A 72089-nucleotide genomic window follows, 5' to 3' on the forward strand; every position below is an offset into this window, starting at 1 on the left:
TTTCAATTCTAACCATCTCCTCACTCGCCTCAACCTTAGATTTTCAATTACTCTTTTTATGACAAATCTGCTTCTCTGTATCTAGCAAGTTTTAGATTTCTTGCAATAAATCAAATTCTGCACTCTTCCAGCTTCTCTGCATTTATCGCAAATTCAATTTTACCATGTTCTTCCATTTAAGCAAACCTGGCTCTCTGTTTCTATCAATCTCTCACTTTGCAGCAATTGATCAACTTGCAGAATGTTGTCTATCTACAGGTATTTCAACCTTCCCCATGTTTACAATATATCGGATTTTCAGCAGATTCGCTATTTGTAGCTTCTGCACCATCTCTGAGTGTACAGATTTTGCTATTTCCATCAGTTTCTCTATCTGAATTAATTTGTATTGTCCATCAAAATTAGAATCTCTAATACTACCATTCTGCACATTTCCCCATTCATCTGAAACTTCAGTTACAGAATATCTCTATTTTTCCAGCAATTGCAGTTGTTTGTATCTATGGAAGCCTCGATTTTCTGCAGTATGTCAGGTTCAGCACATTTCTAGCTTCTCAGCATTCACCATACCTTGAATTTCTCAATATCCATCAAAGCCTGCAAAGCTGGCTGTCCGCAACTAGCAAGATATCAATTGCAAGCAACTGATCAACTTCATGCACTTCGTCCATCTGCAGATATTTCTCGTTCCTCATGTTTAAAGAATGCCCCAAATACAGGAGGTTCTCTGTTTATAGCTTCTGCTCTTCTCTGAATGAAGAAGTTTATCCATTTCTATCAACCTGTCCATCTCTACTAATTCCTTTTGTCTATTTTCAATTCTAACCATCTCCTCACTCGCCTCTACCTTAGATTTTCAATTACTCTTTTTATGACAAATCGGGTTCTCTGTATCTAGCAAGTTTCAGATTTCTTGCAATAAATCAAATTCTGCACTCTTCCAGCTTCTCTGCATTTATCGCAACTTCAATTTTACCATGTTCTTCCATTTAATCAAACCTGGCTCTCTGTTTCTATCAATCTCTCACTTTGCAGCCGTAGATCTACTTGCAGAATGTTGTCTATCTACAGGAATAAAACCTTCCGCATGTTTGCAATATATCGCATTTGCAGTTGATTCGCTACTTGTAGCTTCTGCTCCATCTCTGAGTGTACAGATTTTGCTACTTCCCTCAGTTTCTCTAACTGTATTAATGCCTATTGTCCATCTACATTAGAATCTCTAATTCTAACATTCTCCACATTTCCCCATTCATCTCAAACTTCAATTGCACAATATCTCTATTTTTCCAGCAATTGCAGTTGTTTGTATCTATGGAATTCTCGATTTTCCGCAGTATGTAAGATTCAGCACATTTCTAGCTTCTCAGCATTCACCATACCTTGAATTTCTCAATATCCATCAAAGCCTGCAAAGCTGTCTGTCCGCAACTAGCAAGATATCAATTGCAAGCAACTGATCAACTTCATGCATTTCCTCCATCTGCAGATATTTCTCGTTCCTCATATTTTAAGAATGCCCGAAATACAGGAGGTTCTCTGTTTATAGCTTCTGCTCTTCTCTGAATGAAGAAGTTTATCCATTTCTATCAACCTGTCCATCTCTACTAATTCCTTTTGTCTATTTTCAATTCTAACCATCTCCTCACTCGCCTCAACCTTAGATTTTCAATTACTCTTTTTATGACAAATCTGCTTCTCTGTATCTAGCAAGTTTTAGATTTTTGCAATAAATCAAATTCTGCACTCTTCCAGCTTCTCTGCATTTATCGCAAATTCAATTTTACCATGTTCTTCCATTTAAGCAAACCTGGCTCTCTGTTTCTATCAATCTCTCACTTTGCAGCAATTGATCAACTTGCAGAATGTTGTCTATCTACAGGTATTTCAACCTTCCCCATGTTTACAATATATCGGATTTTCAGCAGATTCGCTATTTGTAGCTTCTGCACCATCTCTGAGTGTACAGATTTTGCTATTTCCATCAGTTTCTCTATCTGAATTAATTTGTATTGTCCATCAAATTAGAATCTCTAATACTACCATTCTGCACATTTCCCCATTCATCTGAAACTTCAGTTACAGAATATCTCTATTTTTCCAGCAATTGCAGTTGTTTGTATCTATGGAAGCCTCGATTTTCTGCAGTATGTCAGGTTCAGCACATTTCTAGCTTCTCAGCATTCACCATACCTTGAATTTCTCAATATCCATCAAAGCCTGCAAAGCTGGCTGTCCGCAACTAGCAAGATATCAATTGCAAGCAACTGATCAACTTCATGCACTTCGTCCATCTGCAGATATTTCTCGTTCCTCATGTTTAAAGAATGCCCCAAATACAGGAGGTTCTCTGTTTATAGCTTCTGCTCTTCTCTGAATGAAGAAGTTTATCCATTTCTATCAACCTGTCCATCTCTACTAATTCCTTTTGTCTATTTTCAATTCTAACCATCTCCTCACTCGCCTCTACCTTAGATTTTCAATTACTCTTTTTATGACAAATCGGGTTCTCTGTATCTAGCAAGTTTTAGATTTCTTGCAATAAATCAAATTCTGCACTCTTCCAGCTTCTCTGCATTTATCGCAACTTCAATTTTACCATGTTCTTCCATTTAAGCAAACCTGTCTCTCTGTTCCTATCATACTCTCACTTTGCAGCAATTGATCAACTTGCAGAATGTTCTCTATCGGCAGGTATTAAAACCTTCCCCATGTCTGCATTATATCGCATTTTCAGCAGATTCGCTATTTGTAGCTTCTGCACCATCTCTGAGTGTACAGATTTTGCTATTTCCATCAGTTTCTCTATCTGTATTAATTCCTATTGTCCATCTACATTAAAATCTCTAATTCTACCATTCTCCACATTTCCCCATTTATCTGAAACTTCAATTTCACAATTTCTCTATTTTGCCACGAAATGTAGATGTTTGTATCTATGGAATTCACGATTTTCCGCAGTATGTCAGATTCAGCACATTTCTAGCTTCTCAGCATTCACCATACCTTGAATTTCACCATATCCATCAAAGCCTGTAAAGCTGCTCTCCGCAACTAGCAAGATATCAATTGCAAGCAACTGATCAACTTCATGCATTTCCTCCATCTGCAGATATTTCTCGTTCCTCATGTTTAAAGAATGCCCCAAATACAGGAGGTTCTCTGTTTATAGCTTCTGCTCTTCTCTGAATGAAGAAGTTTATCCATTTCTATCAACCTGTCCATCTCTACTCATTCCTTTTGTCTATTTTCAATTCTAACCATCTCCTCACTCGCCTCTACCTTAGATTTTCAATTACTCTTTTTATGACAAATCGGGTTCTCTGTATCTAGCAAGTTTCAGATTTCTTGCAATAAATCAAATTCTGCACTCTTCCAGCTTCTCTGCATTTATCGCAACTTCAATTTTACCATGTTCTTCCATTTAATCAAACCTGGCTCTCTGTTTCTATCAATCTCTCACTTTGCAGCAATTGATCAACTTGCAGAATGTTGTCTATCTGCAGGTATTTCAACCTTCCCCATGTTTGCAATATATCGCATTAGCGGCAGGTTCACTACTTGTAGCTTCTGCTCCATCTCTGAGTGTGCAGATTTTGCTATTTCCATCAGTTTCTCTATCTGTATTAATTTGTATTGTCCATCAAAATTAGAATCTCTAATTCTACCAATCTCCACATTTCCCCATTCATCTGAAACTTCAATTGCACAATATCTCGATTTTTCCAGCAATTGCAGTTGTTTGTATCTATGGAATTCTCGATTTTCCGCAGTATGTCAGATTCAGCACATTTCTAGCTTCTCAGCATTCACCATACCTTGAATTTCTCAATATCCATCAAAGCCTGCAAAGCTGGCTCTCCGCAACTAGCAAGATATCAATTGCATGCAACTGATCAACTTCATGCACTTCGCCCATCTGCAGATATTTCTCGTTTTCATTTTGAAAGAATGTCCCAAATCCAACAAATTCTCTGCTTCTAACTTCTGCTCTTCTCTGAATGTACAAGTTTATCCATTCCTATCAACCTGTCCATCTCTACTAATTTCTTCTGTCTATCTTCATTAATATCTCTATTTCTAACAATCTCCTCATTCCCCTCAACCTTCAATTTTTCAATTTCTCTTTTTATGACAAATCTGTTTCTCTATATCTAGCAAGTTTTAGATTTCTTGCAATAAATCAAATTCTGCAGTCTTCCAGCTTCTCTGCAGTTATCACAACTTCAATTTTACCATATTCTTCCATTTAAGCAAACCTGTCTCTCTGTTTCTATCAAACTCCCACTTTGCAGCCGTAGATCTACTTGCAGAATCTTGTCTATCTGCAGGAATAAAACCTTCCGCATGTTTGCAATATATCGCATTTGCAGCAGATTCGCTACTTGTAGCTTCTGCTCCATCTCTGAGTGTACAGATTTTGCTACTTCCCTCAGTTTCTCTAACTGTATTAATGCCTATTGTCCATCTACATTAGAATCTCTAATTCTAACATTCTCCACATTTCCCCATTCATCTCAAACTTCAATTGCACAATATCTCTATTTTTCCAGCAATTGCAGTTGTTTGTATCTATGGAATTCTCGATTTTCCGCAGTATGTAAGATTCAGCACATTTCTAGCTTCTCAGCATTCACCATACCTTGAATTTCTCAATATCCATCAAAGCCTGCAAAGCTGTCTGTCCGCAACTAGCAAGATATCAATTGCAAGCAACTGATCAACTTCATGCATTTCCTCCATCTGCAGATATTTCTCGTTCCTCATATTTTAAGAATGCCCGAAATACAGGAAGTTCTCTGTTTATAGCTTCTGCTCTTCTCTGAATGAAGAAGTTTATCCATTTCTATCAACCTGTCCATCTCTACTAATTCCTTTTGTCTATTTTCAATTCTAACCATCTCCTCACTCGCCTCAACCTTAGATTTTCAATTACTCTTTTTATGGCAAATCGGGTTCTCTGTATCTAGAAAGTTTTAGATTTCTTGCAATAAATCAAATTCTGCACTCTTCCAGCTTCTCTGCATTTATCGCAAATTCAATTTTACCATGTTCTTCCATTTAAGCAAACCTGGCTCTCTGTTTCTATCAATCTCTCACTTTGCAGCAATTGATCAACTTGCAGAATGTTGTCTATCTACAGGTATTTCAACCTTCCCCATGTTTACAATATATCGGATTTTCAGCAGATTCGCTATTTGTAGCTTCTGCACCATCTCTGAGTGTACAGATTTTGCTATTTCCATCAGTTTCTCTATCTGAATTAATTTGTATTGTCCATCAAAATTAGAATCTCTAATACTACCATTCTGCACATTTCCCCATTCATCTGAAACTTCAGTTACAGAATATCTCTATTTTTCCAGCAATTGCAGTTGTTTGTATCTATGGAATCCTCGATTTTCCGCAGTATGTCAGGTTCAGCACATTTCTAGCTTCTCAGCATTCACCATACCTTGAATTTCTCAATATCCACAAAGCCTGCAAAGCTGGCTGTCCGCAACTAGCAAGATATCAATTGCATGCAACTGATCAACTTCATGCACTTCGCCCATCTGCAGATATTTCTCGTTTTCATTTTGAAAGAATGTCCCAAATCCAACAAATTCTCTGCTTCTAACTTCTGCTCTTCTCTGAATGTACAAGTTTATCCATTTCTATCAACCTGTCCATCTCTACTAATTTCCTCTGTCTATCTTCATTAATATCTCTATTTCTAACAATCTCCTCATTCCCCTCAACCTTCAATTTTTCAATTTCTCTTTTTATGACAAATCTGTTTCTCTGTATCTAGCAAGTTTTAGATTTCTTGCAATAAATCAAATTCTGCAGTCTTCCAGCTTCTCTGCAGTTATCACAACTTCAATTTTACCATATTCTTCCATTTAAGCAAACCTGTCTCTCTGTTTCTATCAAACTCTCACTTTGCAGCCGTAGATCTACTTGCAGAATCTTGTCTATCTGCAGGAATAAAACCTTCCGCATGTTTGCAATATATCGCATTTGCAGCAGATTCGCTACTTGTAGCTTCTGCTCCATCTCTGAGTGTACAGATTTTGCTACTTCCCTCAGTTTCTCTAACTGTATTAATGCCTATTGTCCATCTACATTAGAATCTCTAATTCTAACATTCTCCACATTTCCCCATTCATCTCAAACTTCAATTGCACAATATCTCTATTTTTCCAGCAATTGCAGTTGTTTGTATCTATGGAATTCTCGATTTTCCGCAGTATGTCAGATTCAGCACATTTCTAGCTTCTCAGCATTCACCATACCTTGAATTTCTCAATATCCATCAAAGCCTGCAAAGCTGGCTCTCCGCCAGTTGCAAGATAACATTTGCAGGCAACTGATCAACTTCATGCATTTCCTCCATCTGCAGATATTTCTCGTTCCTCATGTTTAAAGAATGCTCATATCCAAGAAATTCTCTGTTTTTAGCTTCTGCTCTTCTCTGAATGTACAAGTTTATCCATTTCTATCACCTTCTCCATCTCTACTAATTTATTCTGTATATCTTCATTAATATCTGTATTTCTGACAATCTCCTCATTCCCCTCAACCTTCAATTTTTCAATTTCTCTTTTTATGACAAATCTGTTTCTCTATATCTAGCAAGTTTTAGATTTCATGCAATAAATCAAATTCTGCAGTCTTCCAGCTTCTCTGCACTTATCACCACTTCAATTTTACCATATTCTTCCATTTAAGCCAACCTGGCTCTCTGTTTCTATCATACTCTCACTTTGCAGCAATTGATCAACTTGCAGAATGTTCTCTATCGGCAGGTATTAAAACCTTCCCCATGTCTGCATTATATCGCATTTTCAGCAGATTCGCTATTTGTAGCTTCTGCACCATCTCTGAGTGTACAGATTTTGCTATTTCCATCAGTTTCTCTATCTGTATTAATTCCTATTGTCCATCTACATTAAAATCTCTAATTCTACCATTCTCCACATTTCCCCATTTATCTGAAACTTCAATTTCACAATTTCTCTATTTTGCCACGAAATGTAGATGTTTGTATCTATGGAATTCTCGATTTTCCGCAGTATGTCAGATTCAGCACATTTCTAGCTTCTCAGCATTCACCATACCATGAATTTCACCATATCCATCAAAGCCTGTAAAGCTGCTCTCCGCAACTAGCAAGATATCAATTGCAAGCAACTGATCAACTTCATGCATTTCCTCCATCTGCAGATATTTCTCGTTCCTCATGTTTAAAGAATGCCCCAAATCCAAGAATTTCTCTGTATTTTGCTTCTGCTCTTCTCTGAATGTACAAGTGTATTGATTTCTATCAACCTGTCCATCTCTACTATTTTCTTTTGTCTATTTTCAATTCTAACCTTCTCCTCCCTCGTCTCAACCTTAAATTTTTCAATTACTCTTTTTATGACAAATCTGGTTCTCTGTATCTAGCAAGTTTCAGATTTCTTGCAATAAATCACATTCTGCACTCTTCCAGGTTCTCTGCATTTATCGCAACTTCAATTTTACAATGTTCTTCCATTTAAGCAAACCTGGCTCTCTGTTTCTATCAATCTCTCACTTTGCAGCAATTGATCAACTTGCAGAATGTTGTCTATCTGCAGGTATTTCAACCTTCCCCATGTTTGCAATATATCGCATTAGTGGCAGGTTCACTACTTGTAGCTTCTGCTCCATCTCTGAGTGTGCAGATTTTGCTATTTCCATCAGTTTCTCTATCTGTATTAATTTGTATTGTCCATCAAAATTAGAATCTCTAATTCTACCAATCTCCACATTTCCCCATTCATCTGAAACTTCAATTGCACAATATCTCGATTTTTCCAGCAATTGCAGTTGTTTGTATCTATGGAATTCTCGATTTTCCGCAGTATGTCAGATTCAGCACATTTCTAGCTTCTCAGCATTCACCATACCTTGAATTACTCAATATCCATCAAAGCCTGCAAAGCTGGCTGTCCGCAACTAGCAAGATATCAATTGCAAGCAACTGATCAACTTCATGCACTTCGTCCATCTGCAGATATTTCTCGTTCCTCATGTTTAAAGAATGCCCCAGATACAGGAGGTTCTCTGTTTATAGCTTCTGCTCTTCTCTGAATGAAGAAGTTTATCCATTTCTATCAACCTGTCCATCTCTACTAATTCCTTTTGTCTATTTTCAATTCTAACCATCTCCTCACTCGCCTCTACCTTAGATTTTCAATTACTCTTTTTATGACAAATCGGGTTCTCTGTATCTAGCAAGTTTCAGATTTCTTGCAATAAATCAAATTCTGCACTCTTCCAGCTTCTCTGCATTTATCGCAACTTCAATTTTACCATGTTCTTCCATTTAATCAAACCTGGCTCTCTGTTTCTATCAATCTCTCACTTTGCAGCAATTGAACAACTTGCAGAATGTTGTCTATCTACAGGTATTTCAACCTTCCCCATGTTTACAATATATCGGATTTTCAGCAGATTCGCTATTTGTAGCTTCTGCTCCATCTCTGAGTGTACAGATTTTGCTATTTCCATCAGTTTCTCTATCTGAATTAATTTGTATTGTCCATCAAAATTAGAATCTCTAATACTACCATTCTGCACATTTCCCCATTCATCTGAAACTTCAGTTACAGAATATCTCTATTTTTCCAGCAATTGCAGTTGTTTGTATCTATGGAATCCTCGATTTTCCGCAGTATGTCAGGTTCAGCACATTTCTAGCTTCTCAGCATTCACCATACCTTGAATTTCTCAATATCCACAAAGCCTGCAAAGCTGGCTGTCCGCAACTAGCAAGATATCAATTGCATGCAACTGATCAACTTCATGCACTTCGCCCATCTGCAGATATTTCTCGTTTTCATTTTGAAAGAATGTCCCAAATCCAACAAATTCTCTGCTTCTAACTTCTGCTCTTCTCTGAATGTACAAGTTTATCCATTTCTATCAACCTGTCCATCTCTACTAATTTCCTCTGTCTATCTTCATTAATATCTCTATTTCTAACAATCTCCTCATTCCCCTCAACCTTCAATTTTTCAATTTCTCTTTTTATGACAAATCTGTTTCTCTGTATCTAGCAAGTTTTAGATTTCTTGCAATAAATCAAATTCTGCAGTCTTCCAGCTTCTCTGCAGTTATCACAACTTCAATTTTACCATATTCTTCCATTTAAGCAAACCTGTCTCTCTGTTTCTATCAAACTCTCACTTTGCAGCCGTAGATCTACTTGCAGAATCTTGTCTATCTGCAGGAATAAAACCTTCCGCATGTTTGCAATATATCGCATTTGCAGCAGATTCGCTACTTGTAGCTTCTGCTCCATCTCTGAGTGTACAGATTTTGCTACTTCCCTCAGTTTCTCTAACTGTATTAATGCCTATTGTCCATCTACATTAGAATCTCTAATTCTAACATTCTCCACATTTCCCCATTCATCTCAAACTTCAATTGCACAATATCTCTATTTTTCCAGCAATTGCAGTTGTTTGTATCTATGGAATTCTCGATTTTCCGCAGTATGTCAGATTCAGCACATTTCTAGCTTCTCAGCATTCACCATACCTTGAATTTCTCAATATCCATCAAAGCCTGCAAAGCTGGCTCTCCGCCAGTTGCAAGATAACATTTGCAGGCAACTGATCAACTTCATGCATTTCCTCCATCTGCAGATATTTCTCGTTCCTCATGTTTAAAGAATGCTCATATCCAAGAAATTCTCTGTTTTTAGCTTCTGCTCTTCTCTGAATGTACAAGTTTATCCATTTCTATCACCTTCTCCATCTCTACTAATTTATTCTGTATATCTTCATTAATATCTGTATTTCTGACAATCTCCTCATTCCCCTCAACCTTCAATTTTTCAATTTCTCTTTTTATGACAAATCTGTTTCTCTATATCTAGCAAGTTTTAGATTTCATGCAATAAATCAAATTCTGCAGTCTTCCAGCTTCTCTGCACTTATCACCACTTCAATTTTACCATATTCTTCCATTTAAGCCAACCTGGCTCTCTGTTTCTATCATACTCTCACTTTGCAGCAATTGATCAACTTGCAGAATGTTCTCTATCGGCAGGTATTAAAACCTTCCCCATGTCTGCATTATATCGCATTTTCAGCAGATTCGCTATTTGTAGCTTCTGCACCATCTCTGAGTGTACAGATTTTGCTATTTCCATCAGTTTCTCTATCTGTATTAATTCCTATTGTCCATCTACATTAAAATCTCTAATTCTACCATTCTCCACATTTCCCCATTTATCTGAAACTACAATTTCACAATTTCTCTATTTTGCCACGAAATGTAGATGTTTGTATCTATGGAATTCTCGATTTTCCGCAGTATGTCAGATTCAGCACATTTCTAGCTTCTCAGCATTCACCATACCATGAATTTCACCATATCCATCAAAGCCTGTAAAGCTGCTCTCCGCAACTAGCAAGATATCAATTGCAAGCAACTGATCAACTTCATGCATTTCCTCCATCTGCAGATATTTCTCGTTCCTCATGTTTAAAGAATGCCCCAAATCCAAGAATTTCTCTGTATTTTGCTTCTGCTCTTCTCTGAATGTACAAGTGTATTGATTTCTATCAACCTGTCCATCTCTACTATTTTCTTTTGTCTATTTTCAATTCTAACCTTCTCCTCCCTCGTCTCAACCTTAAATTTTTCAATGACTCTTTTTATGACAAATCTGGTTCTCTGTATCTAGCAAGTTTCAGATTTCTTGCAATAAATCACATTCTGCACTCTTCCAGGTTCTCTGCATTTATCGCAACTTCAATTTTACAATGTTCTTCCATTTAAGCAAACCTGGCTCTCTGTTTCTATCAATCTCTCACTTTGCAGCAATTGATCAACTTGCAGAATGTTGTCTATCTGCAGGTATTTCAACCTTCCCCATGTTTGCAATATATCGCATTAGTGGCAGGTTCACTACTTGTAGCTTCTGCTCCATCTCTGAGTGTGCAGATTTTGCTATTTCCATCAGTTTCTCTATCTGTATTAATTTGTATTGTCCATCAAAATTAGAATCTCTAATTCTACCAATCTCCACATTTCCCCATTCATCTGAAACTTCAATTGCACAATATCTCGATTTTTCCAGCAATTGCAGTTGTTTGTATCTATGGAATTCTCGATTTTCCGCAGTATGTCAGATTCAGCACATTTCTAGCTTCTCAGCATTCACCATACCTTGAATTACTCAATATCCATCAAAGCCTGCAAAGCTGGCTGTCCGCAACTAGCAAGATATCAATTGCAAGCAACTGATCAACTTCATGCACTTCGTCCATCTGCAGATATTTCTCGTTCCTCATGTTTAAAGAATGCCCCAGATACAGGAGGTTCTCTGTTTATAGCTTCTGCTCTTCTCTGAATGAAGAAGTTTATCCATTTCTATCAACCTGTCCATCTCTACTAATTCCTTTTGTCTATTTTCAATTCTAACCATCTCCTCACTCGCCTCTACCTTCGATTTTCAATTACTCTTTTTATGACAAATCGGGTTCTCTGTATCTAGCAAGTTTCAGATTTCTTGCAATAAATCAAATTCTGCACTCTTCCAGCTTCTCTGCATTTATCGCAACTTCAATTTTACCATGTTCTTCCATTTAATCAAACCTGGCTCTCTGTTTCTATCAATCTCTCACTTTGCAGCAATTGAACAACTTGCAGAATGTTGTCTATCTACAGGTATTTCAACCTTCCCCATGTTTACAATATATCGGATTTTCAGCAGATTCGCTATTTGTAGCTTCTGCTCCATCTCTGAGTGTACAGATTTTGCTATTTCCATCAGTTTCTCTATCTGAATTAATTTGTATTGTCCATCAAAATTAGAATCTCTAATACTACCATTCTGCACATTTCCCCATTCATCTGAAACTTCAGTTACAGAATATCTCTATTTTTCCAGCAATTGCAGTTGTTTGTATCTATGGAATCCTCGATTTTCCGCAGTATGTCAGGTTCAGCACATTTCTAGCTTCTCAGCATTCACCATACCTTGAATTTCTCAATATCCACAAAGCCTGCAAAGCTGGCAGTCCGCAACTAGCAAGATATCAATTGCATGCAACTGATCAACTTCATGCACTTCGCCCATCTGCAGATATTTCTCGTTTTCATTTTGAAAGAATGTCCCAAATCCAACAAATTCTCTGCTTCTAACTTCTGCTCTTCTCTGAATGTACAAGTTTATCCATTTCTATCAACCTGTCCATCTCTACTAATTTCCTCTGTCTATCTTCATTAATATCTCTATTTCTAACAATCTCCTCATTCCCCTCAACCTTCAATTTTTCAATTTCTCTTTTTATGACAAATCTGTTTCTCTGTATCTAGCAAGTTTTAGATTTCTTGCAATAAATCAAATTCTGCAGTCTTCCAGCTTCTCTGCAGTTATCACAACTTCAATTTTACCATATTCTTCCATTTAAGCAAACCTGTCTCTCTGTTTCTATCAAACTCTCACTTTGCAGCCGTAGATCTACTTGCAGAATCTTGTCTATCTGCAGGAATAAAACCTTCCGCATGTTTGCAATATATCGCATTTGCAGCAGATTCGCTACTTGTAGCTTCTGCTCCATCTCTGAGTGTACAGATTTTGCTACTTCCCTCAGTTTCTCTAACTGTATTAATGCCTATTGTCCATCTACATTAGAATCTCTAATTCTAACATTCTCCACATTTCCCCATTCATCTCAAACTTCAATTGCACAATATCTCTATTTTTCCAGCAATTGCAGTTGTTTGTATCTATGGAATTCTCGATTTTCCGCAGTATGTCAGATTCAGCACATTTCTAGCTTCTCAGCATTCACCATACCTTGAATTTCTCAATATCCATCAAAGCCTGCAAAGCTGGCTCTCCGCCAGTTGCAAGATAACATTTGCAGGCAACTGATCAACTTCATGCATTTCCTCCATCTGCAGATATTTCTCGTTCCTCATGTTTAAAGAATGCTCATATCCAAGAAATTCTCTGTTTTTAGCTTCTGCTCTTCTCTGAATGTACAAGTTTATCCATTTCTATCACCTTCTCCATCTCTACTAATTTATTCTGTATATCTTCATTAATATCTGTATTTCTGACAATCTCCTCATTCCCCTCAACCTTCAATTTTTCAATTTCTCTTTTTATGACAAATCTGTTTCTCTATATCTAGCAAGTTTTAGATTTCATGCAATAAATCAAATTCTGCAGTCTTCCAGCTTCTCTGCACTTATCACCACTTCAATTTTACCATATTCTTCCATTTAAGCCAACCTGGCTCTCTGTTTCTATCATACTCTCACTTTGCAGCAATTGATCAACTTGCAGAATGTTCTCTATCGGCAGGTATTAAAACCTTCCCCATGTCTGCATTATATCGCATTTTCAGCAGATTCGCTATTTGTAGCTTCTGCACCATCTCTGAGTGTACAGATTTTGCTATTTCCATCAGTTTCTCTATCTGTATTAATTCCTATTGTCCATCTACATTAAAATCTCTAATTCTACCATTCTCCACATTTCCCCATTTATCTGAAACTTCAATTTCACAATTTCTCTATTTTGCCACGAAATGTAGATGTTTGTATCTATGGAATTCTCGATTTTCCGCAGTATGTCAGATTCAGCACATTTCTAGCTTCTCAGCATTCACCATACCTTGAATTTCACCATATCCATCAAAGCCTGTAAAGCTGCTCTCCGCAACTAGCAAGATATCAATTGCAAGCAACTGATCAACTTCATGCATTTCCTCCATCTGCAGATATTTCTCGTTCCTCATGTTTAAAGAATGCCCCAAATCCAAGAATTTCTCTGTATTTTGCTTCTGCTCTTCTCTGAATGTACAAGTGTATTGATTTCTATCAACCTGTCCATCTCTACTATTTTCTTTTGTCTATTTTCAATTCTAACCTTCTCCTCACTCGTCTCAACCTTAAATTTTTCAATTACTCTTTTTATGACAAATCTGGTTCTCTGTATCTAGCAAGTTTCAGATTTCTTGCAATAAATCACATTCTGCACTCTTCCAGGTTCTCTGCATTTATCGCAACTTCAATTTTACAATGTTCTTCCATTTAAGCAAACCTGGCTCTCTGTTTCTATCAATCTCTCACTTTGCAGCAATTGATCAACTTGCAGAATGTTGTCTATCTGCAGGTATTTCAACCTTCCCCATGTTTGCAATATATCGCATTAGCGGCAGGTTCACTACTTGTAGCTTCTGCTCCATCTCTGAGTGTGCAGATTTTGCTATTTCCATCAGTTTCTCTATCTGTATTAATTTGTATTGTCCATCAAAATTAGAATCTCTAATTCTACCAATCTCCACATTTCCCCATTCATCTGAAACTTCAATTGCACAATATCTCGATTTTTCCAGCAATTGCAGTTGTTTGTATCTATGGAATTCTCGATTTTCCGCTGTATGTCAGATTCAGCACATTTCTAGCTTCTCAGCATTCACCATACCTTGAATTTCTCAATATCCATCAAAGCCTGCAAAGCTGGCTGTCCGCAACTAGCAAGATATCAATTGCAAGCAACTGATCAACTTCATGCACTTCGTCCATCTGCAGATATTTCTCGTTCCTCATGTTTAAAGAATGCCCCAAATACAGGAGGTTCTCTGTTTATAGCTTCTGCTCTTCTCTGAATGAAGAAGTTTATCCATTTCTATCAACCTGTCCATCTCTACTAATTCCTTTTGTCTATTTTCAATTCTAACCATCTCCTCACTCGCCTCTACCTTAGATTTTCAATTACTCTTTTTATGACAAATCGGGTTCTCTGTATCTAGAAAGTTTCAGATTTCTTGCAATAAATCAAATTCTGCACTCTTCCAGCTTCTCTGCATTTATCGCAACTTCAATTTTACCATGTTCTTCCATTTAATCAAACCTGGCTCTCTGTTTCTATCAATCTCTCACTTTGCAGCAATTGATCAACTTGCAGAATGTTGTCTATCTACAGGTATTTCAACCTTCCCCATGTTTACAATATATCGGATTTTCAGCAGATTCGCTATTTGTAGCTTCTGCTCCATCTCTGAGTGTACAGATTTTGCTATTTCCATCAGTTTCTCTATCTGAATTAATTTGTATTGTCCATCAAAATTAGAATCTCTAATACTACCATTCTGCACATTTCCCCATTCATCTGAAACTTCAGTTACAGAATATCTCTATTTTTCCAGCAATTGCAGTTGTTTGTATCTATGGAATTCTCGATTTTCCGCAGTATGTCAGGTTCAGCACATTTCTAGCTTCTCAGCATTCACCATACCTTGAATTTCTCAATATCCACAAAGCCTGCAAAGCTGGCTGTCCGCAACTAGCAAGATATCAATTGCAAGCTAATCATCAACTTCTTGAATTATCTCCATCTGCAGATATTTCTCATTCCGCATATTTATAAAATGCCCCAAATCCAAGAAAATCGGTTTTCCGCTGCTGCTCTTCTCTGAATGTACAGGTTTATCCATTTCTATCATCTCTACTAATTTCTACTGTCTATCTTCATTAATGTCTTTATTTCGAACAATCTCCACTTTGCTAGCTAAGCGTCATTCCCTCAACCTTTACTTTTTCAATTTCTCTTTTTATCAGCAAATCTGGTTTTCCGCATCTAGCAAGTTTTTAATTTCTTGCAACTAATCAAATCCTACACACTTCCAACGTCTCTGCAATCACCGCAACTACAATTTTATCATTTTCTTCAATTTAAGCAAACCTGGTTCTCTTTTCTATCAAACACTCACTTTGCAGTAATTGATCAAATTACAAAATGTTGTCTATCTGCAGCTATTTCTAGCTTCCTCATGTTTGCAATATATCCCATTCACAGCAGGTTCGCAGTATGTACCTACTGCTCCAATTCTGAAAGTACAGCTTTAACTATTTCCATTAGTTTCTCTATTTGTATTAATTTCTATTGTACATCTACATTAGGATCTCTAATTCTACCATTCTCCACATTTCCCCATTCATCTGAAACTTCAATTTCAAAATATCTCTATTTTTCCAGCAATTGCAGTTGTTTGTATCTATGGAATTCTCGATTTACCGCTGTATGTCAGATTCAGCACATTTCCAGCTTCTCAGCATTCACCATACCTTGAATTTCTCAATATCCATCAAAGCCTGCAAAGCTAGCTCTCCGCAACCAGCAAGATATCAATTGCAAGCAACTGGTCAACTTCCTGCACTTCGTCCATCTGCAGATATTTCTCGTTCCTCATGTTTAAAGAATGCCCCAAATCCAAGAAATTCTCTGTTTTTAACTTCAGCTCTTCTCTGAATGTACAAGTTTATCCATTTCTATCAAGCTCTCCATCTCTACTAATTCCTTTTGTCTATTTTCAATTCTAACCATCTCCTCACTCGCCTCAACCTTAGATTTTCAATTACTCTTTTTATGACAAATCTGGTTCTCTGTATCTAACAAGTTTTAGATTTCATGCAATAAATCAAATTCTGCACTCTTCCAGCTTCTCTGCATTTATCGCAACTTCAATTTTACCATGTTCTTCCATTTAAGCAAACCTGGCTCTCTGTTTCTACCAATCTCTCACTTTGCAGCAATTGATCAACTTGCAGAATGTTTTCTATCTACAGGTATTTCAACCTTCCCCATGTTTACAATATATCGGATTTTCAGCAGATTCGCTATTTGTAGCTTCTGCACCATCTCTGAGTGTACAGATTTTGCTATTTCCATCAGTTTCTCTATCTGAATTAATTTGTGTTGTCCATCAAAATTAGAATCTCTAATACTACCATTCTGCACATTTCCCCATTCATCTGAAACTTCAGTTACAGAATATCTCGATTTTTCCAGCAATTGCAGTTGTTTGTATCTATGGAATTCTCGATTTTCCGCAGTATGTCAGGTTCAGCACATTTCTAGCTTCTCAGCATTCACCATACCTTGAATTTCTCAATATCCATCAAAGCCTGCAAAGCTGGCTGTCCGCAACTAGCAAGATATCAATTGCAAGCAACTGATCAACTTCATGCACTTCGTCCATCTGCAGATATTTCTCGTTCCTCATGTTTAAAGAATGCCCCAAATACAGGAGGTTCTCTGTTTATAGCTTCTGCTCTTCTCTGAATGAAGAAGTTTATCCATTTCTATCAACCTGTCCATCTCTACTAATTCCTTTTGTCTATTTTCAATTCTAACCATCTCCTCACTCGCCTCTACCTTAGATTTTCAATTACTCTTTTTATGACAAATCGGGTTCTCTGTATCTAGCAAATTTCAGATTTCTTGCAATAAATCAAATTCTGCACTCTTCCAGCTTCTCTGCATTTATCGCAACTTCAATTTTACCATGTTCTTCCATTTAATCAAACCTGGCTCTCTGTTTCTATCAATCTCTCACTTTGCAGCAATTGATCAACTTGCAGAATGTTGTCTATCTACAGGTATTTCAACCTTCCCCATGTTTACAATATATCGGATTTTCAGCAGATTCGCTATTTGTAGCTTCTGCTCCATCTCTGAGTGTACAGATTTTGCTATTTCCATCAGTTTCTCTATCTGAATTAATTTGTATTGTCCATCAAAATTAGAATCTCTAATACTACCATTCTGCACATTTCCCCATTCATCTGAAACTTCAGTTACAGAATATCTCTATTTTTCCAGCAATTGCAGTTGTTTGTATCTATGGAATTCTCGATTTTCCGCAGTATGTCAGGTTCAGCACATTTCTAGCTTCTCAGCATTCACCATACCTTGAATTTCTCAATATCCACAAAGCCTGCAAAGCTGGCTGTCCGCAACTAGCAAGATATCAATTGCAAGCTAATCATCAACTTCTTGAATTATCTCCATCTGCAGATATTTCTCATTCCGCATATTTATAAAATGCCCCAAATCCAAGAAAATCGGTTTTCCGCTGCTGCTCTTCTCTGAATGTACAGGTTTATCCATTTCTATCATCTCTACTAATTTCTACTGTCTATCTTCATTAATGTCTTTATTTCGAACAATCTCCACTTTGCTAGCTAAGCGTCATTCCCTCAACCTTTACTTTTTCAATTTCTCTTTTTATCAGCAAATCTGGTTTTCCGCATCTAGCAAGTTTTTAATTTCTTGCAACTAATCAAATCCTACACACTTCCAACGTCTCTGCAATCACCGCAACTACAATTTTATCATTTTCTTCAATTTAAGCAAACCTGGTTCTCTTTTCTATCAAACACTCACTTTGCAGTAATTGATCAAATTACAAAATGTTGTCTATCTGCAGCTATTTCTAGCTTCCTCATGTTTGCAATATATCCCATTCACAGCAGGTTCGCAGTATGTACCTACTGCTCCAATTCTGAAAGTACAGCTTTAACTATTTCCATTAGTTTCTCTATCTGTATTAATTTCTATTGTACATCTACATTAGGATCTCTAATTCTACCATTCTCCACATTTCCCCATTCATCTGAAACTTCAATTTCAAAATATCTCTATTTTTCCAGCAATTGCAGTTGTTTGTATCTATGGAATTCTCGATTTACCGCTGTATGTCAGATTCAGCACATTTCCAGCTTCTCAGCATTCACCATACCTTGAATTTCTCAATATCCATCAAAGCCTGCAAAGCTAGCTCTCCGCAACCAGCAAGATATCAATTGCAAGCAACTGGTCAACTTCCTGCACTTCGTCCATCTGCAGATATTTCTCGTTCCTCATGTTTAAAGAATGCCCCAAATCCAAGAAATTCTCTGTTTTTAACTTCAGCTCTTCTCTGAATGTACAAGTTTATCCATTTCTATCAAGCTCTCCATCTCTACTAATTCCTTTTGTCTATTTTCAATTCTAACCATCTCCTCACTCGCCTCAACCTTAGATTTTCAATTACTCTTTTTATGACAAATCTGGTTCTCTGTATCTAACAAGTTTTAGATTTCATGCAATAAATCAAATTCTGCACTCTTCCAGCTTCTCTGCATTTATCGCAACTTCAATTTTACCATGTTCTTCCATTTAAGCAAACCTGGCTCTCTGTTTCTACCAATCTCTCACTTTGCAGCAATTGATCAACTTGCAGAATGTTTTCTATCTACAGGTATTTCAACCTTCCCCATGTTTACAATATATCGGATTTTCAGCAGATTCGCTATTTGTAGCTTCTGCACCATCTCTGAGTGTACAGATTTTGCTATTTCCATCAGTTTCTCTATCTGAATTAATTTGTGTTGTCCATCAAAATTAGAATCTCTAATACTACCATTCTGCACATTTCCCCATTCATCTGAAACTTCAGTTACAGAATATCTCGATTTTTCCAGCAATTGCAGTTGTTTGTATCTATGGAATTCTCGATTTTCCGCAGTATGTCAGGTTCAGCACATTTCTAGCTTCTCAGCATTCACCATACCTTGAATTTCTCAATATCCATCAAAGCCTGCAAAGCTGGCTGTCCGCAACTAGCAAGATATCAATTGCAAGCAACTGATCAACTTCATGCACTTCGTCCATCTGCAGATATTTCTCGTTCCTCATGTTTAAAGAATGCCCCAAATACAGGAGGTTCTCTGTTTATAGCTTCTGCTCTTCTCTGAATGAAGAAGTTTATCCATTTCTATCAACCTGTCCATCTCTACTAATTCCTTTTGTCTATTTTCAATTCTAACCATCTCCTCACTCGCCTCTACCTTAGATTTTCAATTACTCTTTTTATGACAAATCGGGTTCTCTGTATCTAGAAAGTTTCAGATTTCTTGCAATAAATCAAATTCTGCACTCTTCCAGCTTCTCTGCATTTATCGCAACTTCAATTTTACCATGTTCTTCCATTTAATCAAACCTGGCTCTCTGTTTCTATCAATCTCTCACTTTGCAGCAATTGATCAACTTGCAGAATGTTGTCTATCTACAGGTATTTCAACCTTCCCCATGTTTACAATATATCGGATTTTCAGCAGATTCGCTATTTGTAGCTTCTGCTCCATCTCTGAGTGTACAGATTTTGCTATTTCCATCAGTTTCTCTATCTGAATTAATTTGTATTGTCCATCAAAATTAGAATCTCTAATACTACCATTCTGCACATTTCCCCATTCATCTGAAACTTCAGTTACAGAATATCTCTATTTTTCCAGCAATTGCAGTTGTTTGTATCTATGGAATTCTCGATTTTCCGCAGTATGTCAGGTTCAGCACATTTCTAGCTTCTCAGCATTCACCATACCTTGAATTTCTCAATATCCACAAAGCCTGCAAAGCTGGCAGTCCGCAACTAGCAAGATATCAATTGCATGCAACTGATCAACTTCATGCACTTCGCCCATCTGCAGATATTTCTCGTTTTCATTTTGAAAGAATGTCCCAAATCCAACAAATTCTCTGCTTCTACCTTCTGCTCTTCTCTGAATGTACAAGTTTATCCATTCCTATCAACCTGTCCATCTCTACTAATTTCTTCTGTCTATCTTCATTAATATCTCTATTTCTAACAATCTCCTCATTCCCCTCAACCTTCAATTTTTCAATTTCTCTTTTTATGACAAATCTGTTTCTCTATATCTAGCAAGTTTTAGATTTCTTGCAATAAATCAAATTCTGCAGTCTTCCAGCTTCTCTGCAGTTATCACAACTTCAATTTTACCATATTCTTCCATTTAAGCAAACCTGTCTCTCTGTTTCTATCAAACTCTCACTTTGCAGCCGTAGATCTACTTGCAGAATCTTGTCTATCTGCAGGAATAAAACCTTCCGCATGTTTGCAATATATCGCATTAGCAGCAGATTCGCGACTTGTAGCTTCTGCTCCATCTCTGAGTGTACAGATTTTGCTACTTCCCTCAGTTTCTCTAACTGTATTAATGCCTATTGTCCATCTACATTAGAATCTCTAATTCTAACATTCTCCACATTTCCCCATTCATCTCAAACTTCAATTGCACAATATCTCTATTTTTCCAGCAATTGCAGTTGTTTGTATCTATGGAATTCTCGATTTTCCGCAGTATGTAAGATTCAGCACATTTCTAGCTTCTCAGCATTCACCATACCTTGAATTTCTCAATATCCATCAAAGCCTGCAAAGCTGGCTGTCCGCAACTAGCAAGATATCAATTGCAAGCAACTGATCAACTTCATGCATTTCCTCCATCTGCAGATATTTCTCGTTCCTCATATTTAAAGAATGCCCCAAATACAGGAGGTTCTCTGTTTATAGCTTCTGCTCTTCTCTGAATGAAGAAGTTTATCCATTTCTATCAACCTGTCCATCTCTACTAATTCCTTTTGACTATTTTCAATTCTAACCATCTCCTCACTCGCCTCTACCTTAGATTTTCAATTACTCTTTTTATGACAAATCTGGTTCTCTGTATCTAGCAAGTTTTAGATTTCTTGCAATAAATCAAATTCTGCACTCTTCCAGCTTCTCTGCATTTATCGCAAATTCAATTTTACCATGTTCTTCCATTTAAGCAAACCTGGCTCTCTGTTTCTATCAATCTCTCACTTTGCAGCAATTGATCAACTTGCAGAATGTTGTCTATCTACAGGTATTTCAACCTTCCCCATGTTTACAATATATCGGATTTTCAGCAGATTCGCTATTTGTAGCTTCTGCTCCATCTCTGAGTGTACAGATTTTGCTATTTCCATCAGTTTCTCTATCTGAATTAATTTGTATTGTCCATCAAAATTAGAATCTCTAATACTACCATTCTGCACATTTCCCCATTCATCTGAAACTTCAGTTACAGAATATCTCTATTTTTCCAGCAATTGCAGTTGTTTGTATCTATGGAATTCTCGATTTTCCGCAGTATGTCAGGTTCAGCACATTTCTAGCTTCTCAGCATTCACCATACCTTGAATTTCTCAATATCCATCAAAGCCTGCAAAGCTGGCTGTCCGCAACTAGCAAGATATCAATTGCATGCAACTGATCAACTTCATGCACTTCGCCCATCTGCAGATATTTCTCGTTTTCATTTTGAAAGAATGTCCCAAATCCAACAAATTCTCTGCTTCTAACTTCTGCTCTTCTCTGAATGTACAAGTTTATCCATTCCTATCAACCTGTCCATCTCTACTAATTTCTTCTGTCTATCTTCATTAATATCTCTATTTCTAACAATCTCCTCATTCCCCTCAACCTTCAATTTTTCAATTTCTCTTTTTATGACAAATCTGTTTCTCTATATCTAGCAAGTTTTAGATTTCTTGCAATAAATCAAATTCTGCAGTCTTCCAGCTTCTCTGCAGTTATCACAACTTCAATTTTACCATATTCTTCCATTTAAGCAAACCTGTCTCTCTGTTTCTATCAAACTCTCACTTTGCAGCCGTAGATCTACTTGCAGAATCTTGTCTATCTGCAGGAATAAAACCTTCCGCATGTTTGCAATATATCGCATTAGCAGCAGATTCGCGACTTGTAGCTTCTGCTCCATCTCTGAGTGTACAGATTTTGCTACTTCCCTCAGTTTCTCTAACTGTATTAATGCCTATTGTCCATCTACATTAGAATCTCTAATTCTAACATTCTCCACATTTCCCCATTCATCTCAAACTTCAATTGCACAATATCTCTATTTTTCCAGCAATTGCAGTTGTTTGTATCTATGGAATTCTCGATTTTCCGCAGTATGTAAGATTCAGCACATTTCTAGCTTCTCAGCATTCACCATACCTTGAATTTCTCAATATCCATCAAAGCCTGCAAAGCTGGCTGTCCGCAACTAGCAAGATATCAATTGCAAGCAACTGATCAACTTCATGCATTTCCTCCATCTGCAGATATTTCTCGTTCCTCATATTTAAAGAATGCCCCAAATACAGGAGGTTCTCTGTTTATAGCTTCTGCTCTTCTCTGAATGAAGAAGTTTATCCATTTCTATCAACCTGTCCATCTCTACTAATTCCTTTTGACTATTTTCAATTCTAACCATCTCCTCACTCGCCTCTACCTTAGATTTTCAATTACTCTTTTTATGACAAATCTGGTTCTCTGTATCTAGCAAGTTTTAGATTTCTTGCAATAAATCAAATTCTGCACTCTTCCAGCTTCTCTGCATTTATCGCAAATTCAATTTTACCATGTTCTTCCATTTAAGCAAACCTGGCTCTCTGTTTCTATCAATCTCTCACTTTGCAGCAATTGATCAACTTGCAGAATGTTGTCTATCTACAGGTATTTCAACCTTCCCCATGTTTACAATATATCGGATTTTCAGCAGATTCGCTATTTGTAGCTTCTGCACCATCTCTGAGTGTACAGATTTTGCTATTTCCATCAGTTTCTCTATCTGAATTAATTTGTATTGTCCATTAAAATTAGAATCTCTAATACTACCATTCTGCACATTTCCCCATTCATCTGAAACTTCAGTTACAGAATATCTCTATTTTTCCAGCAATTGCAGTTGTTTGTATCTATGGAAGCCTCGATTTTCTGCAGTATGTCAGGTTCAGCACATTTCTAGCTTCTCAGCATTCACCATACCTTGAATTTCTCAATATCCATCAAAGCCTGCAAAGCTGGCTGTCCGCAACTAGCAAGATATCAATTGCAAGCAACTGATCAACTTCATGCACTTCGTCCATCTGCAGATATTTCTCGTTCCTCATGTTTAAAGAATGCCCCAAATACAGGAGGTTCTCTGTTTATAGCTTCTGCTCTTCTCTGAATGAAGAAGTTTATCCATTTCTATCAACCTGTCCATCTCTACTAATTCCTTTTGTCTATTTTCAATTCTAACCATCTCCTCACTCGCCTCTACCTTAGATTTTCAATTACTCTTTTTATGACAAATCGGGTTCTCTGTATCTAGCAAATTTCAGATTTCTTGCAATAAATCAAATTCTGCACTCTTCCAGCTTCTCTGCATTTATCGCAACTTCAATTTTACCATGTTCTTCCATTTAATCAAACCTGGCTCTCTGTTTCTATCAATCTCTCACTTTGCAGCAATTGATCAACTTGCAGAATGTTGTCTATCTACAGGTATTTCAACCTTCCCCATGTTTACAATATATCGGATTTTCAGCAGATTCGCTATTTGTAGCTTCTGCTCCATCTCTGAGTGTACAGATTTTGCTATTTCCATCAGTTTCTCTATCTGAATTAATTTGTATTGTCCATCAAAATTAGAATCTCTAATACTACCATTCTGCACATTTCCCCATTCATCTGAAACTTCAGTTACAGAATATCTCTATTTTTCCAGCAATTGCAGTTGTTTGTATCTATGGAATTCTCGATTTTCCGCAGTATGTCAGATTCAGCACATTTCTAGCTTCTCAGCATTCACCATACCTTGAATTTCTCAATATCCATCAAAGCCTGCAAAGCTGGCTCTCCGCAACTAGCAAGATATCAATTGCAAGCTAATCATCAACTTCTTGCATTATCTCCATCTGCAGATATTTCTCATTCCGCATATTTATAAAATGCCCCAAATCCAAGAAAATCGGTTTTCCGCTGCTGCTCTTCTCTGAATGTACAGGTTTATCCATTTCTATCATCTCTACTAATTTCTACTGTCTATCTTCATTAATGTCTTTATTTCGAACAATCTCCACTTTGCTAGCTAAGCGTCATTCCCTCAACCTTTACTTTTTCAATTTCTCTTTTTATCAGCAAATCTGGTTTTCCGCATCTAGCAAGTTTTTAATTTCTTGCAACTAATCAAATCCTACACACTTCCAACGTCTCTGCAATCACCGCAACTACAATTTTATCATTTTCTTCAATTTAAGCAAACCTGGTTCTCTTTTCTATCAAACACTCACTTTGCAGAAATTGATCAAATTACAAAATGTTGTCTATCTGCAGCTATTTCTAGCTTCCTCATGTTTGCAATATATCCCATTCACAGCAGGTTCGCAGTATGTACCTTCTGCTCCAATTCTGAAAGTACAGCTTTAACTATTTCCATTAGTTTCTCTATCTGTATTAATTTCTATTGTACATCTACATTAGGATCTCTAATTCTACCATTCTCCACATTTCCCCATTCATCTGAAACTTCAATTTCAAAATATCTCTATTTTTCCAGCAATTGCAGTTGTTTGTATCTATGGAATTCTCGATTTTCCGCTGTATGTCAGATTCAGCACATTTCTAGCTTCTCAGCATTCACCATACCTTGAATTTCTCAATATCCATCAAAGCCTGCAAAGCTGGCTCTCCGCAACCAGCAAGATATCAATTGCAAGCAACTGGTCAACTTCCTGCACTTCGTCCATCTGCAGATATTTCTCGTTCCTCATGTTTAAAGAATGCCCCAAATCCAAGAAATTCTCTGTTTTTAACTTCAGCTCTTCTCTGAATGTACAAGTTTATCCATTTCTATCAAGCTCTCCATCTCTACTAATTCCTTTTGTCTATTTTCAATTCTAACCATCTCCTCACTCGCCTCAACCTTAGATTTTCAATTACTCTTTTTATGACAAATCTGGTTCTCTGTATCTAGCAAGTTTTAGATTTCTTGCAATAAATCAAATTCTGCACTCTTCCAGCTTCTCTGCATTTATCGCAACTTCAATTTTACCATGTTCTTCCATTTAAGCAAACCTGGCTCTCTGTTTCTATCAATCTCTCACTTTGCAGCAATTGATCAACTTGCAGAATGTTTTCTATCTACAGGTATTTCAACCTTCCCCATGTTTACAATATATCGGATTTTCAGCAGATTCGCTATTTGTAGCTTCTGCACCATCTCTGAGTGTACAGATTTTGCTATTTCCATCAGTTTCTCTATCTGAATTAATTTGTGTTGTCCATCAAAATTAGAATCTCTAATACTGCACATTTCCCCATTCATCTGAAACTTCAGTTACAGAATATCTCTATTTTTCCAGCAATTGCAGTTGTTTGTATCTATGGAATTCTCGATTTTCCGCAGTATGTCAGGTTCAGCACATTTCTAGCTTCTCAGCATTCACCATACCTTGAATTTCTCAATATCCATCAAAGCCTGCAAAGCTGGCTGTCCGCAACTAGCAAGATATCAATTGCAAGCAACTGATCAACTTCATGCACTTCGTCCATCTGCAGATATTTCTCGTTCCTCATGTTTAAAGAATGCCCCAAATACAGGAGGTTCTCTGTTTATAGCTTCTGCTCTTCTCTGAATGAAGAAGTTTATCCATTTCTATCAACCTGTCCATCTCTACTAATTCCTTTTGTCTATTTTCAATTCTAACCATCTCCTCACTCGCCTCAACCTTAGATTTTCAATTACTCTTTTTATGACAAATCTGGTTCTCTGTATCTAGCAAGTTTTAGATTTCTTGCAATAAATCAAATTCTGCACTCTTCCAGCTTCTCTGCATTTATCGCAAATTCAATTTTACCATGTTCTTCCATTTAAGCAAACCTGGCTCTCTGTTTCTATCAATCTCTCACTTTGCAGCAATTGATCAACTTGCAGAATGTTGTCTATCTACAGGTATTTCAACCTTCCCCATGTTTACAATATATCGGATTTTCAGCAGATTCGCTATTTGTAGCTTCTGCACCATCTCTGAGTGTACAGATTTTGCTATTTCCATCAGTTTCTCTATCTGAATTAATTTGTATTGTCCATTAAAATTAGAATCTCTTATACTACCATTCTGCACATTTCCCCATTCATCTGAAACTTCAGTTACAGAATATCTCTATTTTTCCAGCAATTGCAGTTGTTTGTATCTATGGAATTCTCGATTTTCCGCAGTATGCCAGGTTCAGCACATTTCTAGCTTCTCAGCATTCACCATACCTTGAATTTCTCAATATCCACAAAGCCTGCAAAGCTGGCTGTCCGCAACTAGCAAGATATCAATTGCATGCAACTGATCAACTTCATGCACTTCGCCCATCTGCAGATATTTCTCGTTTTCATTTTGAAAGAATGTCCCAAATCCAACAAATTCTCTGCTTCTAACTTCTGCTCTTCTCTGAATGTACAAGTTTATCCATTCCTATCAACCTGTCCATCTCTTACTAATTTCTTCTGTCTATCTTCATTAATATCTCTATTTCTAACAATCTCCTCATTCCCCTCAACCTTCAATTTTTCAATTTCTCTTTTTATGACAAATCTGTTTCTCTATATCTAGCAAGTTTTAGATTTCTTGCAATAAATCAAATTCTGCAGTCTTCCAGCTTCTCTGCAGTTATCACAACTTCAATTTTACCATATTCTTCCATTTAAGCAAACCTGTCTCTCTGTTTCTATCAAACTCTCACTTTGCAGCCGTAGATCTACTTGCAGAATCTTGTCTATCTGCAGGAATAAAACCTTCCGCATGTTTGCAATATATCGCATTAGCAGCAGATTCGCGACTTGTAGCTTCTGCTCCATCTCTGAGTGTACAGATTTTGCTACTTCCCTCAGTTTCTCTAACTGTATTAATGCCTATTGTCCATCTACATTAGAATCTCTAATTCTAACATTCTCCACATTTCCCCATTCATCTCAAACTTCAATTGCACAATATCTCTATTTTTCCAGCAATTGCAGTTGTTTGTATCTATGGAATTCTCGATTTTCCGCAGTATGTAAGATTCAGCACATTTCTAGCTTCTCAGCATTCACCATACCTTGAATTTCTCAATATCCATCAAAGCCTGCAAAGCTGGCTGTCCGCAACTAGCAAGATATCAATTGCAAGCAACTGATCAACTTCATGCATTTCCTCCATCTGCAGATATTTCTCGTTCCTCATATTTAAAGAATGCCCCAAATACAGGAGGTTCTCTGTTTATAGCTTCTGCTCTTCTCTGAATGAAGAAGTTTATCCATTTCTATCAACCTGTCCATCTCTACTAATTCCTTTTGACTATTTTCAATTCTAACCATCTCCTCACTCGCCTCTACCTTAGATTTTCAATTACTCTTTTTATGACAAATCTGGTTCTCTGTATCTAGCAAGTTTTAGATTTCTTGCAATAAATCAAATTCTGCACTCTTCCAGCTTCTCTGCATTTATCGCAACTTCAATTTTACCATGTTCTTCCATTTAATCAAACCTGGCTCTCTGTTTCTATCAATCTCTCACTTTGCAGCAATTGATCAACTTGCAGAATGTTGTCTATCTACAGGTATTTCAACCTTCCCCATGTTTACAATATATCGGATTTTCAGCAGATTCGCTATTTGTAGCTTCTGCACCATCTCTGAGTGTACAGATTTTGCTATTTCCATCAGTTTCTCTATCTGAATTAATTTGTATTGTCCATTAAAATTAGAATCTCTAATACTACCATTCTGCACATTTCCCCATTCATCTGAATCTTCAGTTACAGAATATCTCTATTTTTCCAGCAATTGCAGTTGTTTGTATCTATGGAAGCCTCGATTTTCTGCAGTATGTCAGGTTCAGCACATTTCTAGCTTCTCAGCATTCACCATACCTTGAATTTCTCAATATCCATCAAAGCCTGCAAAGCTGGCTGTCCGCAACTAGCAAGATATCAATTGCAAGCAACTGATCAACTTCATGCACTTCGTCCATCTGCAGATATTTCTCGTTCCTCATGTTTAAAGAATGCCCCAAATACAGGAGGTTCTCTGTTTATAGCTTCTGCTCTTCTCTGAATGAAGAAGTTTATCCATTTCTATCAACCTGTCCATCTCTACTAATTCCTTTTGTCTATTTTCAATTCTAACCATCTCCTCACTCGCCTCTACCTTAGATTTTCAATTACTCTTTTTATGACAAATCGGGTTCTCTGTATCTAGCAAATTTCAGATTTCTTGCAATAAATCAAATTCTGCACTCTTCCAGCTTCTCTGCATTTATCGCAACTTCAATTTTACCATGTTCTTCCATTTAATCAAACCTGGCTCTCTGTTTCTATCAATCTCTCACTTTGCAGCAATTGATCAACTTGCAGAATGTTGTCTATCTACAGGTATTTCAACCTTCCCCATGTTTACAATATATCGGATTTTCAGCAGATTCGCTATTTGTAGCTTCTGCTCCATCTCTGAGTGTACAGATTTTGCTATTTCCATCAGTTTCTCTATCTGAATTAATTTGTATTGTCCATCAAAATTAGAATCTCTAATACTACCATTCTGCACATTTCCCCATTCATCTGAAACTTCAGTTACAGAATATCTCTATTTTTCCAGCAATTGCAGTTGTTTGTATCTATGGAATTCTCGATTTTCCGCAGTATGTCAGATTCAGCACATTTCTAGCTTCTCAGCATTCACCATACCTTGAATTTCTCAATATCCATCAAAGCCTGCAAAGCTGGCTCTCCGCAACTAGCAAGATATCAATTGCAAGCTAATCATCAACTTCTTGCATTATCTCCATCTGCAGATATTTCTCATTCCGCATATTTATAAAATGCCCCAAATCCAAGAAAATCGGTTTTCCGCTGCTGCTCTTCTCTGAATGTACAGGTTTATCCATTTCTATCATCTCTACTAATTTCTACTGTCTATCTTCATTAATGTCTTTATTTCGAACAATCTCCACTTTGCTAGCTAAGCGTCATTCCCTCAACCTTTACTTTATCAATTTCTCTTTTTATCAGCAAATCTGGTTTTCCGCATCTAGCAAGTTTTTAATTTCTTGCAACTAATCAAATCCTACACACTTCCAACGTCTCTGCAATCACCGCAACTACAATTTTATCATTTTCTTCAATTTAAGCAAACCTGGTTCTCTTTTCTATCAAACACTCACTTTGCAGAAATTGATCAAATTACAAAATGTTGTCTATCTGCAGCTATTTCTAGCTTCCTCATGTTTGCAATATATCCCATTCACAGCAGGTTCGCAGTATGTACCTTCTGCTCCAATTCTGAAAGTACAGCTTTAACTATTTCCATTAGTTTCTCTATCTGTATTAATTTCTATTGTACATCTACATTAGGATCTCTAATTCTACCATTCTCCACATTTCCCCATTCATCTGAAACTTCAATTTCAAAATATCTCTATTTTTCCAGCAATTGCAGTTGTTTGTATCTATGGAATTCTCGATTTTCCGCTGTATGTCAGATTCAGCACATTTCTAGCTTCTCAGCATTCACCATACCTTGAATTTCTCAATATCCATCAAAGCCTGCAAAGCTGGCTCTCCGCAACCAGCAAGATATCAATTGCAAGCAACTGGTCAACTTCCTGCACTTCGTCCATCTGCAGATATTTCTCGTTCCTCATGTTTAAAGAATGCCCCAAATCCAAGAAATTCTCTGTTTTTAACTTCAGCTCTTCTCTGAATGTACAAGTTTATCCATTTCTATCAAGCTCTCCATCTCTACTAATTCCTTTTGTCTATTTTCAATTCTAACCATCTCCTCACTCGCCTCAACCTTAGATTTTCAATTACTCTTTTTATGACAAATCTGGTTCTCTGTATCTAGCAAGTTTTAGATTTCTTGCAATAAATCAAATTCTGCACTCTTCCAGCTTCTCTGCATTTATCGCAACTTCAATTTTACCATGTTCTTCCATTTAAGCAAACCTGGCTCTCTGTTTCTATCAATCTCTCACTTTGCAGCAATTGATCAACTTGCAGAATGTTGTCTATCTACAGGTATTTCAACCTTCCCCATGTTTACAATATATCGGATTTTCAGCAGATTCGCTATTTGTAGCTTCTGCACCATCTCTGAGTGTACAGATTTTGCTATTTCCATCAGTTTCTCTATCTGAATTAATTTGTATTGTCCATTAAAATTAGAATCTCTAATACTACCATTCTGCACATTTCCCCATTCATCTGAAACTTCAGTTACAGAATATCTCTATTTTTCCAGCAATTGCAGTTGTTTGTATCTATGGAAGCCTCGATTTTCTGCAGTATGTCAGGTTCAGCACATTTCTAGCTTCTCAGCATTCACCATACCTTGAATTTCTCAATATCCATCAAAGCCTGCAAAGCTGCTGTCCGCAACTAGCAAGATATCAATTGCAAGCAACTGATCAACTTCATGCACTTCGTCCATCTGCAGATATTTCTCGTTCCTCATGTTTAAAGAATGCCCCAAATACAGGAGGTTCTCTGTTTATAGCTTCTGCTCTTCTCTGAATGAAGAAGTTTATCCATTTCTATCAACCTGTCCATCTCTACTAATTCCTTTTGTCTATTTTCAATTCTAACCATCTCCTCACTCGCCTCTACCTTAGATTTTCAATTACTCTTTTTATGACAAATCGGGTTCTCTGTATCTAGAAAGTTTCAGATTTCTTGCAATAAATCAAATTCTGCACTCTTCCAGCTTCTCTGCATTTATCGCAACTTCAATTTTACCATGTTCTTCCATTTAATCAAACCTGGCTCTCTGTTTCTATCAATCTCTCACTTTGCAGCAATTGATCAACTTGCAGAATGTTGTCTATCTACAGGTATTTCAACCTTCCCCATGTTTACAATATATCGGATTTTCAGCAGATTCGCTATTTGTAGCTTCTGCTCCATCTCTGAGTGTACAGATTTTGCTATTTCCATCAGTTTCTCTATCTGAATTAATTTGTATTGTCCATCAAAATTAGAATCTCTAATACTACCATTCTGCACATTTCCCCATTCATCTGAAACTTCAGTTACAGAATATCTCTATTTTTCCAGCAATTGCAGTTGTTTGTATCTATGGAATTCTCGATTTTCCGCAGTATGTCAGGTTCAGCACATTTCTAGCTTCTCAGCATTCACCATACCTTGAATTTCTCAATATCCACAAAGCCTGCAAAGCTGGCTGTCCGCAACTAGCAAGATATCAATTGCATGCAACTGATCAACTTCATGCACTTCGCCCATCTGCAGATATTTCTCGTTTTCATTTTGAAAGAATGTCCCAAATCCAACAAATTCTCTGCTTCTAACTTCTGCTCTTCTCTGAATGTACAAGTTTATCCATTCCTATCAACCTGTCCATCTCTACTAATTTCTTCTGTCTATCTTCATTAATATCTCTATTTCTAACAATCTCCTCATTCCCCTCAACCTTCAATTTTTCAATTTCTCTTTTTATGACAAATCTGTTTCTCTATATCTAGCAAGTTTTAGATTTCTTGCAATAAATCAAATTCTGCAGTCTTCCAGCTTCTCTGCAGTTATCACAACTTCAATTTTACCATATTCTTCCATTTAAGCAAACCTGTCTCTCTGTTTCTATCAAACTATCACTTTGCAGCCGTAGATCTACTTACAGAATCTTGTCTATCTGCAGGAATAAAACCTTCCGCATGTTTGCAATATATCGCATTTGCAGCAGATTCGCTACTTGTAGCTTCTGCTCCATCTCTGAGTGTACAGATTTTGCTACTTCCCTCAGTTTCTCTAACTGTATTAATGCCTATTGTCCATCTACATTAGAATCTCTAATTCTAACATTCTCCACATTTCCCCATTCATCTCAAACTTCAATTGCACAATATCTCTATTTTACCAGCAATTGCAGTTGTTTGTATCTATGGAATTCTCGATTTTCCGCAGTATGTAAGATTCAGCACATTTCTAGCTTCTCAGCATTCACCATACCTTGAATTTCTCAATATCCATCAAAGCCTGCAAAGCTGGCTCTCCGCCAGTTGCAAGATAACATTTGCAGGCAACTGATCAACTTCATGCATTTCCTCCATCTGCAGATATTTCTCGTTCCTCATGTTTAAAGAATGCTCATATCCAAGAAATTCTCTGTTTTTAGCTTCTGCTCTTCTCTGAATGAAGAAGTTTATCCATTTCTATCACCTTCTCCATCTCTACTAATTTATTCTGTATATCTTCATTAATATCTGTATTTCTGACAATCTCCTCATTCCCCTCAACCTTCAATTTTTCAATTTCTCTTTTTATGACAAATCTGTTTCTCTATATCTAGCAAGTTTTAGATTTCATGCAATAAATCAAATTCTGCAGTCTTCCAGCTTCTCTGCACTTATCACCACTTCAATTTTACCATATTCTTCCATTTAAGCCAACCTGGCTCTCTGTTTCTATCATACTCTCACTTTGCAGCAATTGATCAACTTGCAGAATGTTCTCTATCGGCAGGTATTAAAACCTTCCCCATGTCTGCATTATATCGCATTTTCAGCAGATTCGCTATTTGTAGCTTCTGCACCATCTCTGAGTGTACAGATTTTGCTATTTCCATCAGTTTCTCTATCTGTATTAATTCCTATTGTCCATCTACATTAAAATCTCTAATTCTACCATTCTCCACATTTCCCCATTTATCTGAAACTTCAATTTCACAATTTCTCTATTTTGCCACGAAATGTAGATGTTTGTATCTATGGAATTCTCGATTTTCCGCAGTATGTCAGATTCAGCACATTTCTAGCTTCTCAGCATTCACCATACCTTGAATTTCACCATATCCATCAAAGCCTGTAAAGCTGCTCTCCGCAACTAGCAAGATATCAATTGCAAGCAACTGATCAACTTCATGCATTTCCTCCATCTGCAGATTTTTCTCGTTCCTCATGTTTAAAGAATGCCCCAAATCCAAGAATTTCTCTGTATTTTGCTTCTGCTCTTCTCTGAATGTACAAGTGTATTGATTTCTATCAACCTGTCCATCTCTACTATTTTCTTTTGTCTATTTTCAATTCTAACCTTCTCCTCACTCGCCTCAACCTTAAATTTTTCAATTACTCTTTTTATGACAAATCTGGTTCTCTGTATCTAGCAAGTTTCAGATTTCTTGCAATAAATCACATTCTGCACTCTTCCAGGTTCTCTGCATTTATCGCAACTTCAATTTTACAATGTTCTTCCATTTAAGCAAACCTGGCTCTCTGTTTCTATCAATCTCTCACTTTGCAGCAATTGATCAACTTGCAGAATGTTGTCTATCTGCAGGTATTTCAACCTTCCCCATGTTTGCAATATATCGCATTAGCGGCAGGTTCACTACTTGTAGCTTCTGCTCCATCTCTGAGTGTGCAGATTTTGCTATTTCCATCAGTTTCTCTATCTGTATTAATTTGTATTGTCCATCAAAATTAGAATCTCTAATTCTACCAATCTCCACATTTCCCCATTCATCTGAAACTTCAATTGCACAATATCTCGATTTTTCCAGCAATTGCAGTTGTTTGTATCTATGGAATTCTCGATTTTCCGCAGTATGTCAGATTCAGCACATTTCTAGCTTCTCAGCATTCACCATACCTTGAATTTCTCAATATCTATCAAAGCCTGCAAAGCTGGCTCTCCGCAACTAGCAAGATATCAATTGCAAGCTAATCATCAACTTCTTGCATTATCTCCATCTGCAGATATTTCTCATTCCGCATATTTATAAAATGACCCAAATCCAAGAAAATCGGTTTTCCGCTGCTGCTCTTCTCTGAATGTACAGGTTTATCCATTTCTATCATCTCTACTAATTTCTACTGTCTATCTTCATTAATGTCTTTATTTCGAACAATCTCCACTTTGCTAGCTAAGCGTCATTCCCTCAACCTTTACTTTTTCAATTTCTCTTTTTATCAGCAAATCTGGTTTTCCGCATCTAGCAAGTTTTTAATTTCTTGCAACTAATCAAATCCTACACACTTCCAACGTCTCTGCAATCACCGCAACTACAATTTTATCATTTTCTTCAATTTATGCAAACCTGGTTCTCTTTTCTATCAAACACTCACTTTGCAGTAATTGATCAAATTACAAAATGTTGTCTATCTGCAGCTATTTCTAGCTTCCTCATGTTTGCAATATATCCCATTCACAGCAGGTTCGCAGTATGTACCTTCTGCTCCAATTCTGAAAGTACAGCTTTAACTATTTCCATTAGTTTCTCTATCTGTATTAATTTCTATTGTACATCTACATTAGGATCTCTAATTCTACCATTCTCCACATTTCCCCATTCATCTGAAACTTCAATTTCAAAATATCTCTATTTTTCCAGCAATTGCAGTTGTTTGTATCTATGGAATTCTCGATTTTCCGCTGTATGTCAGATTCAGCACATTTCTAGCTTCTCAGCATTCACCATACCTTGAATTTCTCAATATCCATCAAAGCCTGCAAAGCTGGCTCTCCGCAACCAGCAAGATATCAATTGCAAGCAACTGGTCAACTTCCTGCACTTCGTCCATCTGCAGATATTTCTCGTTCCTCATGTTTAAAGAATGCCCCAAATCCAAGAAATTCTCTGTTTTTAACTTCAGCTCTTCTCTGAATGTACAAGTTTATCCATTTCTATCAAGCTCTCCATCTCTACTAATTCTTTTTGTCTATTTTCAATTCTAACCATCTCCTCACTCGCCTCAACCTTAGATTTTCAATTACTCTTTTTATGACAAATCTGGTTCTCTGTATCTAGCAAGTTTTAGATTTCTTGCAATAAATCAAATTCTGCACTCTTCCAGCTTCTCTGCATTTATCGCAACTTCAATTTTACCATGTTCTTCCATTTAAGCAAACCTGGCTCTCTGTTTCTATCAATCTCTCACTTTGCAGCAATTGATCAACTTGCAGAATGTTTTCTATCTACAGGTATTTCAACCTTCCCCATGTTTACAATATATCGGATTTTCAGCAGATTCGCTATTTGTAGCTTCTGCACTATCTCTGAGTGTACAGATTTTGCTATTTCCATCAGTTTCTCTATCTGAATTAATTTGTGTTGTCCATCAAAATTAGAATCTCTAATACTACCATTCTGCACATTTCCCCATTCATCTGAAACTTCAGTTACAGAATATCTCTATTTTTCCAGCAATTGCAGTTGTTTGTATCTATGGAATTCTCGATTTTCCGCAGTATGTCAGGTTCAGCACATGTCTAGCTTCTCAGCATTCACCATACCTTGAATTTCTCAATATCCATCAAAGCCTGCAAAGCTGGCTGTCCGCAACTAGCAAGATATCAATTGCAAGCAACTCATCAACTTCATGCACTTCGTCCATCTGCAGATATTTCTCGTTTTTCATTTTTAAAGAACGCCCCAAATCCAACAAATTCTCTGCTTTTAACTTCTGCTCTTCTCTGTGTACAAGTTTATCCATTTCTATCAACCTGTCCATCTCGACTAATTTCTTCTGCCTATCTTCATTAATTACTCTATTTCTAACAATCTCCTCATTCCCCTCAACCTTTAATTTTTCAATTTCTCTTTTTATGACAAATCTGTTTCTCTGTATCTAGCAAGTTTTCGATTTCTTGCAATAAATCAAATTCTGCACCCTTCCAGCTTCTCTGCAGTTATCACAACTTCAATTTTACCATATTCTTCCATTTAAGCAAACCTGTCTCTCTGTTTCTATCAAACTCTCACTTTGCAGCAGTTGATCAAGTTGCAGAAAGGTCTCTATCTGCAGGTATTATAACCTTCCCCATGTTTGCAATATATCGCATTTGCAGCAGATTCGCTAATTGTAGCTTCTGCTCCATCTCTGAGTGTGCAGATTTTGCTATTTCCATCAGTTTCTCTATCTGTATTAATTCCTATTGTCCTTCTACATTAGAATATCTAATTCTACCAATCTCCACATTTCCACATTCATCTGAAAATTCAACTACACAATATCTCTATTTTTCCAGCAATTGCAGTTGTTTGTTATCTATGGAATTCTCGATTTTCCACAGTATGTCCGATTCAGCAAATTTCCAGCTTCTCAGCATTTACCATACCTTGAATTTCACAATATACATCAAAGTCTGCAAAGCTGGCTCTCCGCAACTAGCAGGATATCAATTGCAAGCAACTGATGAAGTTATAGCATTTCCTCCATCTGCAGATATTTCTCGTTCCTCATGTTTAAAGAATGCCCCAAATCCAAGAAATTCTATGTTTTTAGCTTCTGCTCTTCTCTGAATGTACAAGTTTATCCATTTATATCAACATCTCCTTCTCTACTGATTTCTTTTGTCTATTCTCAATTCTAACCATCTCCTCACTCGCCTCAACCGTAAATTTTTCAATTTCTATTTTTATGACAAAATGTTTCTATGTATCTAGCAAGTTTTCGATTTCTTGCAATAAATCAAATGCTGCACTCTCCCAGCTTCTCTGCAGTCATCACAACTTCAATTTTACCATATTCTTCCATTTAAGCAAACCTGTCTCTCTGTTTCTTTCAAACTCTCACTTTGCAGCAATTGATCAACTTGCAGAATGTTCTCTATCGGCAGGTATTAAAACCCTCCCCATGTCTGCATTATATCGCATTTGCAGTAGATTCGCTACTTGTAGATTCTGTTCCATCTCTGAGTGAACAGATTTTGCTATTTCCATCAGTTTCTCTATCTGTATTAATTCCTATTGTCCATCTACATTAGAATCTCTAATTCTACCATTCTCCACATTTCCCCATTCATCTGAAACTTCAATTTCACAAATTCTCTATTTTGCCACGAAATGTAGATGTTTGTATCTATGGAATTCTCGATTTTCCGCAGTATGTCAGATTCAGTTCACTTCTAGCTTCTCAGCATTCACCATACCTTGAATTTCACCATATCCATCAAAGCCTGCAAAGCTGCCTCTCCGCAACTAGCAAGATATCAATTGCAAGCAACTGATCAACTTCATGCATTTCCTCCATCTGCAGATATTTCTTGTTCCTCATGTTTAAAGAATGCCCCAAATTCAAGAAATTCTCTGTTTTTAGCTTCTGCTCTTCTCTCAATGTACATGTTTATTAATTTCTATCAACCTCTCCATCTCTACTAATTTCTTTTGTCTATCTTCATTAATATCTCTATTTCTAACAATCTCCTCATTCCCCTCAACCATCAATTTTTCAATTTCTCTTTTTATGACAAATATGTTTTTCTATATCTAGCAAGTTTTAGATTTCTTTCAATAAATGAAATACTGCAGTCTTCCAGCTTCTCTGCAGTTATCACAACTTCAATTTTACCATATTCTTCTATTTAAGCCAACCTGGCTCTCTGTTTCTATCATACTCTCACTTTGCAGCAATTGATCAACTTGCAGAATGTTCTCTTTCGGCAGGTATTAAAACCTTCCCCATGTCTGCATTATATCGCATTTGCAGCAGATTCGCTACTTGTAGCTTCTGCTCCATCTCTGAGTGTGCAGATTTTGCTATTTCCATCAGTTTCTCTATCCGTATTAATTTGTATTGTCCATCAAAATTAGAATCTCTAATTCTACCAATCTCCACATTTCCCCATTCATCTGAAACTTCAATTGCACAATATCTCTATTTTTCCAGCAATTGCAGTTGTTTGTATCTATGGAATACTCGATTTTCCGCAGTATGTCAGATTCAGCACATTTCTAGCTTCTCAGCATTCACCATACCTTGAATTTCTCAATATCCATCAAAGCCTGCAAATCTGGCTCTCCGCAACTAGCAAGATATCAATTGCAAGCTAATCATCAACTTCTTGCATTATCTCCATCTGCAGATATTTCTCATTCCGCATATTTATAAAATGCCCCAAATCCAAGAAAATCGGTTTTCCGCTGCTGCTCTTCTCTGAATGTACAGGTTTATCCATTTCTATCATCTCTACTAATTTCTACTGTCTATCTTCATTAATGTCTTTATTTCGAACAATCTCCACTTTGCTAGCTAAGCGTCATTCCCTCAACCTTTACTTTTCCAATTTCTCTTTTTATCAGCAAATCTGGTTTTCCGCATCTAGCAAGTTTTTAATTTCTTGCAACTAATCAAATCCTGCACACTTCCAACGTCTCTGCAATCACCGCAACTACAATTTTATCATTTTCTTCAATTTAAGCAAACCTGGTTCTCTTTTCTATCAAACATTCACTTTGCAGTAATTGATCAAATTACAAAATGTTGTCTATCTGCAGCTATTTCTAGCTTCCTCATGTTTGCAATATATCCCATTCACAGCAGGTTCGCAGTATGTACCTTCTGCTCCAATTCTGAAAGTACAGCTTTAACTATTTCCATTAGTTTCTCTATCTGTATTAATTTCTATTGTACATCTACATTAGGATCTCTAATTCTACTATTCTCCACATTTCCCCATTCATCTGAAACTTCAATTTCAAAATATCTCTATTTTTCCAGCAATTGCAGTTGTTTGTATCTATGGAATTCTCGATCTTCCGCAGTATGTCAGATTGAGCACATTTCTAGCTTCTCAGCAATCACCACACCTTGAATTTCTCAATATCCATCAAAGCCTGCAAAGCTGGCTTCCGCCAGTCGCAAGATAACATTTGCAGGCAAGTGATCAACTTCATGCATTTCCTCCATCTGCAGATATTTCTCGTTCCTCATGTTTAAAGAATGCTCATATCCAAGAAATTCTCTGTTTTTAGCTTCTGCTCTTCTCCGAATGTATAAGTTTCTACATTTCTATCAAGCTCTCCATCTCTACTAATTTCTTCTGTCTATCTTCATTAATATCTCTGCTTCTGAAAATCTCCTCAATCCCCTCAACCTTCAATTTTTCAATTTCTCTTTTTATGACAAATCTGTTTCTCTGTATCTAGCAAGTTTCCGATTTATGTTTTAAATCAAATGCTGCACTCTTCCAGCTTTTCTGCAGTTATCACAACTTCAATTTTAACATATTCTTCCATTTAAGCAAACCTGTCTCTCTGTTTCTATCAAACTCTCACTTTGGAGCAGTTGATCAACTTGCAGAATGTTCTCTATCTGCAGGTATTAAAACCTTCCCCATGTTTGCAATATATCGCATTTGCAGAAGATTCGCTACTTGTAGCTTCTGCTCCATCTCTGAGTGTGCAGATTTTGCTATTTCCATCAGTTTCTCTATCTGTATGAATGTCTATTGTCCATCTACATTAGAATATCTAATTCTACCATTCTCCACATTTCCCCATTCATCTGAAAATTCAACTACACAATATCTCCATTTTTCCAGCAATTGCAGTTGTTTGTTATCTATGGAATTCTCGATTTTCCGCAGTATGTCCGATTCAGCAAATTTCTAGCTTCTCAGTATTCACCATACCTTGAATTTCTCAATATACATCAAAGTCTGCAAAGCTGGCTCTCCGCAACTAGCAGGATATCAATTGCAAGCAACTGATGAAGTTCTAGCATTATCTCCATCTGCAGATATTTCTCATTCCGCATATTTTTAAAATGCCCCAAGTCCAAGAAAATCTGTTGTCAGCTGCTGCTCTTCTCTGAATGTACAGGTTTATCCATTTCTATCGTCTCTACTAATTTCTTCTGTCTATCTTCATTAATGTCTTTATTTCGAACAATCTCCACTTTGCTAGCTAAGTGTCATTCCCTCAACCTTTACTTTTTCAATTTCTCTTTTTATCAGCAAATCTGTTATTCCGCATCTAGCAAGTTTTAAATTTCTTGCAACTAATCAACTCCTGCACACTTCCATCCTCTCTGCAATCACCGCAACTTCAATTTTACAATTTTCTTCAATTTAAGCAAACCTTGTTCTCTTTTCTATCAAACACTCATTTAGCAGTAATTGATCAAATTACAAAATGTTGTCTATCTGCAGCTATTTCTAGCTTCCTCATGTTTGAAATATATCCCATTCACAGCAGGTTCGCTGCATATAGCTTCTGCTCCATTTCTGAAAGTACAGCTTTAACTATTTCCATTAGTTTCTCTATCTGTATTAATTTCTATTGTCCATCTGCATTAGGATCTTTAATTCTACCATTCTCCACATTTCCACATTCATCTGAAACTTAAATTTCACAATTTCTCTATTTTACCAGGAAATGTAGATGTTTGTATCTATGGAATTCTCGGTTTTCCGCTGTATGTCAGATTCAGCACATTTCTAGCTTCTCAGCATTCCCCATACCTTGATTTTCTCAGTATCCATCAAAGCCTGCAAAGCTGGCTGTCCGCAACTAGCAAGATATCAATTGCAAGCAACTGATCAACTTCATGCACTTCGTCCATCTGCAGATATTTCTCGTTCCTCATGTTTAAAGAATACCCCAAATCGAAGAAAATCTCTGTTATTAACTTCTGCTCTTCTCTGAATGTACAAGTTAATCCATTTCTATCAACCTCTCCATTTCTACTAATTTCTTTTGTCTATTTTCAATTCTAACCATCTCCTCACTCGCCTCAACCTTAAATTTTTCAATTACTCTTTTTATGACAAATCTGTTTCTCTGTATATAGCAAGTTTTAGATTTCTTGCAATAAATCAAATTCTGCACTCTTCCAGCTTCTCTGCAGTTATCACAACTTCAATTTTACCATATTCTTCCATTTAAGCAAACCTGTCTCTCTGTTTCTTTCAAACTCTCACTTTGCAGCAGTTGATCAACTTGCAGAATGTTCTCTATCGGCAGGTATTAAAACCTTCCCCATGTCTGCATTATATCGCATTTACAGCAGATTCGCTACTTGTAGCTTCTGCTCCATCTCTGAGTGTACAGATTTTGCTATTTCCATCAGTTTCTCTATCTGTATTAATTCCTATTGTCCATCTACATTTGAGTCTCTAATTCTACCATTCTCCACATTTCCCCATTCATCTGAAACTTCAATTTCACAATATCTCTATTTTGCCACGAAATGCAGATGTTTGTATCTATGGAATTCTCGATTTTCCGCTGTATGTCAGATTCAGCACATTTCTAGCTTCTCAGCATTCACCATACCTTGAATTTCTCAATATCCATCAAAGCCTGCAAAGCTGGCTCTATGCCAGTAGCAAGGTAACAATTGCAAGCAACTGATCAACTTCTTGCATTTCCTCCATCTGCAGATATTTCTCGTTCCTCATGTTTAAAGAATGCCCCAAATCCAAGAAATTCTCTGTTTTTAGCTTCTGCTCTTCTCTGAATGTACAAGTTTATCCATTTCTATCACCTTCTCCATCTCTAGTAATTTCTTCTGTCTATCTTTATTAATATCTCTATTTCTAACAATCTCCTCATTCCCCTCAACCTTCAATTTTTCAATTTCTCTTTTTATGACAAATCTGTTTCTCTGTATCTAGCAAGTTTCAGATTTCTTGCAATAAATCAAATTCTGCACTCTTCCAGCGTCTCTGCAGTTATCGCAACTTCTATTTTACCATATTCTTCCATTTAAGCAAACCTGTCTCTCTGTTTCTATCAAACTCTCACTTTGCAGCAGTTGATCAAGTTGCAGAATGTTCTCTATCTGCAGGTATTAAAACCTTGCCCATGTTTGCAATATATCGCATTTGCAGCAGATTCGCTAATTGTAGCTTCTGCTCCATCTCTGAGTGTACAGATTTTGCTATTTCCATCAGCTTCTCTATCTGTATTAATTCCTATTGTCCATCTACATTAGAATATCTAATTCTACCATTCTCCACATTTCCCCATTCATCTGAAAATTCAACTGCACAATATCTCTATTTTTCCAGCAATTGCAGTTGTTTGCATCTATGGAATTCTCGATTTTCCGCTGTATGTCATATTCAGCACATTTCTAGCTTCTCAGCATTCGCCATACCTTGAATTTCTCAATATCTGCAAAGCTGGCTCTCTGCAACTAGCTAGATATCAATTGCAAGCAACTGATCAACTTCTTTCATTTCCTCCATCTGCAGAAATTTCTCATTCCCCATGTTTAAAGATTGGCCCAAATCCAAGAGATTTTCAGTTTTTACCTTCTGCTCTTCTCTGAATGTACAAGTTAATCCATTTCTATCAACCTCTCCATCTCTACTAATTTCTTCTGTCTATCTTCATTAATGTCTTTATTTAAAAAATCTCCACTTTGCTAGCTACGCCTCATTCCCCTCAACCTTAAATTTTTCAATTTCTCTATTTATCAGCAAAGCTGGTTCTCCGTACCTTGCTAGTTTTAAATTTCTTGCAATGAATCAAATCCTGCACACTTCCAGCGTCTCTGCAATCACCGCAACTTCAATTTTACCATATTCTTCAATTTAAACAAACCTGGTTCTCTGTTTCTATCAAACTCACACTTTGCAACAATTGGTCAAATTCCAAAATTTTGTCTACCTGCAGGTATTTCTACCTTCCCCATGTTTGCAATATATTGCATTTACAGCAGGTTCACTGCGTGTATCTTCTGCTGCATTTCTGAAAGTACAGCTTTAATTATTTCCATTAGTTTCTCTATCTGTATTAATTTCTATTGACCAGCTGCATTAGGATCGCTAATTCTACCATTCTCCACATTTCCCCATTCATCTGAAATTTAAATTTCACAATATCTGTATTTTTCCAGCAATTGTAGTTGTTTGCATCTATGGAATTCTCGATTTTCCGCAGTATGTTTGATTCAGCACTTTTCTAGCTTCTCAGCATTCAACAAACCTTGAATTTCTTAATATCTAGCAAAGCCTGCAAAGCTGGATCTCCACAACTAGCAAGATATCAATTGCAAGCAACTGATCAAATTCTTGCATTTCCTCCATCTGCAGATATATCTCGTTCCTCATGTTTAAAGAATGTCCCAAATCCAAGACATTACCTGTTTTTAGCTTCTGATCCTCTCTGAATGTACAAGTTTAACCATTTCTATAAACCTCCCCATTTCTACTCATTTCTTCTGTCTATCTTCATTAATGTGTCTATTTCTAACAATCTCCTCATTCCCCTCAACCTTAAATTTTTCAATTTCTCTTTTTATGACAAATCTGGTTCTCTGTATCTTGCAAGTTTTTGATTTCTTGGAATAAATCAAATTCTTCACACTTCCAGCTTCTCTGCATTTATCGCAAGTTCAATTTTACCATATACTTCGATTTAAGCAAACCTGGCTCTCTGTCTCTATCAAACTCTCACTTTGCAGCAATTGATCAACTTGTAGAATGTTCTCTATCTGTTGGTATATCAACCTTCCCCATGTTTGCATATATCGCATTTGTAGCAGATTCGCTACTTGTAGTTTCTGCTCCATCTCTGAGTGTACAGATTTTGATATTTCCATCTTTTTCTCTATCTGTATTAACTACTACTGTTCATCTACATTAGAATCTCTAATTCTACCAATCTCCAAATGTCCCCATTCATCTGAAACGTAAATTTCACAATATCTCTATTTATCCAGCAAAGGTAGTTGTTTGTATCTATGGTATTCTCGATTTTCCGCAGTATGTCATATTCAGCACATTTCTAGCTTCTCAGCATTCACCATACTTTGAATTTCTCAATATCTGCAAAGCTGGCTCTCTGCAACTAGCTAGATATCAATTGCAAGCAACTGATCAACTTCCTGCATTTCCTCCATCTGCAGATAATTCTCGTTCCTCATGTTCAAAGAATGCCTCAAATCCAAGAAATTCTCTTTTTTAAGCTCCAGCACTTCTCTGAATGTACAAGTTTATCCATTACTATCAACCTCTCCATCTCTACTAATTTCTTCTGTCTATCTTCATTAATGACTCTATTTCTAACAATCTCCTCATTCCCCTCAATCTTTAATTAGTCAATTTCTCTTTTTATGACAAATCTGTTTCTCTGCATCTGGCAAGTTTTAGATTCCTTGCAATAAATCAAATTCTGCACTCTTCCAGCTTCTCTGCATTTATCGCAACTTCAGATTAACATATTCTTCCATTTAAGCAAACCTGGCTCAATCTTTCTATCCAAATCTCACTTTGCAGCAATTTAACAACTTGCAGAATGTTCTCTATATGCAGGTATTAAAACCATCCCCATGTTTGCAATATATCGCATTTGCAGCAGATTCGCTACTTGTAGCTTCTGCTCCATCTCTGAGTGTACAGATTTAGCTATTTCCATCAGTTTCTCTATCTGTATTAATTCCTATTGTCCATCTACATTAGAATCTCAAATTCTACCATTCTCCACATTTCCCCATTCATCTGAAACTTCAATTTCACAATATCTGTATTTTTCCAGCAATTGTAGTTGTTTGCATCTATGGAATTCTCGATTTTCCTCAGTATGTCAGATTCAGCACATTTCTAGCTTCTCAGCATTCACCATACCTTGAATTTCTCAATATCCATCAAAGCCTGCAAAGCTGGCTCTCCGCAACTAGCAAGATATCATTTGCATGCTACTCATCAACTTCATGCATTTCCTCCATCTGCAGATATTTCTCGGTCCTCATGTTTAAAGAATGCCCCAAATCCAAGAGATTTTCAGTTTTTACCTTCTGCTCTTCTCTGAATGTACAAGTTAATCCATTTCTATCAACCTCTCCATCTCTAATAATTTCTTTTGTCTATTTTCATTTCTAACAATCTCCTCACTCCCCTCAACCTTAAATTTTTCAATTACACTTTTTATGACAAATCTGGTTCTCTGTATCTAGCAAGTTTTAGATTTCTTGCAATAAATCAAATTCTGCACTCTTCCATCTTCTCTGCATTTATCGCAAACTTCAATTTTACCATATTCTTCCATTTAAGCAAACCTGGCTGTCTGTTTCAATCAATCTCTCACTTTGCAGCAATTGATCAACTTGCAGAATGTTCTCTATCTGCAGGTATTTCAAGCTTCCCCATGTTTGCAATATATTGCATTTGCAGCAAATTCGCTACTTGTAGCTTCTGCTCCATTTCTGCGTGTACAGATTTTGCTATTTCCATCAGTTTCTCTATCCGTATTACATCCTATTGTCCATCTACATTAGAATCTCTAATTCTACCATTCTCCACATTTCCCCATTCATCTGAAACTTCAATTTCACAATTTCTCTATTTTTCCAGCAATTGTAGATGTTTGCATCTATGGAATTCTCGATTTTCCGCAGTATGTTTGATTCAGCACATTTCTAGCTTCTCAGCATTCACCAAACCTTGAATTTCTCAATATCTAGCAAAGCCTGCAAAGCTGGATCTCCACAACTAGCAAGATATCAGTTGCAAGCAACTGATCAGCTTCTTGCATTTCCTCCATCTGCAGATATTTCTCGTTCCTCATGTTTAAAGACTGCCCCAAATCCAAGAAATTCACTGTTTTTAGCTTCTGCTCTTCTCTGAATGTACAAGTTTATCCATTTCTATAAACCTCCCCATTTCTACTCATTTCTTCTGTCTATTTGATTAATGCCTCTATTTCTAACAATCTCCTCATTCCCCTCACCCTTTGATTTTTCAATTTCTCTTTTTATGACAAATCTGGTTCTCTGTATCTAGCAAGTTTTAGATTTCTTGCAATAAATCAAGTTCTGCACACTTCCAGCTAGTCTGCAGTCATCGCAAGTTCAATTTTACCATATACTTCGATTTTAGCAAACCTGGCTCTCTGTCTCTATCAAACTCTCACTTTGCAGCAATTGATCAACTTGTAGAATGTTCTCTATCTGCTGGTATTTAAACCTTCCCCATGTTTGCAAATATCGCATTAGCATAAGATTCGCTACTTGTAGCTTCTGCCCCATCTCTGAGTGTACTGATTTTGCTATTTCCATCAGTTTCTCTATCTGTATTAATTTGTATTGTCCATCTGCGTTAGAATCTCTAATTCTACCATTCTGCACATTTCCCCATTCATCTGAAACTTCAGTTACACAATATCTCTATTTTTCCAGCAATTGCAGTTGTCTGTATCAATGGAATCCTCGATTTTCCGCAGTATGTCAGGTTCAGCACATTTCTTGCTTCTCAGCATTCACCCTACCTTGAATTTCTCAATATACATCAAAGTCTGCAAAGCTGGCTCTCCGCAACTAGCAAGATCTCATTTGCAGGCAACTGATCAACTTCATGCATTTCCTCCATCTGCAGATATTTCTCGTTCCTCATGTTTAAAGAATGCTCAAATCCAAGAAATTCTCTGTTTTTAGCTTCTGCTCTTCTCTGAATGTACAAGTTTATCCATTTCTATCACCTTCTTCATCTCTACTAATTTCTTCTGTCTATCTTCATTAATATATCTATTTCTGTCAATCTCCTCATACCCCTCAACCTTCAATTTTACAATTTCTCTTTTTATGACTGTTCTCTGTTTCTCTGTATCTAGCAAGTTTCAGATTTCTTGCAATAAATCAAATTCTGCAGTCTTCCAGCTTCTCTGCAGTTATCACAACTTCAATTTTACCATATTCTTCCATTTAAGCAAACCTGTCTCTCTGTTTCTATCAAACTCTCACTTTGCAGCAGTTGATCAAGTTGCAGAATGTTCTCTATCTGCAGGTATTAAAACCTTCCCCATGTTTGCAACATATCGCATTTGCAGCAGATTCGCTAATTGTAGCTTCTGCTCCATCTCTGAGTGTGCAGATTTTGCTATTTCCATCAGTTTCTCTATCTGTATTAATTCCTATTGTCCATCTACATTAGAATCTCGAATTCTACCATTCTCCACATTTCCCCATTCATCTGAAAATTCAACTACACAATATCTCTATTTTTCCAGCAATTGCAGTTGTTTGTTATCTATGGAATTCTCGATTTTCCGCAGTATGTCAGATTCAGCAAATTTCTAGCTTCTCAGCATTCACCATACCTTGAATTTCTCAGTATACATCAAAGTCTGCAAAGCTGGCTCTCCGCAACTAGCAGGATATCAATTGCAAGCAACTGATGAAGTTCTAGCATTATCTCCATCTGCAGATATTTCTCATTCCGCATATTTTTAAAATGCCCCAAGTCGAAGAAAATCTGTTTTCAGCTACTGCTCTTCTCTGAATGCACAGGTTTATCCATTTCTATCGTCTCTACTAATTTCTTCTGTCTATCTTCATTAATGTCTTTATTTCTAACAATCTCCACTTTGCTAGCTAAGTGTCATTCCCTCAACCTTTACTTTTTCAATTTCTCTTTTTATCTGAAAATCAGTTATTCCGCATCTAGCAAGTTTTTAATTTCCTGCAACTAATCAAATCCTGCACACTTCCAGCCTCTCTGCAATCACCGCAACTTCAATTATACAATTTTCTTCAATTTAAGCAAACCTTGTTCTCTTTTCTATCAAACACTCACTTTGCAGTAATTGATCAAATTACAAAATGTTGTCTATCTGCAGCTATTTCTACCTTGCACATGTTTGAAATATATCCCATTCACAGCAGGTTCGCTGCATGTAGCTTCTGCTCCATTTCTGAAAGTACAGCTTTAACTATTTCCATTAGTTTCTCTATCTGTATTAATTTCTATTGTCCATCTACATTAGGATCTTTAATTCTACCATTCTCCACACTTCCACATTCATCTGAAACTTAAATTTCACAATTTCTCTATTTTACCAGGAAATGTAGATGTTTGTATCTATGGAATTCTCGGTTTTTCGCTCTATGTCAGATTCAGCACATTTCTAGCTTCTCAGCATTCATCATACCTTGATTTTCTCAGTATCCATCAAAGCCTGCAAAGCTGGCTGTCCGCAACTAGCAAGATATCAATTGCAAGCAACTGATCAACTTCATGCACTTCGTCCATCTGCAGATATTTCTCGTTCCTCATGTTTAAAGAATAACCCAAATCGAAGAAAAACTCTGTTATTAACTTCAGCTCTTCTCTGAATGTACAAGTTTATCCATTTCTATCAACCTCTCCATTTCTACTAATTTCTTTTGTCTATTTTCAATTCTAACCATCTCCTCACTCGCCTCAACCTTAAATTTTTCAATAACTCATTTATGACAAATCTGTTTCTCTGTATCTAGCAAGTTTTAGATTTCTTGCAATAAATCAAATTCTGCACTCTTCCAGCTTCTCTGCAGTTATCACAACTTCAATTTTACCATATTCTTCCATTTAAGCAAACCTGTCTCTCTGTTTCTTTCAAACTCTCACTTTGCAGCAGTTGATCAACTTGCAGAATGTTCTCTATCGGCATGTATTAAAACCTTCCCCATGTCTGCATTATATCGCATTTGCAGCAGATTCGCTACTTGTAGCTCCTGCTCCATCTCTGAGTGTACAGATTTTGCTATTTCCATCAGTTTCTCTATCTGTATTAATTCCTATTGTCCATCTACATTTGAGTCTCTAATTCTACCATTCTCCACATTTCCCCATTCATCTGAAACTTCAATTTCACAATTTCTCTATTTTGCCAGGAAATGTAGATATTTGTATCTATGGAATTCTCGATTTTCCGCTGTATGCCAGATTCAGTACATTTCTAGCTTCTCAGCATTCACCATACCTTGAATTTCTCAATATCCATCAAAGCCTGCAAAGCTGCCTCTCCGCAACTAGCAAGATATCAATTGCAAGCAACTGATGAACTTCATGCATTTCCTCCATCAGCAGATATTTCTTGTTCCCCATGTTTAAAGAATACCCAAATCCAAGAAACTCTCTGTTATTAGCTTCTGCTCTTCTCTGAATGTACAAGTTTATCCATTTCTATCAAGCTCTAATCTCTACTAATTTCTTCTCTCTATCTTCCATAATATCTCTATTTCTAACAATCTCCACATTCCCCTCAACCTTAAATGTTTCAATTTCTCCTTTTATGACAAACACAACTTATCACAACTTGAATTTTACCATATACTTCGATTTAAGCAAACCTGGCTCTCTGTCTCTATCAAACTCTCACTTTGCAGCAATTGATCAACTTGCTAGAATGCTCTCTATCTGCAGGTATTTCAACCTTCTCCATGTTTGCAATATATCGCAATTGCAGCAGATTCGCAAATTGTAGCTTCTGTTCCATCTCTGAGTGGACAGATTTTGCTGTTAACATCAGTTTCGCTCTCTGTATTAATTTCTTTTGTTCATCAACATTAGGGTCCGTAATACTACCACTCTCCACGTTTCCGACTACTCCTCATTCATCCCGAACTTAGGTTTCACAATATCTCTATATTTCCAGCAAAGGTAGTTGTTTGTATCTATGGAATTCTCGATTTTCCGCAGTATGTCAGATTCAGCACATCACTAGCTTCTCAGCATTCACCATACCTTGAATTTCTCAATATCTAGCAAAGCCTGCAAAGCTGGATCTCCACAACTAGCAAGATATCAATTGCAAGCAACTGATCAAATTCTTGCATTTCCTCCATCTGCAGATATTTCTCGTTCCTCATGTTTAAAGAATGTCCCAAATCCAAGAAATTCACTGTTTTTAGCTTCTGCTCCACTCTGAATGTACAAGTTTAACCATTTCTATAAACCTCCCCATTTCTACTCATTTCTTCTGTCTATCTTCATTAATGTGTCTATTTCTAACAATCTCCTCATTCCCCTCAACCTTAAATTTTTCAATTTCTCTTTTTATGACAAATCTGGTTCCCTGTATCTTGCAAGTTTTTGATTTCTTGGAATAAATCAAATTCTTCACACTTCCAGCTTCTCTGCATTTATCGCAAGTTCAATTTTACCATATACTTCGATTTAAGCAAACCTGGCTCTCTGTCTCTATCAAACTTTCACTTTGCAGCAATTGATCAACTTGTAGAATGTTCTCTATCTGCTGGTATATCAACCTTCCCCATGTTTGCATATATCGCATTTGTAGCAGATTCGCTACTTGTAGTTTCTGCTCCATCTCTGAGTGTACAGATTTTGATATTTCCATCAGTTTCTCTATCTGTATTAACTTCTACTGTTCATCTACATTAGAATCTCTAATTCTACCAATCTCCAAATGTCCCCATTCATCTGAAACGTAAATTTCACAATATCTGTATTTTTCCAGCAAAGGTAGTTGTTTGTATCTATGGTATTCTCGATTTTCCGCAGTATGTCATATTCAGCACATTTCTAGCTTCTCAGCATTCACCATACCTTGAATTTCTCAATATCTGCAAAGCTGGCTCTCTGCAACTAGCTAGATATCAATTGCAAGCAACTGATCAACTTCCTGCATTTCCTCCATCTGCAGATAATTCTCGTTCCTCATGTTCAAAGAATGCCTCAAATCCAAGAAATTCTCTGTTTTAAGCTCCAGCATTTCTCTGAATGTACAAGTTTATCCATTACTATCAACCTCTCCATCTCTACTAATTTCTTCTGTCTATCTTCATTAATGACTCTATTTCTAACAATCTCCTCATTCCCCTCAATCTTTAATTAGTCAATTTCTCTTTTTATGACAAATCTGTTTCTCTGCATCTGGCAAGATTTAGATTCCTTGCAATAAATCAAATTCTGCACTCTTCCAGCTGCTCTGCATTTATCGCAACTACAGATTAACATATTCTTCCATTTAAGCAAACCTGGCTCAATCTTTCTATCCAAATCTCACTTTGCAGCAATTTAACAACTTGCAGAATGTTCTCTATATGCAGGTATTAAAACCATCCCCATGTTTGCAATATATCGCATTTGCAGCAGATTCGCTACTTGTAGCTTCTGCTCCATTTCTGCGTGTACAGATTTTGCTATTTCCATCAGTTTCTCTATCCGTATTACATCCTATTGTCCATCTACATTAGAATCTCTAATTCTACCATTCTCCACATTTCCCCATTCATCTGAAACTTCAATTTCACAATTTCTCTATTTTTCCAGCAATTGTAGATGTTTGCATCTATGGAATTCTCGATTTTCCGCAGTATGTTTGATTCAGCACATTTCTAGCTTCTCAGCATTCACCAAACCTTGAATTTCTCAATATCTAGCAAAGCCTGCAAAGCTGGATCTCCACAACTAGCAAGATATCAATTGCAAGCAACTGATCAGCTTCTTGCATTTCCTCCATCTGCAGATATTTCTCGTTCCTCATGTTTAAAGACTGCCCCAAATCCAAGAAATTCACTGTTTTTAGCTCCTGCTCTTCTCTGAATGTACAAGTTTATCCATTTCTATAAACCTCCCCATTTCTGCTCATTTCTTCTGTCTATCTTCATTAATGCCTCTATTTCTAACAATCTCCTCATTCCCCTCACCCTTTGATTTTTCAATTTCTCTTTTTATGACAAATCTGGTTCTCTGTATCTAGCAAGTTTTAGATTTCTTGCAATAAATCAAGTTCTGCACACTTCCAGCTAGTCTGCAGTCATCGCAAGTTCAATTTTACCATATACTTCGATTTAAGCAAACCTGGCTCTCTGTCTCTACCAAACTCTCACTTTGCAGCAATTGATCAACTTGTAGAATGTTCTCTATCTGCTGGTATTTCAACCTTCCCCATGTTTGCAATATATCGCATTTTCAGCAGATTCGCTACTTGTAGTTTCTGCTCCATCTCGGAGTGTACAGATTTTGCTATTTCCATCAGTTTCTCTATCTGTATTAATTCCAATTATCCATCTGCGTTAGAATCTCTAATTCTACAAAATTCCACATTTCCCCATTCATCTGAAACTTCAATTTCACAATTTCTCTATTTTTCCAGCAATTGTAGATGTTTGTATCTATAGAATTCTCGATTTTCCGCAGTATGTCAGATTCAGCACATTTTTAGCTTCTCAGCATTCGCCGGACCTTGAATTTCTCAATATCCATCAAAGGCTGCAAAGCAGGTTCTCCGCAACTACCAAGATATCAATTGCAAGCAACTGAGCAACTTCATGCATTTCCTCCATCTGCAGATATTTCTCGTTCCTCATGTTTAAAGAATGCCCCAAATCCAAGAGATTCTCTGTTTTTACCTTCTGCTCTTCTCTGAATGTACAAGTTAATCCATTTCTATCAACCTCTCCATCTCTAATAATCTCTTTTGTCTATTTTCATTTCTAACAATCTCCTCACTTGCCACAACCTTAAATTTTGCAATTTCTCTTTTTATGACAAATCTGGTTCTCTGTATCTAGCAAGTTTTAAATTTCTTGCAGTAAATCAAAGCCTGCACACTTCCAGCTTCTCTGCATTTATCGCAACTTGAATTTTACCATATACTTCGATTTAAGCAAACCTGGCTCTCTGTCTCTATCAAACTCTCACTTTGCAGCAATTGATCAACTTGCAGAATGTTCTCTATCTGCTGGTATTTCAACCTTCCCCATGTTTGCAATATATCATATTTGCAGCAGATTCGCTACTTGTAGCTTCTGCTCCAACTCGGAGTCTAGAGATTTTGCTATTTTGATCAGTTTCTCTATCAGTATTGGAATCAATATTGTCCATCTACATTAGAATCTCTAGTTCTACCATTCTCCACATTTCCCCATTCACCTGAAAGTTAAATTTCACAAGATCTCTATTTCTCCAGCAATTGTAGTTGTTTGTATCTATGGAATTCTCGATTTCCTGCATTATGTCAGATTCAGCACATTTCTAGCTTCTCAGCATTCACCATACCTTGAATTTCTCAATATCTGCAAAGCTGGCTCTCTGCAACTAGCTAGATATCAATTGCAAGCAACTGATCAACTTCTTTCATTTCCTCCATCTGCAGAAATTTCTCATTCCTCATATTTAATGAATGTCCCAAATCCAAGAAATTCTCTGTTTTTAGCTTTTGCTCTTCTCTGAATGTACAAGTTTATCCATTTCTATAAACCTCTCCATCTCTACTAATTTCTTCTGTTTATCTTCATTAATGTCTTTATTTCGAAAAATCTCCACTTTGCTAGCTACGCCTCATACCCCTCAACCTTAAATTTTTCAATTTCTCTTTTTATCAGCAAAGCTGGTTCTCCGAACCTTGCAAGTTTTAAATTTCTTGCAATGAATCAAATCCTGCACACTTCCAGCGTCTCTGCAATCACCGCAACTTCAATTTTACCATATTCTTCAATTTAAACAAACCTGGTTCTCTGTTTCTATCAAACTCTCACTTTGGAGCAATTGATCAAATTCCAAAATTATGTCTACCTGCAGGTATTTCTACCTTCGGCATGTTTGCAATATATTGCATTTACAGCAAGTTCACTGCGTGTATCTTCTGCTGCATTTCTGAAAGTACAGCTTTAATTATTTCCATTAGTTTCTCTATCTGTATTAATTTCTCTTGACCAGCTGCATTAGGATCGCTAATTCTACCATTCTCCACATTTCCCCATTCATCTGAAATTTAAATTTCACAATATCTGTATTTTTCCAGCAATTGTAGTTGTTTGCATCTATGGAATTCTCGATTTTCCGCAGTATGTTTGATTCAGCACTTTTCTAGCTTCTCAGCATTCAACAAACCTTGAATTTCTCAATATCTAGCAAAGCCTGCAAAGCTGGATCTCCACAACTAGCAAGATATCAATTGCAAGCAACTGATCAAATTCTTGCATTTCCTCCATCTGCAGATATTTCTCGTTCCTCATGTTAAAAGAATGCCCCAAATCCAAGAAATTCACTGTTTTTAGCTTCTAATCCTCTCTGAATGTACAAGTTTAACCATTTCTATAAACCTCCCCATTTCTACAAATTTCTTCTGTCTATCTTCATTAATGTGTCTATTTCTAACAATCTCCTCATTCCCCTCAACCTTAAATTTTTCAATTTCTCTTTTTATGACAAATCTGGTTCCCTGTATCTTGCAAGTTTTTGATTTCTTGGAATAAATCAAATTCTTCACACTTCCAGCTTCTCTGCATTTATCGCAACTTCAATTTTACCATATACTTCGATTTAAGCAAACCTGGCTCTCTGTCTCTATCAAACTTTCACTTTGCAGCAATTGATCAACTTGTAGAATGTTCTCTATCTGCTGGTATATCAACTTTCCCGATGTTTACATATATCGCATTTGTAGCAGATTCGCTACTTGTAGTTTCTGCTCCATCTCTGAGTGTACAGATTTTGATATTTCCATCAGTTTCTCTATCTGTATTAACTTCTACTGTTCATCTACATTAGAATCTCTAATTCTACCAATCTCCAAATGTCCCCATTCATCTGAAACGTAAATTTCACAATATCTGTATTTTTCCAGCAAAGGTAGTTGTTTGTATCTATGGTATTCTCGATTTTCCGCAGTATGTCATATTCAGCACATTTCTAGCTTCTCAGCATTCACCATACCTTGAATTTCTCAATATCTGCAAAGCTGGCTCTCTGCAACTAGCTAGATATCAATTGCAAGCAACTGATCAACTTCCTGCATTTCCTCCATCTGCAGATAATTCTCGTTCCTCATGTTCAAAGAATGCCTCAAATCCAAGAAATTCTCTGTTTTAAGCTCCAGCATTTCTCTGAATGTACAAGTTTATCCATTACTATCAACCTCTCCATCTCTACTAATTTCTTCTGTCTATCTTCATTAATGACTCTATTTCTAACAATCTCCTCATTCCCCTCAATCTTTAATTAGTCAATTTCTCTTTTTATGACAAATCTGTTTCTCTGCATCTGGCAAGATTTAGATTCCTTGCAATAAATCAAATTCTGCACTCTTCCAGCTGCTCTGCATTTATCGCAACTACAGATTAACATATTCTTCCATTTAAGCAAACCTGGCTCAATCTTTCTATCCAAATCTCACTTTGCAGCAATTTAACAACTTGCAGAATGTTCTCTATATGCAGGTATTAAAACCATCCCCATGTTTGCAATATATCGCATTTGCAGCAGATTCGCTACTTGTAGCTTCTGCTCCATTTCTGCGTGTACAGATTTTGCTATTTCCATCAGTTTCTCTATCCGTATTACATCCTATTGTCCATCTACATTAGAATCTCTAATTCTACCATTCTCCACATTTCCCCATTCATCTGAAACTTCAATTTCACAATTTCTCTATTTTCCAGCAATTGTAGATGTTTGCATCTATGGAATTCTCGATTTTCCGCAGTATGTTTGATTCAGCACATTTCTAGCTTCTCAGCATTCACCAAACCTTGAATTTCTCAATATCTAGGAAAGCCTGCAAAGCTGGATCTCCACAACTAGCAAGATATCAATTGCGAGCAACTGATCAGCTTCTTGCATTTCCTCCATCTGCAGATATTTCTCGTTCCTCATGTTTAAAGACTGCCCCAAATCCAAGAAATTCACTGTTTTTAGCTTCTGCTCTTCTCTGAATGTACAAGTTTATCCATTTCTATAAACCTCCCCATTTCTGCTCATTTCTTCTGTCTATCTTCATTAATGCCTCTATTTCTAACAATCTCCTCATTCCCCTCACCCTTTGATTTTTCAATTTCTCTTTTTATGACAAATCTGGTTCTCTGTATCTAGCAAGTTTTAGATTTCTTGCAATAAATCAAGTTCTGCACACTTCCAGCTAGTCTGCAGTCATCGCAAGTTCAATTTTACCATATACTTCGATTTAAGCAAACCTGGCTCTCTGTCTCTATCAAACTCTCACTTTGCAGCAATTGATCAACTTGTAGAATGTTCTCTATCTGCTGGTATTTCAACCTTCCCCATGTTTGCAATATATCGCATTTGCAGCAGATTCGCTACTTGTAGTTTCTGCTCCATCTCGGAGTGTACAGATTTTGCTATTTCCATCAGTTTCTCTATCTGTATTAATTCCTATTATCCATCTGCGTTAGAATCTCTAATTCTACAATTCTCCACATTTCCCCATTCATCTGAAACTTCAATTTCACAATTTCTCTATTTTTCCAGCAATTGTAGATGTTTGTATCTATAGAATTCTCGATTTTCCGCAGTATGTCAGATTCAGCACATTTTTAGCTTCTCAGCATTCGCCGGACCTTGACTTTCTCAATATCCATCAAAGGCTGCAAAGCAGGTTCTCCGCAACTACCAAGATATCAATTGCAAGCAACTGAGCAACTTCATGCATTTCCTCCATCTGCAGATATTTCTCGTTCCTCATGTTTAAAGAATGCCCCAAATCCAAGAGATTCTCTGTTTTTAGCTTCTGCTCTTCTCTGAATGTACAAGTTAATCCATTTCTATCAACCTCTCCATCTCTAATAATTTCTTTTGTCTATTTTCATTTCTAACAATCTCCTCACTCGCCACAACCTTAAATTTTTCAATTACTCTTTTTATGACAAATCTGGTTCTCTGTATCTAGCAAGTTTTAAATTTCTTGCAGTAAATCAAAGCCTGCACACTTCCAGCTTCTCTGCATTTATCGCAACTTGAATTTTACCATATACTTCGATTTAAGCAAACCTGGCTCTCTGTCTCTATCAAACTCTCACTTTGCAGCAATTGATCAACTTGTAGAATGTTCTCTATCTGCTGGTATTTCAACCTTCCCCATGTTTGCAATATATCATATTTGCAGCAGATTCGCTACTTGTAGCTTCTGCTCCAACTCGGAGTCTAGAGATTTTGCTATTTTGATCAGTTTCTCTATCAGTATTGGAATCAATATTGTCCATCTACATTAGAATCTCTAATTCTACCATTCTCCACATTTCCCCATTCACCTGAAAGTTAAATTTCACAAGATCTCTATTTCTCCAGCAATTGTAGTTGTTTGTATCTATGGAATTCTCGATTTCCTGCATTATGTCAGATTCAGCACATTTCTAGCTTCTCAGCATTCACCATACCTTGAATTTCTCAATATCTGCAAAGCTGGCTCTCTGCAACTAGCTAGATATCAATTGCAAGCAACTGATCAACTTCTTTCATTTCCTCCATCTGCAGAAATTTCTCGTTCCTCATATTTAAAGAATGCCCCAAATCCAAGAAATTCTCTGTTTTTAGCTTTTGCTCTTCTCTGAATGTACAAGTTTATCCATTTCTATAAACCTCTCCATCTCTACTAATTTCTTCTGTCTATCTTCATTAATGTCTTTATTTCGAAAAATCTCCACTTTGCTAGCTACGCGTCATACCCCTCAACCTTAAATTTTTCAATTTCTCTTTTTATCAGCAAAGCTGGTTCTCCGTACCTTGCAAGTTTTAAATTTCTTGCAATGAATCAAATCCTGCACACTTCCAGCGTCTCTGCAATCACCGCAACTTCAATTTTACCATATTCTTCAATTTAAACAAACCTGGTTCTCTGTTTCTATCAAACTCTCACTTTGCAGCAATTGATCAAATTCCAAAATTTTGTCTACCTGCAGGTATTTCTACCTTCGCCATGTTTGCAATATATTGCATTTACAGCAAGTTCACTGCGTGTATCTTCTGCTGCATTTCTGAAAGTACAGCTTTAATTATTTCCATTAGTTTCTCTATCTGTATTAATTTCTATTGACCAGCTGCATTAGGATCGCTAATTCTACCATTCTCCACATTTCCCCATTCATCTGAAATTTAAATTTCACAATATCTGTATTTTTCCAGCAATTGTAGTTGTTTGCATCTATGGAATTCTCGATTTTCCGCAGTATGTTTGATTCAGCACTTTTCTAGCTTCTCAGCATTCAACAAACCTTGAATTTCTCAATATCTAGCAAAGCCTGCAAAGCTGGATCTCCACAACTAGCAAGATATCAATTGCAAGCAACTGATCAAATTCTTGCATTTCCTCCATCTGCAGATATTTCCCGTTCCTCATGTTTAAAGAATGTCCCAAATCCAAGAAATTCACTGTTTTTAGCTTCTGCTCCTCTCTGAATGTACAAGTTTAACCATTTCTATAAACCTCCCCATTTCTACTCATTTCTTCTGTCTATCTTCATTAATGTGTCTATTTCTAACAATCTCCTCATTCCCCTCAACCTTAAATTTTTCAATTTCTCTTTTTATGACAAATCTGGTTCCCTGTATCTTGCAAGTTTTTGATTTCTTGGAATAAATCAAATTCTTCACACTTCCAGCTTCTCTGCATTTATCGCAACTTCAATTTTACCATATACTTCGATTTAAGCAAACCTGGCTCTCTGTCTCTATCAAACTTTCACTTTGCAGCAATTGATCAACTTGTAGAATGTTCTCTATCTGCTGGTATATCAACCTTCCCCATGTTTGCATATATCGCATTTGTAGCAGATTCGCTACTTGTAGTTTCTGCTCCATCTCTGAGTGTACAGATTTTGATATTTCCATCAGTTTCTCTATCTGTATTAACTACTACTGTTCATCTACATTAGAATCTCTAATTCTACCAATCTCCAAATGTCCCCATTCATCTGAAACGTAAATTTCACAATATCTGTATTTTTCCAGCAAAGGTAGTTGTTTGTATCTATGGTATTCTCGATTTTCCGCAGTATGTCATATTCAGCACATTTCTAGCTTCTCAGCATTCACCATACCTTGAATTTCTCAATATCTGCAAAGCTGGCTCTCTGCAACTAGCTAGATATCAATTGCAAGCAACTGATCAACTTCCTGCATTTCCTCCATCTGCAGATAATTCTCGTTCCTCATGTTCAAAGAATGCCTCAAATCCAAGAAATTCTCTGTTTTAAGCTCCAGCATTTCTCTGAATGTACAAGTTTATCCATTACTATCAACCTCTCCATCTCTACTAATTTCTTCTGTCCATCTTCATTAATGACTCTATTTCTAACAATCTCCTCATTCCCCTCAATCTTTAATTAGTCAATTTCTCTTTTTATGACAAATCTGTTTCTCTGCATCTGGCAAGTTTTAGATTCCTTGCAATAAATCAAATTCTGCACTCTTCCAGCTTCTCTGCATTTATCGCAACTACAGATTAACATATTCTTCCATTTAAGCAAACCTGGCTCAATCTTTCTATCCAAATCTCACTTTGCAGCAATTGAACAACTTGCAGAATGTTCTCTATATGCAGGTATTAAAACCATCCCCATGTTTGCAATATATCGCATTTGCAGCAGATTCGCTACTTGTAGCTTCTGCTCCATTTCTGCGTGTACAGATTTTGCTATTTCCATCAGTTTCTCTATCCGTATTACATCCTATTGTCCATCTACATTAGAATCTCTAATTCTACCATTCTCCACATTTCCCCATTCATCTGAAACTTCAATTTCACAATTTCTCTATTTTTCCAGCAATTGTAGATGTTTGCATCTATGGAATTCTCGATTTTCCGCAGTATGTTTGATTCAGCACATTTCTAGCTTCTCAGCATTCACCAAACCTTGAATTTCTCAATATCTAGGAAAGCCTGCAAAGCTGGATCTCCACAACTAGCAAGATATCAATTGCAAGCAACTGATCAGCTTCTTGCATTTCCTCCATCTGCAGATATTTCTCGTTCCTCATGTTTAAAGACTGCCCCAAATCCAAGAAATTCACTGTTTTTAGCTTCTGCTCTTCTCTGAATGTACAAGTTTATCCATTTCTATAAACCTCCCCATTTCTGCTCATTTCTTCTGTCTATCTTCATTAATGCCTCTATTTCTAACAATCTCCTCATTCCCCTCACCCTTTGATTTTTCAATTTCTCTTTTTATGACAAATCTGGTTCTCTGTATCTAGCAAGTTTTAGATTTCTTGCAATAAATCAAGTTCTGCACACTTCCAGCTAGTCTGCAGTCATCGCAAGTTCAATTTTACCATATACTTCGATTTAAGCAAACCTGGCTCTCTGTCTCTATCAAACTCTCACTTTGCAGCAATTGATCAACTTGTAGAATGTTCTCTATCTGCTGGTATTTCAACCTTCCCCATGTTTGCAATATATCGCATTTGCAGCAGATTCGCTACTTGTAGTTTCTGCTCCATCTCTGAGTGTACAGATTTTGCTATTTCCATCAGTTTCTCTATCTGTATTAATTCCTATTATCCATCTGCGTTAGAATCTCTAATTCTACAATTCTCCACATTTCCCCATTCATCTGAAACTTCAATTTCACAATTTCTCTATTTTTCCAGCAATTGTAGATGTTTGTATCTATAGAATTCTCGATTTTCCGCAGTATGTCAGATTCAGCACATTTTTAGCTTCTCAGCATTCGCCGGACCTTGACTTTCTCAATATCCATCAAAGGCTGCAAAGCAGGTTCTCCGCAACTACCAAGATATCAATTGCAAGCAACTGAGCAACTTCATGCATTTCCTCCATCTGCAGATATTTCTCGTTCCTCATGTTTAAAGAATGCCCCAAATCCAAGAGATTCTCTGTTTTTAGCTTCTGCTCTTCTCTGAATGTACAAGTTAATCCATTTCTATCAACCTCTCCATCTCTAATAATTTCTTTTGTCTATTTTCATTTCTAACAATCTCCTCACTCGCCACAACCTTAAATTTTTCAATTTCTCTTTTTATGACAAATCTGGTTCTCTGTATCTAGCAAGTTTTAAATTTCTTGCAGTAAATCAAAGCCTGCACACTTCCAGCTTCTCTGCATTTATCGCAACTTGAATTTTACCATATACTTCGATTTAAGCAAACCTGGCTCTCTGTCTCTATCAAACTCTCACTTTGCAGCAATTGATCAACTTGTAGAATGTTCTCTATCTGCTGGTATTTCAACCTTCCCCATGTTTGCAATATATCATATTTGCAGCAGATTCGCTACTTGTAGCTTCTGCTCCAACTCGGAGTCTAGAGATTTTGCTATTTTGATCAGTTTCTCTATCAGTATTGGAATCAATATTGTCCATCTACATTAGAATCTCTAATTCTACCATTCTCCACATTTCCCCATTCACCTGAAAGTTAAATTTCACAAGATCTCTATTTCTCCAGCAATTGTAGTTGTTTGTATCTATGGAATTCTCGATTTCCTGCATTATGTCAGATTCAGCACATTTCTAGCTTCTCAGCATTCACCATACCTTGAATTTCTCAATATCTGCAAAGCTGGCTCTCTGCAACTAGCTAGATATCAATTGCAAGCAACTGATCAACTTCTTTCATTTCCTCCATCTGCAGAAATTTCTCGTTCCTCATATTTAAAGAATGCCCCAAATCCAAGAAATTCTCTGTTTTTAGCTTTTGCTCTTCTCTGAATGTACAAGTTTATCCATTTCTATAAACCTCTCCATCTCTACTAATTTCTTCTGTCTATCTTCATTAATGTCTTTATTTCGAAAAATCTCCACTTTGCTAGCTACGCGTCATACCCCTCAACCTTAAATTTTTCAATTTCTCTTTTTATCAGCAAAGCTGGTTCTCCGTACCTTGCAAGTTTTAAATTTCTTGCAATGAATCAAATCCTGCACACTTCCAGCGTCTCTGCAATCACCGCAACTTCAATTTTACCATATTCTTCAATTTAAACAAACCTGGTTCTCTGTTTCTATCAAACTCTCACTTTGCAGCAATTGATCAAATTCCAAAATTTTGTCTACCTGCAGGTATTTCTACCTTCGCCATGTTTGCAATATATTGCATTTACAGCAAGTTCACTGCGTGTATCTTCTGCTGCATTTCTGAAAGTACAGCTTTAATTATTTCCATTAGTTTCTCTATCTGTATTAATTTCTATTGACCAGCTGCATTAGGATCGCTAATTCTACCATTCTCCACATTTCCCCATTCATCTGAAATTTAAATTTCACAATATCTGTATTTTTCCAGCAATTGTAGTTGTTTGCATCTATGGAATTCTCGATTTTCCGCAGTATGTTTGATTCAGCACTTTTCTAGCTTCTCAGCATTCAACAAACCTTGAATTTCTCAATATCTAGCAAAGCCTGCAAAGCTGGATCTCCACAACTAGCAAGATATCAATTGCAAGCAACTGATCAAATTCTTGCATTTCCTCCATCTGCAGATATTTCTCGTTCCTCATGTTTAAAGAATGTCCCAAATCCAAGAAATTCACTGTTTTTAGCTTCTGCTCCTCTCTGAATGTACAAGTTTAACCATTTCTATAAACCTCCCCATTTCTACTCATTTCTTCTGTCTATCTTCATTAATGTGTCTATTTCTAACAATCTCCTCATTCCCCTCAACCTTAAATTTTTCAATTTCTCTTTTTATGACAAATCTGGTTCCCTGTATCTTGCAAGTTTTTGATTTCTTGGAATAAATCAAATTCTTCACACTTCCAGCTTCTCTGCATTTATCGCAAGTTCAATTTTACCATATACTTCGATTTAAGCAAACCTGGCTCTCTGTCTCTATCAAACTTTCACTTTGCAGCAATTGATCAACTTGTAGAATGTTCTCTATCTGCTGGTATATCAACCTTCCCCATGTTTGCATATATCGCATTTGTAGCAGATTCGCTACTTGTAGTTTCTGCTCCATCTCTGAGTGTACAGATTTTGATATTTCCATCAGTTTCTCTATCTGTATTAACTTCTACTGTTCATCTACATTAGAATCTCTAATTCTACCAATCTCCAAATGTCCCCATTCATCTGAAACGTAAATTTCACAATATCTGTATTTTTCCAGCAAAGGTAGTTGTTTGTATCTATGGTATTCTCGATTTTCCGCAGTATGTCATATTCAGCACATTTCTAGCTTCTCAGCATTCACCATACCTTGAATTTCTCAATATCTGCAAAGCTGGCTCTCTGCAACTAGCTAGATATCAATTGCAAGCAACTGATCAACTTCCTGCATTTCCTCCATCTGCAGATAATTCTCGTTCCTCATGTTCAAAGAATGCCTCAAATCCAAGAAATTCTCTGTTTTAAGCTCCAGCATTTCTCTGAATGTACAAGTTTATCCATTACTATCAACCTCTCCATCTCTACTAATTTCTTCTGTCCATCTTCATTAATGACTCTATTTCTAACAATCTCCTCATTCCCCTCAATCTTTAATTAGTCAATTTCTCTTTTTATGACAAATCTGTTTCTCTGCATCTGGCAAGTTTTAGATTCCTTGCAATAAATCAAATTCTGCACTCTTCCAGCTTCTCTGCATTTATCGCAACTACAGATTAACATATTCTTCCATTTAAGCAAACCTGGCTCAATCTTTCTATCCAAATCTCACTTTGCAGCAATTTAACAACTTGCAGAATGTTCTCTATATGCAGGTATTAAAACCATCCCCATGTTTGCAATATATCGCATTTGCAGCAAATTCGCTACTTGTAGCTTCTGCTCCATTTCTGCGTGTACAGATTTTGCTATTTCCATCAGTTTCTCTATCCGTATTACATCCTATTGTCCATCTACATTAGAATCTCTAATTCTACCATTCTCCACATTTCCCCATTCATCTGAAACTTCAATTTCACAATTTCTCTATTTTTCCAGCAATTGTAGATGTTTGCATCTATGGAATTCTCGATTTTCCGCAGTATGTTTGATTCAGCACATTTCTAGCTTCTCAGCATTCACCAAACCTTGAATTTCTCAATATCTAGGAAAGCCTGCAAAGCTGGATCTCCACAACTAGCAAGATATCAATTGCAAGCAACTGATCAGCTTCTTGCATTTCCTCCATCTGCAGATATTTCTCGTTCCTCATGTTTAAAGACTGCCCCAAATCCAAGAAATTCACTGTTTTTAGCTTCTGCTCTTCTCTGAATGTACAAGTTTATCCATTTCTATAAACCTCCCCATTTCTGCTCATTTCTTCTGTCTATCTTCATTAATGCCTCTATTTCTAACAATCTCCTCATTCCCCTCACCCTTTGATTTTTCAATTTCTCTTTTTATGACAAATCTGGTTCTCTGTATCTAGCAAGTTTTAGATTTCTTGCAATAAATCAAGTTCTGCACACTTCCAGCTAGTCTGCAGTCATCGCAAGTTCAATTTTACCATATACTTCGATTTAAGCAAACCTGGCTCTCTGTCTCTATCAAACTCTCACTTTGCAGCAATTGATCAACTTGTAGAATGTTCTCTATCTGCTGGTATTTCAACCTTCCCCATGTTTGCAATATATCGCATTTGCAGCAGATTCGCTACTTGTAGTTTCTGCTCCATCTCGGAGTGTACAGATTTTGCTATTTCCATCAGTTTCTCTATCTGTATTAATTCCTATTATCCATCTGCGTTAGAATCTCTAATTCTACAATTCTCCACATTTCCCCATTCATCTGAAACTTCAATTTCACAATTTCTCTATTTTTCCAGCAATTGTAGATGTTTGTATCTATAGAATTCTCGATTTTCCGCAGTATGTCAGATTCAGCACATTTTTAGCTTCTCAGCATTCGCCGGACCTTGACTTTCTCAATATCCATCAAAGGCTGCAAAGCAGGTTCTCCGCAACTACCAAGATATCAATTGCAAGCAACTGAGCAACTTCATGCATTTCCTCCATCTGCAGATATTTCTCGTTCCTCATGTTTAAAGAATGCCCCAAATCCAAGAGATTCTCTGTTTTTAGCTTCTGCTCTTCTCTGAATGTACAAGTTAATCCATTTCTATCAACCTCTCCATCTCTAATAATTTCTTTTGTCTATTTTCATTTCTAACAATCTCCTCACTCGCCACAACCTTAAATTTTTCAATTTCTCTTTTTATGACAAATCTGGTTCTCTGTATCTAGCAAGTTTTAAATTTCTTGCAATAAATCAAATTCTGCACTCTTCCATCTTCTCTGCATTTATCGCAACTTCAATTTTACCATATTCTTCCATTTAAGCAAACCTGGCTGTCTGTTTCAATCAATCTCTCACTTTGCAGCAATTGATCAACTTGCAGAATGTTCTCTATCTGCAGGTATTTCAAGCTTCCCCATGTTTGCAATATATTGCATTTGCAGCAAATTCGCTACTTGTAGCTTCTGCTCCATTTCTGCGTGTACAGATTTTGCTATTTCCATCAGTTTCTCTATCCGTATTACATCCTATTGTCCATCTACATTAGAATCTCTAATTCTACCATTCTCCACATTTCCCCATTCATCTGAAACCTCAATTTCACAATTTCTCTATTTTTCCAGCAATTGTAGTTGTTTGTATCTATGGAATTCTCGATTTCCTGCATTATGTCAGATTCAGCACATTTCTAGCTTCTCAGCATTCACCATACCTTGAATTTCTCAATATCTGCAAAGCTGGCTCTCTGCAACTAGCTAGATATCAATTGCAAGCAACTGATCAACTTCTTTCATTTCCTCCATCTGCCGAAATTTCTCATTCCTCATATTTAATGAATGCCCCAAATCCAAGAAATTCTCTGTTTTTAGCTTTTGCTCTTCTCTGAATGTACAAGTTTATCCATTTCTATAAACCTCTCCATCTCTACTAATTTCTTCTGTTTATCTTCATTAATGTCTTTATTTCGAAAAATCTCCACTTTGCTAGCTACGCGTCATACCCCTCAACCTTAAATTTTTCAATTTCTCTTTTTATCAGCAAAGCTGGTTCTCCGTACCTTGCAAGTTTTAAATTTCTTGCAATGAATCAAATCCTGCACACTTCCAGCGTCTCTGCAATCACCGCAACTTCAATTTTACCATATTCTTCAATTTAAACAAACCTGGTTCTCTGTTTCTATCAAACTCTCACTTTGCAGCAATTGATCAAATTCCAAAATTTTGTCTACCTGCAGGTATTTCTACCTTCGCCATGTTTGCAATATATTGCATTTACAGCAAGTTCACTGCGTGTATCTTCTGCTGCATTTCTGAAAGTACAGCTTTAATTATTTCCATTAGTTTCTCTATCTGTATTAATTTCTATTGACCAGCTGCATTAGGATCGCTAATTCTACCATTCTCCACATTTCCCCATTCATCTGAAATTTAAATTTCACAATATCTGTATTTTTCCAGCAATTGTAGTTGTTTGCATCTATGGAATTCTCGATTTTCCGCAGTATGTTTGATTCAGCACTTTTCTAGCTTCTCAGCATTCAACAAACCTTGAATTTCTCAATATCTAGCAAAGCCTGCAAAGCTGGATCTCCACAACTAGCAAGATATCAATTGCAAGCAACTGATCAAATTCTTGCATTTCCTCCATCTGCAGATATTTCTCGTTCCTCATGTTTAAAGAATGTCCCAAATCCAAGAAATTCACTGTTTTTAGCTTCTGCTCCTCTCTGAATGTACAAGTTTAACCATTTCTATAAACCTCCCCATTTCTACTCATTTCTTCTGTCTATCTTCATTAATGTGTCTATTTCTAACAATCTCCTCATTCCCCTCAATCTTTAATTAGTCAATTTCTCTTTTTATGACAAATCTGGTTCCCTGTATCTTGCAAGTTTTTGATTTCTTGGAATAAATCAAATTCTTCACACTTCCAGCTTCTCTGCATTTATCGCAAGTTCAATTTTACCATATACTTCGATTTAAGCAAACCTGGCTCTCTGTCTCTATCAAACTCTCACTTTGCAGCAATTGATCAACTTGTAGAATGTTCTCTATCTGCTGGTATTTCAACCTTCCCCATGTTTGCAATATATTGCATTTGCAGCAGATTCGCTACTTGTAGTTTCTGCTCCATCTCGGAGTGTACAGATTTTGCTATTTCCATCAGTTTCTCTATCTGTATTAATTCCTATTGTCCATCTACATTAGAATCTCAAATTCTACCATTCTCCACATTTCCCCATTCATCTGAAACTTCAATTTCACAATATCTGTATTTTTCCAGCAATTGTAGTTGTTTGCATCTATGGAATTCTCGATTTTCCTCAGTATGTCAGATTCAGCACATGTCTAGCTTCTCAGCATTCACCATACCTTGTATTTCTCAATATCCATCAAAGCCTGCAAAGCTGGCTCTCCGCAACTAGCAAGATATCATTTGCATGCTACTCATCAACTTCATGCATTTCCTCCATCTGCAGATATTTCTCGTTCCTCATGTTAAAGAATGCCCCAAATCCAAGAGATTTTCAGTTTTTACCTTCTGCTCTTCTCTGAATGTACAAGTTAATCCATTTCTATCAACCTCTCCATCTCTAATAATTTCTTTTGTCTATTTTCATTTCTAACAATCTCCTCACTCGTCTCAACCTTAAATTTTGCAATTACACTTTTTATGACAAATCTGGTTCTCTGTATCTAGCAAGTTTTAGATTTCTTGCAATAAATCAAATTCTGCACTCTTCCATCTTCTCTGCATTTATCGCAACTTCAATTTTACCATATTCTTCCATTTAAGCAAACCTGGCTGTCTGTTTCAATCAATCTCTCACTTTGCAGCAATTGATCAACTTGCAGAATGTTCTCTATCTGCAGGTATTTCAAGCATCCCCATGTTTGCAATATATTGCATTTGCAGCAAATTCGCTACTTGTAGCTTCTGCTCCATTTCTGCGTGTACAGATTTTGCTATTTCCATCAGTTTCTCTATCCGTATTACATCCTATTGTCCATCTACATTAGAATCTCTAATTCTACCATTCTCCACATTTCCCCATTCATCTGAAACTTCAATTTCACAATTTCTCTATTTTTCCAGCAATTGTAGTTGTTTGTATCTATGGAATTCTCGATTTCCTGCATTATGTCAGATTCAGCACATTTCTAGCTTCTCAGCATTCACCATACCTTGAATTTCTCAATATCTGCAAAGCTGGCTCTCTGCAACTAGCTAGATATCAATTGCAAGCAACTGATCAACTTCTTTCATTTCCTCCATCTGCCGAAATTTCTCATTCCTCATATTTAATGAATGCCCCAAATCCAAGAAATTCTGTGTTTTTAGCTTTTGCTCTTCTCTGAATGTACAAGTTTATCCATTTCTATAAACCTCTCCATCTCTACTAATTTCTTCTGTTTATCTTCATTAATGTCTTTATTTCGAAAAATCTTCACTTTGCTAGCTACGCGTCATACCCCTCAACCTTAAATTTTTCAATTTCTCTTTTTATCAGCAAAGCTGGTTCTCCGTACCTTGCAAGTTTTAAATTTCTTGCAATGAATCAAATCCTGCACACTTCCAGCGTCTCTGCAATCACCGCAACTTCAATTTTACCATATTCTTCAATTTAAACAAACCTGGTTCTCTGTTTCTATCAAACTCTCACTTTGCAGCAATTGATCAAATTCCAAAATTTTGTCTACCTGCAGGTATTTCTACCTTCGCCATGTTTGCAATATATTGCATTTACAGCAAGTTCACTGCGTGTATCTTCTGCTGCATTTCTGAAAGTACAGCTTTAATTATTTCCATTAGTTTCTCTATCTGTATTAATTTCTATTGACCAGCTGCATTAGGATCGCTAATTCTACCATTCTCCACATTTCCCCATTCATCTGAAATTTAAATTTCACAATATCTGTATTTTTCCAGCAATTGTAGTTGTTTGCATCTATGGAATTCTCGATTTTCCGCAGTATGTTTGATTCAGCACTTTTCTAGCTTCTCAGCATTCAACAAACCTTGAATTTCTCAATATCTAGCAAAGCCTGCAAAGCTGGATCTCCACAACTAGCAAGATATCAATTGCAAGCAACTGATCAAATTCTTGCATTTCCTCCATCTGCAGATATTTCTCGTTCCTCATGTTTAAAGAATGTCCCAAATCCAAGAAATTCACTGTTTTTAGCTTCTGCTCCTCTCTGAATGTACAAGTTTAACCATTTCTTTAAACCTCCCCATTTCTACTCATTTCTTCTGTCTATCTTCACTAATGTGTCTATTTCTAACAATCTCCTCATTCCCCTCAACCTTAAATTTTTCAATTTCTCTTTTTATGACAAATCTGGTTCCCTGTATCTTGCAAGTTTTTGATTTCTTGGAATAAATCAAATTCTTCACACTTCCAGCTTCTCTGCATTTATCGCAAGTTCAATTTTACCATATACTTCGATTTAAGCAAACCTGGCTCTCTGTCTCTATCAAACTTTCACTTTGCAGCAATTGATCAACTTGTAGAATGTTCTCTATCTGCTGGTATATCAACCTTCCCCATGTTTGCATATATCGCATTTGTAGCAGATTCGCTACTTGTAGTTTCTGCTCCATCTCTGAGTGTACAGATTTTGATATTTCCATCAGTTTCTCTATCTGTATTAACTTCTACTGTTCATCTACATTAGAATCTCTAATTCTACCAATCTCCAAATGTCCCCATTCATCTGAAACGTAAATTTCACAATATCTGTATTTTTCCAGCGAAGGTAGTTGTTTGTATCTATGGTATTCTCGATTTTCCGCAGTATGTCATATTCAGCACATTTCTAGCTTCTCAGCATTCACCATACCTTGAATTTCTCAATATCTGCAAAGCTGGCTCTCTGCAACTAGCTAGATATCAATTGCAAGCAACTGATCAACTTCCTGCATTTCCTCCATCTGCAGATAATTCTCGTTCCTCATGTTCAAAGAATGCCTCAAATCCAAGAAATTCTCTGTTTTAAGCTCCAGCATTTCTCTGAATGTACAAGTTTATCCATTACTATCAACCTCTCCATCTCTACTAATTTCTTCTGTCCATCTTCATTAATGACTCTATTTCTAACAATCTCCTCATTCCCCTCAATCTTTAATTAGTCAATTTCTCTTTTTATGACAAATCTGTTTCTCTGCATCTGGCAAGTTTTAGATTCCTTGCAATAAATCAAATTCTGCACTCTTCCAGCTTCTCTGCATTTATCGCAACTACAGATTAACATATTCTTCCATTTAAGCAAACCTGGCTCAATCTTTCTATCCAAATCTCACTTTGCAGCAATTGAACAACTTGCAGAATGTTCTCTATATGCAGGTATTAAAACCATCCCCATGTTTGCAATATATCGCATTTGCAGCAAATTCGCTACTTGTAGCTTCTGCTCCATTTCTGCGTGTACAGATTTTGCTATTTCCATCAGTTTCTCTATCCGTATTACATCCTATTGTCCATCTACATTAGAATCTCTAATTCTACCATTCTCCACATTTCCCCATTCATCTGAAACTTCAATTTCACAATTTCTCTATTTTTCCAGCAATTGTAGATGTTTGCATCTATGGAATTCTCGATTTTCCGCAGTATGATTGATTCAGCACATTTCTAGCTTCTCAGCATTCACCAAACCTTGAATTTCTCAATATCTAGCAAAGCCTGCAAAGCTGGATCTCCACAACTAGCAAGATATCAATTGCAAGCAACTGATCAGCTTCTTGCATTTCCTCCATCTGCAGATATTTCTCGTTCCTCATGTTTAAAGACTGCCCCAAATCCAAGAAATTCACTGTTTTTAGCTTCTGCTCTTCTCTGAATGTACAAGTTTATCCATTTCTATAAACCTCCCCATTTCTGCTCATTTCTTCTGTCTATCTTCATTAATGCCTCTATTTCTAACAATCTCCTCATTCCCCTCACCCTTTGATTTTTCAATTTCTCTTTTTATGACAAATCTGGTTCTCTGTATCTAGCAAGTTTTAGATTTCTTGCAATAAATCAAGTTCTGCACACTTCCAGCTAGTCTGCAGTCATCGCAAGTTCAATTTTACCATATACTTCGATTTAAGCAAACCTGGCTCTCTGTCTCTATCAAACTCTCACTTTGCAGCAATTGATCAACTTGTAGAATGTTCTCTATCTGCTGGTATTTCAACCTTCCCCATGATTGCAATATATCGCATTTGCAGAAGATTCGCTACTTGTAGCTTCTGCTCCAACTCGGAGTCTAGAGATTTTGCTATTTTGATCAGTTTCTCTATCAGTATTGGAATCAATATTGTCCATCTACATTAGAATCTCAAATTCTACCATTCCCCACATTTCCCCATTCACCTGAAAGTTAAATTTCACAAGATCTCTATTTCTCCAGCAATTGTAGTTGTTTGTATCTATGGAATTCTCGATTTCCTGCATTATGTCAGATTCAGCACATTTCTAGCTTCTCAGCATTCACCATACCTTGAATTTCTCAATATCTGCAAAGCTGGCTCTCTGCAACTAGCTAGATATCAATTGCAAGCAACTGATCAACTTCTTTCATTTCCTCCATCTGCAGAAATTTCTCATTCCTCATATTTAATGAATGCCCCAAATCCAAGAGATTCTCTGTTTTTAGCTTTTGCTCCTCTCTGAATGTACAAGTTTATCCATTTCTATAAACCTCTCCATCTCTACTAATTTCTTCTGTCTATCTTCATTAATGTCTTTATTTCGAAAAATCTCCACTTTGCTAGCTACGCCTCATACCCCTCAACCTTAAATTTTTCAATTTCTCTTTTTATCAGCAAAGCTGGTTCTCCGTACCTTGCAAGTTTTAAATTTCTTGCAATGAATCAAATCCTGCACACTTCCAGCGTCTCTGCAATCACCGCAACTTCAATTTTACCATATTCTTCAATTTAAACAAACCTGGTTCTCTGTTTCTATCAAACTCTCACTTTGCAGCAATTGATCAAATTCCAAAATTTTGTCTACCTGCAGGTATTTCTATCTTCCCCATGCTTGCAATATATTGCATTTACAGCAAGTTCACTGCGTGTATCTTCTGCTGCATTTCTGAAAGTACAGCTTTAATTATTTCCATTAGTTTCTCTATCTGTATTAATTTCTATTGACCAGCTGCATTAGGATCGCTAATTCTACCATTCTCCACATTTCCCCATTCATCTGAAATTTAAATTTCACAATATCTGTATTTTTCCAGCAATTGTAGTTGTTTGCATCTATGGAATTCTCGATTTTCCGCAGTATGTTTGATTCAGCACTTTTCTAGCTTCTCAGCATTCAACAAACCTTGAATTTCTCAATATCTAGCAAAGCCTGCAAAGCTGGATCTCCACAACTAGCAAGATATCAATTGCAAGCAACTGATCAAATTCTTGCATTTCCTCCATCTGCAGATATTTCTCGTTCCTCATGTTTAAAGAATGCCCCAAATCCAAGAGATTTTCAGTTTTTACCTTCTGCTCTTCT

The sequence above is a fragment of the Cetorhinus maximus genome, chromosome 16 (assembly GCF_964194155.1).
Source record: "Cetorhinus maximus chromosome 16, sCetMax3.hap1.1, whole genome shotgun sequence".
NCBI classification, from domain to species: Eukaryota; Metazoa; Chordata; class Chondrichthyes; order Lamniformes; family Cetorhinidae; genus Cetorhinus; species Cetorhinus maximus.